This window comes from Malus domestica, chromosome 15 (genome assembly GCF_042453785.1).
Source record: "Malus domestica chromosome 15, GDT2T_hap1".
Classification (NCBI taxonomy): domain Eukaryota; kingdom Viridiplantae; phylum Streptophyta; class Magnoliopsida; order Rosales; family Rosaceae; genus Malus; species Malus domestica.
The window spans coordinates 9,503,798-9,562,021 of record NC_091675.1 but is presented as its reverse complement, the minus strand read 5'-3'; the positions used below and the strand labels follow the sequence as shown (position 1 = coordinate 9,562,021).

Here is a 58,224-nt window from a genome sequence, read left to right as displayed (position 1 = left end):
CTCAAATGGACAGATTTAGAAAGAAATGTCAATACACCTCGCAGTTAAACCAATTGAATGATGACTGTAGTTCGACAACAACAAATGATGATTGTAAATAGCTTGACCGTAGTGTTGCTAGATGCTAGTGCATGGACCACAATAAATATGGTCAAGAATGTCCGAGAAAAGATGGATTTACACATTCACACAGCTATATAACTTTTTTTACAAATGAGAATTTTTAGAGTGATAAAAAATGTATTTAACTATTTACCGTTAACATATCATTCATTTTTACTTTCAGATAATAAGCAGCTAAGTGACAATTTTTAACTAGAAGTTAGAGAGGAATTTTAACTCAGATATTGAGAACTCATTCGTTGTCGTGACCTAAAAACCCAAACATGAACAAAACGGAAAGGATGGGTAATAGGGTTGCACTAAAACATTGTTGAGATTTTCAACCCGATCAAGATCCGAACAACAAGGAACGCTCAACTACTAGTTTAGTTTAGTCGTCGTTTTTTTTTTATTAGTTGCGACGTGAGCATACGTTTACTTATGTTATGAGATTTGTTAAGTAGGCTTGCGTACTGAAATAAACATGAAATCTATATAAAAAAATTATTCACACGTATCAAACTACAGTTTAAGTGTAAGAATTCCCAAGTATTTTGAAAAATAAGAAAACTAAAGAGCAACTAGGCAGGGGGACCGATGCCAAAGCCATGTAAGTAGCCATAAACGCCATACAGCATCCGCGGACCGCGCTCCTCTAACGGGCCCCGCCAAAATTGTTTTAACGTTTCCTACTCTTCTCATCCGGGCCCCACGAGCTTGGGGGACCACAACCCACAAGGGGGACCACACCGCGAATTGATTAAGCCGGCGGCTGTCACAGAAGTCAAAAATTCTCAGTGGTCCCGCTTCTCATATCTATCCACGTGTGCGGCCTAGATCTGCTGATCTTGGCGCGTGCTTGGAGCTGGTCCCCACACCGTGGTCCAAGCGAGCGCAGCGCGACGCGTGTCCAGGCATCGCTTTCCAGCGAGGGTCGGAGAGAGGAGCGACGCCGGCGCTTCCCGTCTTTACGTTTATTTTATCGGCTACGGCCGGTCACCTGAAGAGGCCGGTGCGCCGGTGCTGGTTTGGTAGTTCGTCACGCTGGCTAGGATGACGTGGAATGCACGCTCCAAGAGTTGTGGGCCTGTGGGAAGGTTGCTAGGATGACCTCAAATTACAATTCAAAGTGTATTAAAATCTCACTATTATTTTTTGTTATTAAAATTAATATTTTAGTGTCACTTAGAAAGTAATTTAATTTTTAATTTAACGTACTAATGAAGTACGCATGACCTAAGTAAAAGTGAAAAAATTGAAATGAGATAATTAGTTAGAAAATTTCTAGCAATCATTCAAAAATTTAACCATGTTATAAAACAAATTGCACTATTTGAAGACAGAACGAAATCACGCCTTAAACTTGTCTAATCTTTGTTTATTTCTTGGGTATTATTACTAAAGTAAACATCAAATCATTAATTATTAAGCTAATCCACGTTGGTGATAATAACATGCCAAGATTTTCATTGAGTTATCTTTTGCTTTTTGTTTTTCTTTCCTTCTTGTGATGCTAACTTTTTGTTGTGAGTTTTAAAACTTAAACATAAATAATGTCCCATAAAGTGAATAGAGATCCCAACTACCCCAAGCTAAACCTACTTATGTTAATCGTTAAATTGGAATTATAAAATACACTAATATTTCTTAAATTATAAGTTCGCTAATCAAACCCATACATCTTTTGACAAGTCTTCGCTCATACCATTACTTTTCTTTGATATAAAAAATTCAAATATCAATATAAACCTAAATTTACTATTGGCCCCCAATTTTAGATTTCTTTATAATAATAATAATAGGGCCACCTCTTTAAAAAAGATCAAGGTCTAAATAAAATTAATTGATAATACATGAAAAAGCTCAACTTGTTCTAAAGACATAAAATGTATCTCAATTATCCAATGAGATGTACACTCTTTACACGCCTCGTCAAATATGATGATTTTTAAATAAAATCAATTTATAATAAATGAACTGCTTATAAGCATATGAGTCCATTCAAGTTTTTAAAATCTCAAATGTGAGATTTACAGTCTTAACTTTCCCAAAAAATCCCACTATTTTTTTATGAGTAATGTTAGAGAGATTAAATTTGTAAACTAAATTATGTGAATAGAAATAAGCACGTTTATCAACGTTTAAATAAACAATCAATCATCAACTTCCATATTTTTTATTTTTTAAAATTTAATTTTTCTAACATTATTATTTTTTTAATTGGGAAAGCAGTTTCTCGAGCCCATTTTTGCCCTCCCCGAAAACTACTGTGTCCAAATCTTCTCTCACTCTCTCTCTAAACAGCTTCACCATATATAAGCCATCAACCCTTAAAACTAAACCCTTTCAATCTCACTCTCTCTCTCTCTCTCTCAAAAGGTCTCATCTTTCTCTCTCAACATTTCTGAAAACACACACAGACCATATAGTCTACAGAGAACAGAGAGGGATAGATATATAGATATACAAATCCAGCCATATATCTTTGTCTTGTAGTCTCTCCTCTCCCTCTGCTCACAGAGCTCCGAATTCTTCATCCATGTCCTCTGAATCATCGTCTTCACTTCTCCTTTTTTAATTCATTTTTTAGACAGAAAAGAAAGAAAGAAAAACAAATAACAGAGCGCCTCTGTTTCCTTCTCCGACTGTAAATTGGTGTACCCAGCTGATCATCCGTATTCATGGCGTACCACAACCACCTCTCCCAGGACCTCCCTCTCCACCACTTCACCGACCAAACCCAGCAACAGCACCAGCAATATCAATCGGACCAAACCGACCCGACTTCCAAGCCCCCCGAGCCCCACCATCCATTTCAGCCAGCCCCCAATTGGCTCAACTCCGCCCTCCTCCGCAACTTCACCAACGCCGACACCAACCCGACCAATAGCAACAACGCAAACAACAACGGCGGCGGTGCATCCAATTTCCTGAACCTCCACGTTACCGCCTCCGACTCCGCGGCCTCCCAAGCCTCCAACCAATGGCTCTCCCAGTCCCACCGTCCGATCCTCCACCGCAACCACAGCGACGTCATCGATGACGTCACCGTTGCCGGCGACTCGATGATCGCCGCGATGTCCCATGATTCCGCAGACCTCAAGCCCGACAGCAACCTCAACAAGAGCGAAGGCGGAGTCGTCGAGAGCGGCATCCCCGGCGGAGGCGGAGGAGGAGACGGCGGGGTGATGAACTGGCAGAACGCTAGACACAAAGCCGAAATTCTGGCGCACCCGCTGTACGAGCCGCTGCTGTCGGCACACGTAGCGTGCCTGCGGATCGCGACACCGGTGGACCAGCTGCCTAGGATCGACGCTCAGCTGGCTCAGTCGCAGAATGTGGTGGCGAAGTACTCCGCCTTGGGGAATGGCATGGTCGGCGATGACAAGGAGCTTGATCAGTTCATGGTAATGCTCTTTTGCGTTTTGGTGATGACTTGCCTTTGCTTTTGAATTTTTATAGTAGTGACGAATGAGTCATCAAATTTGGGTAATTGGCTATAATAAATTAAAACACACATCAAATTTGTGAGAAATTTTCTTGTCAATTAAATGGAAACCAAATTTTGTAAAATTAATATTTGCAATTTTTGATCTTTGGAAACAAGAAATTTATTTGAATTTGATACTCATAATTTAACAATGGTTATTATGATATCAGTCCTCATCCAATTTTAAAAAGTTTCGAATTCAAACAGATAATTATTAAATTAATTACACGATACGAGGAATTTATTGGTACGTAGGAAGAACTTGGGATGAGATGAGATGGTTGAAGATTTCGAGGGATATATTATAGGGATCTGAAAAAGCTTTAAGGCTACAAGGGAAGACAGTGCTGACTCTTGACATAATAAATAAAAGCGAAGCCTCCGTTCTGAATCCCCCAATCTTTTTATAACAAAAAACATGCGGGAAGACAAAAAGCTGAGAGATAAGACAACTCTTTCCCTCTGCAATGTCACTTGCAAATTGTAGTGTCCATCATGTGTTTTAACCGATAAATTTTTTTTTTAAATACAAAAATTTTGATTTGCTTTTGTTGTTGATGATACAGAGGCATTATGTTTTGTTGCTTTGTTCGTTTAAAGAACAACTGCAACAACACGTCCGGGTGCATGCAATGGAAGCAGTGATGGCTTGCTGGGAGATTGAGCAATCACTTCAAAGCTTAACAGGTAAACTTTTGCAACGACGGTGGTCATGTCTCTTTGGCAGCAAGTTAAACTTGCTTACACAAACTACATAAACAGGAGTTTCCCCCGGCGAAGGAACAGGTGCTACAATGTCTGATGACGAAGACGACCAAGTAGATAGTGATGCAAACTTGTTTGATGGAAGTATGGAGGGTCATGACAGCATGGGATTTGGCCCTCTTATACCGACAGAGAGTGAAAGGTCCTTGATGGAGCGCGTGAGGCAAGAACTGAAGCATGAACTGAAACAGGTACTAAATCATGAAATTGTTCATGGTACATCTGCTATCCCTTTTACTTATATGAACAAATTTTGCAGGGTTACAAGGAGAAAATCGTTGACATAAGAGAGGAGATTATGCGCAAGAGAAGAGCCGGAAAACTTCCTGGCAACACCACCTCTGTCCTAAAAGCTTGGTGGCAATCACATTCGAAGTGGCCATATCCAACTGTAAGTTTGAGAAGCTCTTTGAGTTTGCATTCTAAACATACGAAAATCTACAGGCTTCTTAAATTCCTAAACCCTAAACACATTTCATAAATCCGCAAATTTTTGTTCTCGCCAATATCTAAACTAGCATGGTGTTTGTATTAATTTGCAGGAGGAGGACAAGGCTAGGTTGGTACAGGAAACTGGTTTGCATTTAAAGCAGATAAACAACTGGTTCATCAATCAGCGGAAGAGGAACTGGCACAGCAATCCTTCAACCTCCACGGTTTTGAAGAGCAAGCGCAAAAGGTATACCAATTGAACCGTTCATTCTTCTTAAGTTCACATTTTTCATGAGCCTTGCGCCAACCTTAATTTGAAAAGAAGTAATGCAGGTGAAAACAGCAGTGGCGACCGGTTCATATAAAATGGGTAAAAGGAAATGGAGAGCCAGTCTGGTTTTGGTGATATTCATTCACTCGTTTCCACGACATTTACAGCTCCAACGTAGAAATTGCGATAGCATAGGACTTCATGGAAGAAGACTACAGGACTCTGGTGAAAGAATCATATTTTGGTTCTACTAAAGGAAAGAAGGCTAACTCTGATTGTGAAGGTGCGATTATAAACCCGTTATGAGCCGTTATAGTACAGGTATGCTCAAAGGATGCAGATGATCAACGCGTATGTAATATGAATATATCAATAGGAATTCATGAGTGTTTAGGAATTGTGTTACTGAAACTGCGAATTGGATAGTCCACCGCGGGCTTACAATTTTTTGTTTGTAATCTTCAGTTTTGTGAATAAGAATAGTGAGAGTTGTGGGGGTGTACAAACCTGAGCTTTTGGTTCCTTACATCACGCTCATGATTTTAGCTTTTTTCTACATTTGTCGTTGAGATGATAAATTTGTTAGTAATGGTATGTAAAAATTTAAGTCGCATCTTTGGCGCTCATTTGTGATTTATAAACGAAGCTGTTCAATCCCTCCCCTCAAGCATTGCTCAAACCGCCCTCCAGCAGGGCTCAATCTCTGATCGACTGCTTAAAATTCTAAAAGTTGAAGAAAATGCACCAGGATTCTTTAGCATGTCCGAAACTTGGCTATTTTCAAACTTTCCTAATGTATTCGGGCTGCAGATGCGTGCATATTCGGTTCATACCAAGTGCATGTACGTACACACTTGTAAATTCACATTTTTGTTCATCTGATCCTCAACTCGAAACCGGAAGGGGAAAAAATCAAAGATTTATGTGCCTTCATGCCTGAAAGAGTCGACTTAACGAAAGTTTCAGCAGTGAATGTAGAGCAGCTCTACGCAACATGGCTTGGAGATTAACCCTCTCAAAAACAAAAACTAGTGGCAAAATTCAGCCGTTAGCATAAATTTTGAAGAAACAAAACAATCAAATCAAATCAAATCAAAGAATGAGTAATGCACAGTTTCTATATCTATAAACAAACAATTTGATCAACGTCTGCAGGAAGATCAATCTAGCAAATCAGAACTTGGCATTCATCCCTTGTGACGCTGCATATGATCCACTATTCGAAAAATGATGGTATGCAGCAGCAGCACCCTCTGCTTCCCTATCAACATTTCCGTCATCGAAATTAAGCGCGTAACTCTGTGGATCGTACTGAAACTGCACCCTTCTTTTCTTGTATATCGTACTAAAAGATCGGATGAAGTTCTTCCACTTTGGTCCTGCCAAAACCTCCGAAATTTCTCGCGCTTTCTTAACCTTCTCCACCAACCAACTCTCTTTCGCTTGTTCTCCTTCTTGTTGTTGTAGCAGATATCTCCGTGCTCCAATCCTTCTTCCACACAGTGCCCATAAACAACCGCATGAAAAAGATGGATCTATTTCTTCATCGTTCACTTCCAATGGCGATGGAAATTCGTGAACCGAGGGCATTTTCTCACGTGGGTTTGCCATGAGGATTCAGGACTTGATATCAAAATATGTGATTTGATGCAAAAGGGTGATCAAAGTATATATAGTATGAATAATGCAATCAATAATTAATAATTATGTAATTAGTGCTAGCTAATTAATAGCTAATAGCTAAAGTGAGTTACGTGTTAGGAAACTGCGTGTGCCGGCCCTTGCCATTTGCAGGTCTGACTTGTAGACTTGTAGTTGTATGGCATCTGTTAATTCACAGTTTAAACAAACCAAACTGATGTTTTGTCTTCTTTTTTTTCTTTTTGGTGATTGGGTGCTTAAGTTCGTTAAATGTTCGGATTAATTAATATTTGAGAGTTATTTCTCGTGTCAAATGAGAAAGATTGAATTTTTATATGTAAGGAGCTAAACAATGTTCTAACTTATAAGTAAATGAAATTTTATGACCAATTTTTGCTAGAAGACCTTATTATTCTAATATTCTAGCCACCTTCTCAGCTATGATTTTAGGGTTTTTAATTTGAATTTAATCCATCTTTTTGTCATATTTTAACTCGTTTTCTTTTCATTGCTCGTTTGGTTTCTTCGTGCTTCCCACTACATTTCTTGTGCAAACTTGAAGCCATGAAATTGAAACTAAAAACAAAAAACAACCAAATAAAAAATAAAACCCATAATTTAAAAAAAAAATTAATGAAAAATGTTTGAACACTTTTGAGTTTTAACGATAAAAACAAAATAAAGGGTAAAATAAATTGTACCATGATCGACTTTTTAGTGTAAAAATATGATTTTTCGTTAAAATAAACAGTAACGAAAACTTTTCGTTAAAGTTTCCTAATTTCAATCACGTCACGAGATTCTCTCCTAAAATTATTTAATTAAATAATAAGGAAAAAACAATACGAGTTGCCGGCCTCATCAGGCCAGATTACAATTTGAAGTAAAATGGGCTTTATGTCGTATTATTTCCTTCATTTGCGTCTCTACTTCTTTCTTTGTCAAAGCTGGTCAACGGATATTTGCTCTAATGGGCCAGCCCAATAAGCAACAGCCACGGTACCCCCGCCCCCGCATTTCTCTCGACTCTGAACCAAAAAATCCCAACCGTCGCTCGTCGTACGGAATCTCGAATTCAACTGAAAAATATTATCGTTCATTTCAGTTGCAGAACCCTAGAATATGACGACGACACACTTGCAATTTATCAAAACGCACTTAGTCTTTAACTAAACGCAGCAATCTCCGGACCCAAGGCCGAACACTTGGCAGGCGGAGGCGTCGTCACCGTCAAGCTCTGCTTCGGCTGCGCCAGCAAACCACCAAACCTCCTGAGGGATATCATCTCATCGCCTCGGTTCACGTCGTCCTCGAAATTCCTGGCGTAGCTCGACGGCTCGTAGCTGAAGTCGACCGAAGACGACGAGTGCCGGCTCCTCCCCCGCCTCCTCGGAGGCACGCCACCGTTCGCCCGGCTCTTCGCATTGTTCTCGTTAGCCGCCGCAGCAGCTGCCAACTCCTCCTCGCTCTCCAAGATGTCGTCGAGCGCATTGCGGTTTATCTTCCTCTCGTGCGGCGTCGTCGGGATTGAGGAAGCCGAGAGCCGAGCCGAGAATCCGTTGAGAAGCTGGTCATCGGCCTTGCAGGCGTCATCCTCGAAGTTGAGGGCGTAGCTGGAGGGGTCGTAGCTAAAGTCGGCGGAGGCGTTGCGGCGGCGCACTCTTCCGGACCTAACTCCGCCGCCGATCTTTGATATGAGTTGCATGCAGCGGCCTTTGATCTCCGGCAGAGGCGACCTCGGCGGCGGCGTCCGGGCCCTCTGGTTGTTGCTGTTGTGGTAGTAGTCTGCGTCGTTGTCGAGAACGTCGAATGGGTGTGTGCTCATGCCGGAGAAGCAGCCCGAGAGGCAGATTGATCGGAGGTGGCGCTTCTGGTGGAGAGGCGACGTCGGCGAATGAGACCGGAATTCCTCGTTCAACATTGATTGGATTGGAGATTGGAGATTGGAGTTCGGAGTTTTACTTTTTCTTTTTATTTTCTCGGGAAACAAACAGGGCTCTAAATTTTTTGTGGTTGATGGAGAGAAGAGGTGGCGGGCGAAAGCATATTTATGGGTTGAGGGGGAGTGAGTGGTGGGGGATGAGGAAGCGACGTTTGCGGCGTAAGCAGTAGCTGGAACACCCGAAGAAGCCGTGGCCGTGGGTCGTGCGTGGTACCGGTTTTTTCTTTTTTTTTCCTCCTAATATCATTTAAACTTAATGAATTAAATTTGAATTATTTTTTGGATATTTTGGTGTGAAAGCCGCGTCGTGTAGAATTCGTGGACTCAGAGAGTTTGATTGTGTTTATTATGCACGTGCCATTTTTACCCCCTTTTTTGTTTTTTAGGTAAACTGCTGTTTTTGCATTTTTTGTGACCCTAATAATTACTCTCTAATCATAGTTTCCTTACCAAAATAAACATTAATTTGATTTACATGTCACATAACACACCCCTCCCCGAAGGAGGGCATGCTGGCCGTCACGTGAGAGTGACGTAACCATTTACACAGTTCGGAAGCTTTGAAAATACAATTACTAAGATGAAACACCCGGGGGTGAGTCCTACTTTTGTGAATTCTGTCAGAACACCTTTGGATTCCTCGTGGCCACCAAAGCTCTGCTATCTAGAACCTGGAGGGGCGCAAAACAAAATTGAGTGGGTCAGTAAAACAAAGTTTTTCGAAAACTTTTCATTTAAAACATTTCTAACCCTCGCTGTAAAACCTGTATACTTTCCCAGAAAATAGCATAATAGCATAATACTTTTCATAAATCTCAAATCATCAATTTTTCTCAAAAACCAGAAAGCATGCCATGTTATAATTTCAAAAACATAATGAATGATGCATCAATGTAACAGGTGAAATGGTGAATTAACCGGAGACCCTGCAGTTGGTCATGTACGGTTAATTCTATAGCTCAACATCCAATCCAACTAGAATCACCTCGGTGACCTGTGCGGCACTACACTGCATATAAGTCGGAACTACCTGAAGTAGTCTGTACGACATGAATGGTGTAATAATACGCTCTAGTGCTTCTCTCATCAATCATATGTGCACATAATCTAAGGTCACCTATCAGTCGGAACCCTCTCATGGTCTGTACGACATGTCGGAACCCTTTCATGGTTTGTACGACATGCACCTACTTGGATCCAAGGTGAGCGTGTGGTGCGAGGTGAATAATATAAGCACTAACACCATGATTGCAGGTTATGAGCTATCAACATAATATACATCATCAATGATTCACATGAATAACATAAAACTCACCTGATACTTACATGTGCGTCCACAGCACCAATTCACATATATATATGCATCAATTATCAATTCATATAACTCATATCATGCATGCATGGCATTTTAGAAACATACTTTCATTAAAACTCAATTTCTGGGAAAATTCATAGTATATAGGTATAAACAGAAAATACTGCCCACTCACCTGGAGTTCGCCCAACAACTCCCTAGCACCACACATCAAGGCGTCATGACGATCGGCGCCTAGAACAATAATTAAATCCAACCTCAGAATTCATATCGATAGAATATGTAACTTATATAAAACACGTCACTATGTAGTTCGATCCGGAAGATCTGCAACTCAGATTTCAAATCCATAACTTCCATAGGTCCACAATATACCTCTAGGACGACATCCTAAAATTTCATTACCATCCAACGGTCGGATCTCCGTCAATTTCCAAAACCAAGTGACGGTTAACATTTTATTTTATGAACTTACAACTCCAATTCCGGAAGATCCGTAAATTGGATTCCCAATCCGTAAGTTCCTATAATCCTAAAATATTACGTATTATAATGTATCAAAGTTTGGTGACGATCCAACGGTCGGATCGTCAATTCACATTTTCACCTAACCACGAATCGTAACGAACTTAGGTTCAATTATTCAATTTACGTCCATTAATTATCAAAACTGAACCTAGAACCTTAAACACATGCTAAGAATGACATTGGCGGGCCATTGGCCACGCGCCTCCGCACGGGCCGCCGCGGGTGGCGGTTGGCCGCCCCGGCTGGCCGGAAAATCCAACTATTTCCAAAAATTCTCAAAAAATACAGAATTGAAGATCTCAATGAGTAGAGAAAAATTTATACCTGTGGCCAAGGCCAATTTGGCCTGGAAGAGCTCCAATTTCACCAAAACCGTGAAGAACCCTAGAATTGGGTGTTTTCAATTCGACCTTCAAATCAATTCCGCCGTCCCAACCAATGCTTGGGATTTGTTCCAGGTCCTAGGGGAATGCTAATGGTGTTAGTAATTGAAAGAAAACATTTCAAGATTTGAACAATTTGAACAAAAAGTTGTGGCACCCACAGATGCAGTTTTCACCAAATCATCATCAAATTTCATGATTTGTGGGTTGAAACATGAAGACCTAGGTGTTGATTGGGAGTGGTACCTTGATCCAATTCGTGAGAAATCCGGTGAAAATCGTCGGAAAAATGGAGGTGGGTGCGCGGGTAAACGGGTTGGGGGAAAACCCGTTTCCTTCCTTCTCTCCTCCGCTTCTCGCCCTCTCTCCTTTCCTCCTTTCTTCTCCCTCTGATTGGTCCTCCACTTTCTCTTCTTTCTGGTTGGCCCAACTCCTCCCTCTCTCTTGTTCCGATTGGGCAGCTTTGCCCAATCCTCCATCTTCTTCTTCTTCCTTTCACGTACACACACACAAAACCTTCTTTCATATTTTTATTTTTATTTTCTTTCTCTTACATCCAAGCCATCCATTTCATTCTTCATTAAATCTGGGCCGTCCATTTTCATAAAAGAAATTCTGGATTTTACTAAAATTATAATTCCTTAAAATCCCAAATTTCAAACGTTAATAACTTTTTCGATATAACTCCAAATCACGAACCGTCAGCACCCACACGTCCGTAGCGACGAGTACTACGAGGATATGTTAAGAAAACAAATCTTAGATGACACGACACAACTATTAACCTCGAATAATGTGCGTGCCTCAAAGGGCATTTTTGTGAAATCCTTTATTAAAACTTTAAAAACTCTTAAAATTATGGACGGGCTGTCACATCACATGTTACATATCATAATTCTAAATCGTGTTTACTTGATCGAGTTGTACCATGGTCAACTATGTACGTGTGCACATGAGATTAACTGTAGTATTTTTTCGTGATTATGGTCATCTTTAAATAAAAATTACTTATTACATTCATGATTATAATACGATATTATCTTTTATACACAAGCAATTTTGACGATAGAGAAGTTGGATATGAGATATATATCGGGTTAAAGTGAAAATACTTTTTAGCTGATTGATGATGGTGATATTTGTTTTAGGGCATTATCCATAGTGTTAATGATATGATTAGCATTGATTATGGTTCGAGTCACCATTTGATTAAGCAATATAGGAAGCAAACAATAAATAATTAAAGAATAAAGACATTCGAGTCACCATCTGATTAAGCAATATAGGAAGCGAACAATAAATAATTAAAGAATAAAGATATTCCAATATTTGGATTGACTGATTAGGAAGTCGGATTAGATCTTGAATCTTATCTTATCTACTAATCCAAAACGAATGTGGCCAAAACAAACAGAATAGAGTTTTTGTCGTATTTGATTTTCCCGCTTTCACGTGCATGCACGAGCGAGCATGAAGCTCACTTGAGATCCATAGAAAATTGCCACGTTTTGGAACTTAATGTGAGGATATTATCTAGACTAGACCTGTAAACGGGTCATCCGTTTCACCTGTTAACCTTTTTTTTTAAAAAAAAATTATATATATATATACACATTTCATCCAAATCAATTTCACCCGTTCTTAACATTCTAGTGCTTGTGCTAGCCACCTCCTTCCTTCATTCGGTTTGTGTGCATGTACAAGATTGGGAATGTCACCAAACATGTTTATGTCTGTCATGTCTACTTGCCGCAATAACTAAATGAAACAACCACAACCATGGCCCATGGTTGCAACGAGCGTTGCTGATCAATAAACCAGGGGGTTGCCGCATATAAACTTCCTCACTCAAAGAACCATGTAGAAACACATTTTGAATATCAAGTTGATTAATAGGCCAATTAAAATGGATAACAACTGATTAAATTAACCTAACACTAGCATGATTGTGTTTTTATATAGTAGAATTCGACTTTCTATCAATTACATGTGTCTCCGAATCTTAACATAGATCGGGAAATTGTTTAAGTAAAACATATTAATTATCTTTCTCAAGTCTCAATCAATGTCTCACTACAGAGTCTACAGTGGCTCTATTTCTTCTTGCATTGCATGATTGCATTCTCTGCTGCTTTTTTGCCAACCTTCTTCTAGCATTGCATCCTCTGCTCCTTTTTTGCCTTTGACATTCACCTTAAGTGAAATTTCCTTGACAAGTGAAATTTCCATTAGTAAGAAGCTTGTCACAATAAAAGTAAGCATTAATATTGCACAATCCATCCTAATCATTAAACATCACAAAAAAATATCTTTAAAAAGAACCAAGTTAAAATACATACCATATGCACTAACCATAAACGAATAAACTGTGTGAATACCAACAGCACAATGATGAAAATTACTTCTTTCAAATCACTTTACTTACACGGTGTAAGTTACACCAATACAATCACTTTACTTTTGTACTCGAGTGTTTTATGCAATCCTTCTTAATGCATGTGTCAATTGACCCTCTCTAATTCTTCGATGTAAATACCCCAAACCCGCACCAAAACATACAAAGTTCTTGAAAAGTCAGTTCTAAATTTCATCGTCCAAAATAAAAACAATAGCAAGCCACAAGTATACCCTCAAGCTTCTCAGAAAATAACATTCAAATATAGGAGATTTTCTTACTTTACTGATCATAAATCTTCCCAATTTCATCACCAAAGGCATCCACTTCATGTACAAGTTTAGACTTTTGCTCAGGACCTCTCCTCTTACTCTCCCCCTACACTACATGCACCTAATCAATGCATGTTCTTTCTCTCATCGACAATCTACAACAGTCTCGACACTAAAGATTTAACCTAAGACCTAATCAATGCAAAAACAAGAGACATAATTTAAAAACAAAAGAGAGAAGGAAACATCATTATGAGTCAAAACCTAAGAGAATGGAGAGTTTATCCATCCATAATGTCTCTGTCCCCGAAAACTTCATGGCTTAAATACCATTACCATTGCCTGTTCTCGATCCACCATCATGAGACAGTGCAAAATATAAAGTATGACTTCAAATTAATTACTAAAGTTCAATGTAATAGAGGAAAACAATAAACATCCAACCCAAACTCCAGAGTCTCAAGTCTGGGTAATTCACTACAGAGTCTCAAGTATCAATCAAATTAATTACTAAGCAGTAGGCACCTATGAATATAAAATATAAGAAGCACCTAAAAGGGAAACATTTCGAAGGCCAGGAGAAAAATAGAAGGAAATATATAAGTATGAGCAGGATGCCTACACAGGGAGGATATAGAAACTTATTGAGCAGTAACTTATGTTGTTCGTATCAATTTCAGTAAAACCAAACAACAACAACAACCCAATTCCAATCCAAAAACCAACCAAAACAAAGCAAACTCAATACTTTTCAATTCATGAGCCTTAACAAATAAACAATAAACATCCAACCCAAACTCCAGAGCCTCGGAATCGCAAAACATGAGCCTTAACAAATTACAAAACATTTCTTTTCAATCCCCCACCTCGGCATAAAGTTTATTCGCAAAACAAAGCAAACTCAATTCTTTTCAATCTCCCACTTAACAAAGTAATGTAATTTACACACCTTGGCATTAATGAATCGCAAAACATTTCTTCGTTCGTCATCCAAATTACACACCTCGGCATTAACAACTCCAAATTACCCAAAAATGGAAATTTTAATAGGAGAAAATACAAATGAACAAATTTTACACAAAACCCATGAACAAAAAGCAAAACCCATTATCCAAAACACAACCAAAAAATAAAAAATAAAAAAAGAAAAGAAAAAGAAAACCAGAGGTGGAAGGGAATGAGCACAACCCATGAACAAATTTTAGTATGTATATTGTTACGCATGAAATAAGAGGTGGAAGGGAATTAGAGCTTACCAGAGAGAGAGTGGTGGATTCGGAAGGGAAGGAGCACAACGATGGCCGATGAGCGATCTCTCAGTCTCAGAGAGCAAAGCCGTGCGACGATGCGACTTGCGAGAGAAAGAGAAGTGAGGAACCTGAGTGCTGAGGGTTTTGTTAGAGGACTGTTGAAATTACACAAAAGTCCTCAATAATGGGTCTTAACGGGTGGTTAACGGGTTTCGCGAGTTTACCCAAAATAAACAGTTATTAAACGGGTGATTAACGGGTTGACCTGTTAACCACCCGACCCTTTTATCACCCATATGAATACTAATTTTAACGGGTCGGGTGAAAAATGCTAGGTCTAATCTATACTACTTATTAAAAAAATGTTATTCTTATCACATATTTATATCATTTCTCTAATAATTTGCCTTTAGCCGTCCAATGACAAGTGCGAACCACGTGTTCATGATTTTAATCATGGTTGGGAGTTGCTATGCATGTGAGATGATTGTTTCATTTACGCGTGGCTCACCTTGCTAATATATGTTCACTGTCATATTAATTAAGGAACTTTAACAAAAAACTCTCCATACTATTCATTTTAACGAAAAATCACATTTTTACACTATTTTACCCTTTACTTTGTCATTTTCGTTAAAACTATTTTCAAGTAATTTTCATTAATTTTCTTATTAATTATGGTTTATATGAGTTTAAATTTAAAATTTGCATTGTATAAAAAGATGTTCATTACCACTGATAGGTCGTGACTCGTGAGCTAAGATGCACTCTTAAAAAATTTAAAAAAAAAAAAAAACTTGATTTCAACCTTAGTTTTCAACAATGGAGGAGAAAGTAAATTAAAAAAAATTATATGAGCACCTATCATTGAATTAAAATCGAACGGTTAGTGAACTTGATTTCTTGGTCCCTCAACCGTAGTGTATATACTTGATTGGAAGAGGTGAACCCTTTCTCTCCAAAATTAGAAAGGTTAAGTCCAAGAGTCCAAAGCTTAAATAAAAAGAAATTTTGACATATTACTAACTGTATATAGTAATCGTATGTACATTTAAATTCAATCTATTGAGTTTGAACACATATTTATATACAATTGGTGATTGTAAAGTGATCGAATCGAACGTCTTGGTGTTTGGAGGGTTTTTTTGGGACTAATGTGTATTTGCTCTCGATGATAATACTTGAAGGTTATGCCGGCCCAAACAGGAAATTTAAGGCCTTTCTTTAGGGCCCAATGAGTCAAAGACGGTCGTTCAGTTCCAATCAAAACACGAGACGGAAACTCAGTCTGCAGAATATCCCGGAACCCTCCCGAAGTTCAAAAAACCCTCCAAAAATCTCTCACTTTTTTATTTTACTTCCTCTTTCGTCCTTCATCAACCTCTCAGCTCTCTGTCTCTCATGGTAAGTAATCCAATCCCCAATCTCTCTCTCTCTCTCTCTCTCAAATTTCTTCATGCCTCTCTCTGTATTCCAGGAATCGCAGCAAGACAGACAGTGTCCGCCGGCGGCGCTCGAAGACTGCTTGAAGCTATTGAAGGGCGAGAGAGACGAGCAGCGCCTCGCTGGCCTTCTCCTCGTCACCAAATTCTGCAAAGGCGACGACCTCCCCTCCCTCCAGTTCATTTACAATGCCGTCGGCGTCGGCTTTCTTGACCGACTCCTCAGGACTGGTAACTTCTACAAACTCTTTCATTTTTTTTCCTTTATTTGTTGAATTTTCACTTTGAGTCAATTTTTTGGAAACTGAAAGTTAATTCGAAGTCAGTTTCGAGCTTTGAGAATGAAGCATGAGTGAAATTTAAGTAAATGATTCCGAATTTTGATATTGTTTTGGTTAGGGATGGGAAAGGGAAGCATTAGCAGTAGCGGAAGTGAAAATCGGGATGCGTATTTGCAACTATCGGTTACTGTCCTTGCTGCATTCTGTCGTGTTCCGGAAATCGCTGCTTCGAACGACATGGTTTCGAAGATTCCGTTGGTACTGGAGGTTTTATCCAACAGGTAGGGTTCTTGTCCAATTGAATTCCTTTCTTGGATGCTAGGATTGTGTTATAAGTAGCACATTGATTGCTGAATAACCTGATCATTTTATTCGGTGAGAATACAGACCAGGATCCGCTGTTCTTGATGAATGCTATGAATTTTTGTATTTGGTGTCAACGGCTTCTGAAGACGGAATCATGACAATGTACTCATCTGGTGGCATGAAAATGCTGGCTTCTCATATGTCCGTTTTGCCAGACGGTAATTGTTCTTATCTTCTAACTGAGCTTTTTAAAGACCCTAAAGGATCTTGTTAATGATCCGTCATTGCATGCTTAAACTTTATTGCTTTCTAGGCAACTGTAAAGTTAGGAATCATTTGTGATCGATATTCACTGTAATGTATCTTTTTGTTCCTTATGATAAGAAAGCACTTTTTTCTTGGTGACTTATGGGCTTAGTTCATCAGGCTCAATTAACAAATGATTGATGAGATGAAATTTATGTACAGGTTCTCATCAAATGGAGCTTGCTATGAAACTCGTGCAATTGATACTAAATAAACTGTCTCTTGACATCATTAGCAATGACTATCTTCAGGAACTCGCAGTGATTGTAAGTTGAATTTCTAGATATCTTTGACTTCATGAATTCTTCAAATATTATACTATCCTTTGTTTCGCTTTAGCTTCAAAAATTTACTTTTGCAGTTATGCTGGAAGTAAATTTTCTGAATTGAAATTGATAATCTTCTTTGAAATTGGTATATGAATTTGAGTTATTTCTGCTTTAATACAGGTGGCTGCAATATCGAGGCAATTTGCTGTCTTGCATAGTGCTGTGAAATTTGATGCGCTTCACCTACTGTCTGCCATCCTCTCATCGCAGTATGCGGTATGAAATCATTGTTTATTTCTCTTTTCTAGGAAAAAAAAAAGGATTATTTGACTTAGCTAATTTAAATGATGAATGGTTTCTTATCAATTTTGATTGTTTGACAAAATAAGGCTCTTTTTAGGTATGATTAAATTACCGGAGGCAAACTCTCTCAGTTCTCTGTTGATATCGGTGACTTTTAAACTAATTATGTATCTTCCGGGTATTTTCAGGCACCACTTTGTGATTCTCTTCGTGTATTACCAGAAAAAGATTTTCCAAATTACATACGCGATGGTATTGCAGCCATTATACAAAACCGTGTTGGTATGTTGAACTAATTATTTAATTCATTTTTGTTTTAGTCTTTTAGATGAAAATGGTGAAGTATGAATACGTTGTCAACTTGTCATGTAGAGAAGTTATCGTAGTCTCTGATATTTTAGCATTTTCATGGTTTTTCTTTTAAGTTTTGTTGCTTTCTGTAAGTTCCTTGTTAATTATATTTTTTAAATGAAAAGTGGAGGCTTATTAATGTTATTTTCTTGTCATTTAATGGCAGCGCCTAGCGAAAAGCTTCAGGCACTTATTTTGGCTGATTCTATGATGATGATATATGGGGAACGATGGTTGATAGGTCAGATCAGCTTAAGTGAGTTGAAAGAGCCTATTCCAGCTGACAGGTCTGCTATGCCTGTATATGATACATGTCTGCATTTCCAAGTGTGTATGTGTGTTGATTTTATATAATGGGCAGGTCTGATAGTCCATGTTTGTGTCTTAATTTTTCAGGTGCCTAGTGCTAGTACTGGAGCAATCAAGGGTTGAAGTTGCAGTTCTTCTTAATGAGCTTGCCCAGTTGAAAGATGAGGCATCCAAGAAATCTACGGCCCCTGCTGAGACATTTTGTTTAAAGAAACGGAATGTGGCTATTGCCTTTTCCTTACTTGAAAAGATAATTAGCTTAATATCAAATGCCAGTGAGAATGAAGGTAAGCCATTTTTGCTAGATTTGCAGGTTTGGGAGTTCCATAATTTTTGTGGAGAAGTATGATGGGGTAGTGTGTGTGAAACATTAATTTAAATTTCCTCCCTATTTTATATTTAGTGTTTATTTTTTCAGTTTCCTGACTTATTTTTTGGTTGACTTGCAACTGAGCTGTTTGGTACAAATATACGCTTATCTCTTGACTTCTGTAAAATGTTAATCATCTCTGTGCAATTGTAGGGGATCCTATTGATGAAAATACTTGCATGACGGTGATTAAGGGCCTTAACGAGACAATTGGCGTAGTTTTAGAGTATTTACAAGATGCAAGGGTAAGCATAGTCATTTTATATAATTAGGGTTAATAATACTTTCATTATTTAATCACGTTATGATCCACAGGAACATGGACAAAGGAAGGGAGATGATCTTCTTGCTTCAGTACGGCTTATTGGGAGGTATTATTGCATTTGTCTGGTTAACATGTTGGTGAAATTCATGGAGACATAGGAGCCACTGTTTTTAATTGTTGATATGCTTGTTTCAGCTATCTTGCAGAAACACCCCTTGCATGCAAAGAGAATGTTAGAGAACTTTTAGAGTATATGCTTTCTGTTGAAGGTGAAGATGAACGAAGGTATATCATCTCAGAATAATTATAGTCTAATACGCAGACAAACTTTAGGGGTTTATAAGCTTTGAAAATGATCTTTTATTTGTAATATGTCCAAATGACAGCCCCTTCTACTCTATATGCTTTTTGCTTCCAATGCTCTGCCAAATGACAATGGAGATTGAAGGATGTAAAGCTTTGGTTTCCTGTGGTGGCCATAACGCTGTAAGTCTGGATTTTTTATCCTCATTTATAAAGTACTTGCTCTCTACATTTTTTCCAATCTTTTTTTTGTTTTTTTGTTTTATGTAATGGCCTCGTGATGTGTTCTCAAGTTGAAGTCTACAAAAGCAATTTAGCAAGCATATTGAATCGATTTGCAGGTTGTTGATTGCCTTGTAAAATTGATTGGGCCACATGGCTATATGGTTGAAGATAATGATCGCATTCTTTTGGCTTGTGACACAATCTTGAATCTTCTTTTAAAGGTAGAGTGATCATCATTATATACCAAGAATATTATTTATTTTATGCAATCTATGATCTTCTGTTTCTTTTTCATATATAGAAAGAGCAATTGCAAATCCCAGTGGATGATTCAGCGCTTGTTAATCTATTAAAAGCGCTGGCATACTGGACAGGTACCCTTTTATCAACTTTCTTTACCATTAATACGTGCATTGAAACTGCTCATTGTTATGAAATCACATTTCCTTTCGTTTTTATAATGCAGCAGTAGTATTATTTAGGAAAACTGATAATATTGGTTTTGATTTTGGCGTTGCATTAGAATCATATCGAAGGGCATCCAGTTCATTTTTCGAAAGCAGTAACATTTTGGAGACTATTCCATTTGGAGAGTACCCTGTTTACTCTTTACTGTTAAAAATGAGATTTTGTTTCGTTATTTTAGGAGCAAAAGACTTGATAACTCTAGAAAAACCGAACCAAAGAACTTTTGGAGACAGATTTGTCTTTGAATTATAAAGCCTCTGATCTCAAGTATCTTTCTTTTATGCCAAAGTGTAATAGTTTTCTCTTTCATGTTATGTCGTTCTGTTTTTGTAGTCTGATTCAATTTTTATCTTTATGTTTCCAATTGTGATATAACTTTACAATTTTAAGGGGTTTTATTTATTTGTTTCAAATAGTGCATAATATGATGTGGGCCCATCACGTTGTTTCAAAATTGATACTACTTGACAGAGCTTAGAGCTGTATTATCGGCATTCATTTTTCGTTCTGTGCATGGTCTAACCTCCTATCTTTTCATCCTTTGTTCATGCAAAAGAGATTGGGCATCTTAATAATTCTTGTACACCTGATTTCAGAGGGTAAGGATGACCCGTCAACTATTATGATGGCTTCAAGCATTTGCTCGCTGCTATTTGATTTGACATCTGAGAAGGCTCTTCTTAAGCATCCTAACTTTGATGACAGCACTCTAGATAGTTTATCTCGTCTCATCGCAAGAAGTATGGCTTCATGGGGACAGGTATACTGCATGATGGGAAATTGATCGATTGTTTTTTTTTTTTTTACTTTTAAAAATTGTAGCTTATAAGGTGCCGGTTATCAAATTCATTGTAGGGTATGTCTGGTGCTGCTAAAGAAGAAGCGGATCTTCTTGAGATTGTCACGTCAGGTTTGTTTCTTCGGAATTTGCCCCAAATTACTCATCTATTCTTGCGGTTGAAAATGTGTATAATTCTCAGAAGCCTTGCATTAGTGTTCATAGGATTTTGAATCGTCAAAATGTTGCAGGATATTCTCAATGGGCGAATCGGTTTTCTCGTGTGAGGAAAGCTGTTGAGAAACAGCCAGCTGGTCCTGCAGCCGAACAATGGACTTTTATTTACTAATATGGTTGGTTACGGCTTACAACAATGAGGCGTTGGATTCTGTCAGATGGATGATGAAATTGTAGGAGGAAATTATCCTTGTGTTCTGTTTCAACTTAAAGCGAATGTGCCCAGCCGAAGGAGAATGCCTCATGCCTATCAGCTTCCTCTCTCCCATCACCAATGGGTTTCATGTATCGAATACTTCTGTATTTTTTTTTGAGTTACAGTTGTTCGGTATATATATTTGGATACAAGTAGTTCAGGATAAAAAGACGTTTTTACACATTGCGAGTACGAGTAGGGTTGGCTCATATATTCAAATCCGTTATTGTTTGTACGAACGGTGCCCAAACAAAGTAAAGCTAGTCCCACATCGACCAAGTCTGCTTATATTAACGGCTTTATATAGAAATGCTTGCCAACAAAGCTTGTCCCTTCGGGGACATCCGATAAAATTGGAACGATACAGAGAAGATTAGCATGGCCCCTGCGCAAGGATGACACGCATAAATCGAGAAATGGTCCAAATTTTTTTGGCTATTTTTGCGTGATATTGTTTTTTTGCTCTTGTTGAGGTTTTCACCCGATAACAATCCAATCACGAAGCTCCTTCATCGGTGACCTCTTTGCATGATTTTCTTGCTTGCGTTAAGGTTTCTTTTCGACAACAACCCAATCACACAACTCTTTTATCAATAACCTTTCTCGTTTGTGTAGCGTCTCGCAATGGAAATTGTCCCCAACACCAATATAGTCTTGTTGTACTCTTGCAACTTTTATGTAGCATTTTTATTGAGTAGAAGAATAACTTATTGGAGTGTGAGTTGATTAAAATCATAATTAACCTTTCCAAGTTTATTTAATTAACCTAACAACTAACTATTTAATCAAGTAACTCCGTCGTTTGTTAAAAATTTAAAATAAAAAAAAATACCAACCAACATAATTAAGGCCCAGGCCCAAAAAAGTTGGGCAAAATCTAAATGAAACGGACCACCTCCAGCCACCATCCTCACCTGTTACTGAGATGAACACACAGACGATGACTTTCTCCAGGCGCCATTTTTAGAGAGAGAAAGCTAGAGAGAGAGAGAGAGAGAGGGGAAAAATGGGTTGTGGGAATTTCTTCTTCACCATACTGGTGACCTTCTCCGTAGCTCTGATCACGTATAACATCATAATCTCAGCTAATTCGCCACTCCAGCAGGACCTTCCAGGTCCGTCGAGATCATCATTGTCGATTGGCGTGGACCCCATCATCCAGATGCCATTTCACAGATCGCGAGGAAAATCGCGAAGCTCCAAGCGACTGTTCCACACGGCGGTGACGGCCTCCGACTCCGTCTACAACACGTGGCAGTGCAGGATCATGTATTACTGGTTCAAGAAGTTTCAGAACGAATCCGGTTCGGAGATGGGCGGGTTCACTAGGATCTTGCATAATGGGAAGCCGGACAAGTACATGGATGAAATCCCAACTTTTATTGCCCAGCCTTTGCCTGCTGGAATGGATCGGGTTGGTGGGCTTTTCTCTTAATTTGTAATTTATTTTAAGAATTTTGATTAATCTGTTTATGTTTATCTGCTTTTTTTGGAAGTTGGTAATTGAATTTAGCATAATTATGTGTTTGGCAGATGGGTTTTTATTATTTTTGTGGGTAGAATTTTGGGTTGCTGAGTAATGTTGCAAATGAAGAAGTTAGATTTTGATTGCTTTTTTGGCGACATTGCTAATATAGTGATGAAGAATTTACTTTGATGATTAAAATATGCAATCTAGACATGTGAATTACGGAACCCTGAAGGAATTTAAACTTCTTTCGGGCTAGCTTGTTTACGAAAGAAGCGGGTGAAGTTTTGTGGTGATGAAGTATTAATCTCTGTAACTGTTATTTTGGTAGAAATTACTTTGTAATAGTTTCTTAGCTTCCATTTCTGCAATCACAGGGTTATATAGTTCTCAACAGACCATGGGCATTTGTGCAATGGCTTCAGCAAGCAGACATCAAAGAAGAGTACGAGCGATGCTTTACTTCCTAGTTTCAGTATCAGTACTTAATAAGTTGATCATCTTTGGTGTTTCTGTTAGGGTTGACTTATCTATATTGTATGGTTACCGTGTATGCAGTTATATACTGATGTCGGAGCCCGATCATGTGATTGTCAAGCCCATACCAAACTTGTCCACTGACGGGCTTGGAGTCGCGTTTCCTTTCTTCTACATTGAACCGAAGAGGTACGAGTCAGTGCTCCGGAAATACTTCCCTGAGAACAAGGGACCAATAACTAACATTGATCCAATTGGAAATTCTCCCGTCATTGTTGGGAAGGTATTTAAACTTGTCATCTGCCAGTTATAGCAACAGTTATCTTTAGGTTTAAGGTGTTTTGACATTTTTCAAATCTATCATTTTCAGGAATCTCTTAAGAAGATTGCTCCGACCTGGATGAATGTTTCTTTAGCAATGAAGAAGGATCCTGAAGCAGACAAAGCTTTTGGATGGGTGCTTGAAATGTGAGCTCTCACTAGTTAACTTAGTTCTTTGATGACGTTACACAAGTTTCCAACTACCTTAGCTATCAAAACACTTGTTGACCTTTTACGTTCATTTTGCATCATGATATAGGTATGCTTATGCTGTCGCATCCGCTCACCATGGTGTTGGTAATATCTTGTACAAGGATTTCATGCTTCAGGTTTAGAACCCGTTTTCTTTCCTTGTAATGTTTAAGTTTTTTCATGATCGCAAGTTAATTTATCCATTCGTTACTGTCTACAAGATCAATTGGTTGGTTTACAAAATTTCAATTTTTTTTTTTATATTCTAACGCTCAACTTACCAGCATTACTATTTTTCTGATGTATATCAGCCTCCATGGGATAAAGAAATTGGCAAGAAGTTCATAATTCATTACACTTATGGATGCGACTATAATATGAAGGTACTATGTTCGATAAGCTCTTGTATACTTTCATGTGCAGTATCTATCGAGAGTGAGGATATTTTTATTTCTGATGGTTTGATTTACCGCCCAATACATGTCTTCAGTTTTCAAGAAATAGGAACTTTCAGCTCTTTAATATCTGGTTTTGATTTTCTGATATCAGGGTGAACTAACGTATGGGAAAATTGGAGAATGGAGATTTGACAAACGATCTTATGGTACTGTTGCACCGCCTAGAAACCTCCCTATGCCTCCACATGGTGTTCCAGAAAGCGTGGTATGTATCATCACCTAGTAGTACAGTAGCACTGTAGTGGTAGTGTTCCTGCATAATTGGTTACACTAGCGAAGAACATGCAGTTGACCCTGCTTATTCTATCTTGTCCCGAAATTTAAACGTGCAGGTGACGCTGGTGAAAATGGTGAATGAAGCGACGGCAAACATTCCAAATTGGGGGGAATAGGTAAAAGAGCCTGGTTGGAGCTGATGTAGACACTGAGCCTGTACAGACAAAGCTGTGCTGCCTTTTGGTACACAGATGCCGCTTGCGGAAAAGTTTGGGAAAATTTTCATGTCTCGCTATTCAACTTGGGTTGCACACTTGGCGTCTCACTCGAATTCAGTTGCTCGTATGTCCTAATTATGAGAATTTTACAACAAACATGAATACATTTTGTGAATGATAAGGTTGATTATATAGGTAGGGATGTGTTATCCACGCACTTATTTTTACTTCTTACACAACTTTTTAATTTTCGAACGTCGGATTCATGATCGAAAATGATAACATTTGTTTTCTCCTTGCTACGCGTTGAAGTTAGCTTTTGATAACAAATGTTAGGATTTTCCCCTTGATTAGAATTGTGGACGCCTTAACCGAGTTTTCGGGCACGTGGAAAGGTACAGTTTGAGAACCATGAGTATTTTACTCGGATTGAGATTCACTCTGGATTTCTTTGACTGGAGCCACGGATTGAGAGATGGAACGGCACGGATCTCTCTCTGTTGAACAGTAGACGACGAAACACAAGTGGACCTGACATGTTCACGTGCAACACTCGCACAGAAAGGTGGACAACGATGGATGTCAAGTCTCCACAAGGATTTGGATTCCTCCCCACATGTGCTCCCATGGTGGCCAGATGATGACGACAATGAAGATGAGGACACGATTAATGTGGTATTTTCATGTTCTGAATCCCAAATTTGCCGAAAAGTATACATCCTTAATAATTGAAAGTCGTCCCACAAAAATTTACAACAAATACATGAAAAAAAGAAGGAATAATTACATGCATGCATCGTCGTCCTCAATTCAAGTAGCGCCTGCAATTCTTTGAATTGCAAAAACATGGAATCTTCTTACCTTCATCCTCATGGTTGAAGTGGTAGTCATACGTAATCTCTTCTCCGGGGAATATGTCCCGCTCTGCGAAAAATACCACCTGTGAATCGGGAAAACTCAGTAACTACTCCCAAAACATTGCCATTTCTGCTTCCAAATGTGAACTCTCTACATTTCAAAATAGGGGAATCGCTTCGAAATTCTACGGCTACAGATTCTTAAAACAATTTATGTGGCCAGACACCAATTTTCATGCACAACTTTTCGTTTGAACAAACAATACTTCGAAGAGAGGAGAAAAAAATTTGTGGTATCACGATAGATTCAAATTACCTTCTTTTCATTCCTCACAGACATCACTTTGGCGACGCAGTTTGGCTGGTCAGGTAAATCAACAGCAAAGTGAGAAAACTGAGTGAAGAAGTACAAATGGTAAAAAAATGAGTTGATTGAAGAACAGAGAATTACCGAGCAGGAATGGTTGACAAAACGAGCAATCCCTCCTTTGCATGTGGCATCAATAATATGCTCTTTATCTATCTTGAAGAAGTAGCAAGCGCTCTTGTACTGAAGCTTTTTACCAGATTGGTATTCATTTTCCCTTTTGTCGGCAACACGCAGCCCCACTATCTCTCCAATATACTCAACAACCTACAAAGCACAAGGATACTACATCATATCTGGTATTATAGGAAAATAGAAGCCCCAATTTTAAAATATGAGAATGCCAAACCATTTCACCGCGGGAAATGAACCGAGACGTGTAAAGGCCAAGGGCATGTATGCCAGACTTGTACACCACTAGATGCTTCCAAAACTTTGCTTGCTTGTAGCGTGCATATTCTTTCTGCAAGTGACAGTAAACAATGTAAGGTTAAGTAGTCTTAAACATGGTAAATTTTACCACAGTTTCCTATTCCAATCACAAAACCCTGTATCTCATTCTGTTGCAAATATTAGCACTAATCATGGTTATCAGTGATAATTAGATATATGATAATTCACAAGGGAGCAAAAGTGAGCCACAACTTTCTATTTCTGACACAACATGAACTGACATCCTGAAGTGAAACGCCATATTTACTTGCACAATCATCCTGAAGTGAGCCACAATTTTCTATTTCTAACATAGTTCGCATTTTCACAATGTGTTAGCCATAAAATTGCATCTCACTTATTAAAAACTGAATAACCAAAATGAATCATGAGGTAAAGCAGCCTCATCCCTCATGAACATACCCGACAATCATGCTCTAAATCCGAGGCTGGCAGCTTTGGAAGCCCCTGAGTGGATGACTTCTGACCATTAATATGAACCCAAGCATTTAACTGCTCCTGAGGAACAAGGCATCCACCATTGCCCTTTGACTGACCATAATTATTATGCCTGAACCCATCACGTTTACGGCCCTTGTAACCCTACTCATAAACAAAAGAACGAAAAAACAAAGAACAACGAAATTAGAAAAGGATAATATAGAGCCTCATTCTGCAGGTAACTGAGTGGCACCCTCGCAAATACAATACCACAAAGTAAGGTCAAATACCTCAGTTCTAGCGCAAGTTAATTCCTGTTTTTCAATGCAACCAGTTTCAGGGACATGGCCTGATTCGCACATTGGGTGTGTAGCATGTAGCACACATTTTCCATAAAAACCAATATTTTCATTGTCAACACCCTCAGCTTCACTTTGCAACAGACCCTGAAGGGGCCACACAGAAAAAATCCAATGACAAGAAACACAATCAGTTTTAATGTGACAAGGAGTTTTTATAAAGTATGGAAAAAATATACAAACCCCAATGAGAAGGCAACAAATTCCAAGAAAACACCACAAAACATACAATATCAAGCACAATATTATACATCAGGTACATTTTTAAGAAAGAGTTGAGACCTTCTGATGAGCACACCAAGGGTGAAACTGAGCAGAACAATTTGCAATCCTGCACTGTATACATGAACCGCCTGCTCGCATACATATACAACAAACCTGAAAAAATGTAGTTTAACGAAAGTAAGAATTAATGTCCAACCAAAGGCCGAGGGGGGGGGGGGGGGGGAGGGTTTGACCAAAAACATATTTACTTGGTGGTAGTTAATAAGGATGTGCTTGTATCTTACTATTTCCGAGAAAATCATGTTATTGTTCTCCCTCCCCATCCAACCAAAGAAAGGTTATTTTAAATATTTTATTGACAGTCAATTGCATTTAACAGATGGACATGGTGCAAAAGACATGTGTCATCTTATAAAATTTAACACATGCCCAGTCCTAATGGTCTCTCTAATTTTAGGCGGACCGAAGAAAAACACACTAATTTGCTAAACTCCGGTTCCATTTGTTATATATCCAAAAACAAGTCTTTCAAAGAAAAGAATCTTGACAATCTCTATCAATATTTATACATCTATTTTTCCCCTCAATTATTGATTTTAATGCTTACCACATCTGCTCTAGGATGTGCACCAGAGACATCAAAAGCACTCATGGTGTCAACATTTGGGCATCGTGTTCCAGGAGTCCAAAGCCCACAAACCATATGAACCCATTGCTTAGTTGCCGAATCAAGTAATCCCGCTGTAACGCTATTATGTACGACATCAACTTGGTAGGATATACCCATATAACAGACAGCTGAGGTCAAGCAATGCCACCCACTTGAATCCTTTTGCAAAGTTTTAACCGACGAAAACTTATTCTTAGGCATGCTTTCTGTTTCAGTGTTCCAAGCTTTCAAAAGGCTTTTCACAACTGAGTGACTTCGCAGCGCTTGAGTCATGGCACCACCACCATAACCACACAGAACACAAACCTAGATGAAGAAACAAACACATTGCAATCCACAAGTTAAAAAAAATATTCCAAGCGAAAGAAAATGAGTAAGAAACAAAACATGTATGAAGTTTTTTCTAAAAGAAAATTATACTAAAATAACACCCTTCCTCTTACAATATTTTTTGAACTGGTCCGGCATGGCCTGCAATACCAATGGCCTTTAGGTTGTTTTGAGACACCATAACAAGCCTGATGCACCTGTTCATTATGAAACTTCTCCATATCACCAAGCTATTACAAAAGAACTAGGATTATATTCAAGTTGAGCATGCTCTGGATTGCTACATACCTTGATTGAACATTGACTACACTCCAGTAAATAATTGATTTCATCATTGTTTGAGCTACCACAAACACAGCAGAATGCATCTGAATCCAAATCAGAATGGCACCGTTGCTCTAGAGTGGAACTGCAAGAAAATATAGGAAAACCAATCATCAGTATTTATAATGCATGTCCTTATTTTCCATTTGTATAACATGCCACGAATGGGAAACATTGTTTACAAGAAATATCAGGAAGACTTTTAAAGCAAAATAATTAGGGGATCTCTTGCTCACGTTTTAGCACTAAGTTTGCAGAGTCCAAGCTTATTTTCACCACTCTTTAGGAGTTGTCCTTCTCTCTTTGCTGGCAGACAATTTGAAATCTTCGAAACAGAAGCACTTTCAAAGCTGGGGTCCTTCCCTGATGAACAAATATCATTTAAGGGAAAGTATATAGTTTCAACAGTAGATTAAATAACAAAAGAAATGCAATACATTTGTATGTTTACCTTTCTCGGTTAATTCATAAATGCTACGCTTGCGAATTTCCTTAGACTTCAGCTTCAATTGAGCATGGGCAATAACGCCTAGCTTACTATGATCTTTCTCACGTCGATTTTCTCCCAATTTCTCCAATGAGGACAACTCATTGCAACATTTCTTTTCTCCAACGGAGCACTCTTTCTTCGTTTTTTCCATGGAAGTACCATTTAGTTTACCACAAACAACAGCCCCACCAGGGATTGTTTTCTTAAGTGATTTAGGATTACAATTTTTCGGGACCTTGCATCTTCTAGAAGAATTAAGAACCTTGCTGAGGGGAACAATTTTTGCTGGTTTTGGCGTGTCTCCAGGCAAACTTCCATTAGCTAGTTCACCATATTTTCCGCATACTATTGGTCTTGCCTTCCTATAACAAGTATTCACCAGCTTAATAGAACATGATTTCAAACAACCTACAGATGTTTGCTTTCTTTTTCTAGCGCCTTCTTCACCTGATTCTTGTACTTGGACATGCCTCGAACCATTAGAATTGAAATCCCTCTTACATTTCTTTCCCCCAGAAACTTCGGCAGTTTCACAGTTGGCACCACCACTTGGTTCTGTCTGGTAAAGATCAGTTTCCTCTCTGTCATTGTCATCATAGAGTTTGCGCAGATCTCTTTTACGTGAAAGCTTCTTTTCTGAAGACGATATACGAAGTCTGGGTTTGGAACTGGACTGAGTTGCACAGGCCCCAAAAGTATAAGTTTTGGATTGCCCCAATGGAATGAGCATCTTCACACTTTTTGACGGATGAGAGGGAAACTGAACAGGGTCATTACATTTGGGGGTTTCTTCTTGTACAGGATAAGGACCTGAAGTGGGACATGTCTTGGAACCCATCTCTCTCTTTTTCTTCCCAGTTTCCAAGTCTCTCTCAGAGTTCTGGGGATATTTGTCAAGCCCAGCTGGGATTTTATGTTGACCTTTTCTCCATGTTAAAGAGTTTAGGAGCTTAAGCTCATCCAGAAGGCTACCGGATGATTGATGATTTAAATTCTTAAAAGACCCAAGTTTTCTCAAGCTTGTTGAGGCAAGGAACTCCACACTTTTTACACTTTCAAGTGCATCATCTGATGACCCACATTTATCAATGCCTGACCCTTCGTCAAAAACAAGATTACTTACACATCCATTATCCCCACCATCAACTGTTGAAGAATCTATCTTGTTAACCTCAATTGATGCCTGGGTAACAGCCGGCGCAGAACATCCAGAAGAAATATTAGAAATTTCATGCTCTTTCGAAGATTCCACCATCTGCAAAGTACCATTGGAGTGTTTAACACTAGTATCTGCAAGCTGCTCATTATCTCGTCTTCTCACATCAAACAAATTAGATAAACGGTCCACGCGCATCACATCAGAAACTCCTTTGACCTTACTCGGAACATCTTTCCACTGTGAAGCATTACAGATGTTCTTGGGTAATTTCCCATTCAACTTTCCCCTATGATCTAAGGAAACAGTTTTATCCTTTGGAACAATATGGTTGTTAGCACATTTATGAGTAAATGTCGTGGGGGATTCATCATTGACTGTTCCAATTTGTTCGTTAAAGGCATTAGGAAAACCCCCAACTCTTTCAAAATTCATTCCTAAACAGTTTATGTTGGCTGCACAATTGCAGCTGCCATGAAAATGACCATAGGGAACTTTGTGGTAACATCTTTCATGCCCTCTAGGCTCATTGGTGTTCTTCCCACTTCTGCTATGCACAAACAATAAAGGAAGAGAGCTGTTAGAGGGAGCAGATATCACACTGAATTTTTTAAGGGAAAAATATTGTACATCAAAGGTTCAACACAGTAAATTGAAAGCAAGTGAGTAAACCAAAAAGCTTAAGAGAGCATAACTGATTAGCAAAATAAAAGACACTTGGGAGTGTCGATGAGCTTATAACAGCTAATATGCCACATATAAATACAAATTCACTTGCAGTTATAAATATAAATTCATCAACAGATGAACATGTGCCCAGACATACAAACATACATCACAATCCAAGAGTTCAAAGGCAAATGCCCCATATATATATAACATAAAAAAAGGCAGATAAAAATTGGGTATGCATGTTTGTGTGTAAGGAAATTGGCATGAATGTCTAAACACTAAGATAAGATCTAAAACAATTCAATTTCCCTTTTTATATGAGACCTCAAACCCTTCAAACAAAATTCACAAAACTGATCTCAGATGAAACCTTGATCCTGATTTTCAGTGTAAAATATTGAGAATAGGCAGGATGGATCACCCTTTTGACACTAAATACCTTCAAATTTTAATATCAACTTCCAATAAAATGTGGTACAGTACAAAATTAAAAACTCCAACTGAGAGCCATTCTATAGATATTAAACTAACCTCAATGAGTGTTGCTCATTAAACAGAGGAACAAAGGAAATTTGATGATTCATATCAACTTCTTTAGAATGTAATGCAGTTCCTTGTTTCAATGTTGACAAATGACAGCAGGTGTTAACACCTGAATGAAAACAAAGCCATTGTAAGATTCACACTACAAGAGTGAAAAAATCAATTCCTGTGTAACCAAACTTATACATAGGCATTCAAAAAACAGTGTTCTTACCAGTCATGGAAGTAAAACCTTCATCAGTTCCAATTCTACAGCTAGCACCTGGTTGGTGTGATTTAATGGTGACATCATGGTTACTGGTATGACTAAGTTGTTGGACTTGCTTCTCGGATGCTGAAGTGTCAACAAGAGAATTCTGCATACAAGAAGAGCAACCAAATCTTCCTTCCCCTCGGTTCATGGGAAGGGAAGGCCATGCCTGGTGTTGCTTCGATAACTCCAGTATTTGCCTTAGTGCAAGCAGTCGTGAATTATCATTGGGCAAGTGAGTGGTTACCCCAGTTAACTGTTTTCTGGATAAAGCAGGTGGATGATATCTCTGATCTGATACAGATGTTGAAGCACTAACAGGAATGCATTTTGAGACTCCCTCTGATGAAAATACTAAGCCAGATCCTACCGATGAAGTCAAGGGTGGGAGATCAACATGACCAACTTGCCCACTATTACTAAAAGAACAAACCTTCTCAGGAAAATTAGAACATCTTCTAGAATCAGGTCCATTGGGTGCTACACCAGACAACTGGTGTGAGTAGCAGCTGTCTTTATGTACTGTTAAGAAACGAGGATCACTGCTTCCACTCAATCCATTGGAAGAGTTTGAGATTTCAATTTCCTTGTGAATTCTAAACCCTGAATCCTTTGAAAGGTGAGACTCATTAGCGACAAAACTTGCCCCTTTAGCCTTGTCAATTAGTCTATAGGAACCCAACTGAGACATGTTCAATTGCCTTTGCACATTATTACCTCCATTCCTGGGGCCACTAGTGAGGTCAGACTTGGCAGAATGAGTTTCATAATGTTGTGTACTTCGCATAGCATGCTCACCTCCATTATATATATAATTACTGGCTTTTGGTCGTGAATTTTCCTCAGGTGGAGCATTGAGATTGGTAACAAATGAAATCACAGAATCCTGGACCAGGTTGTAATTGGTTTTCTCTACTCTCGCAGCATCTATCGCATTACTGATTACGAATGCATTATTTCCACGGTTTAACTGCTTTCCATCTCTTTTTGTGCTGGGATTATATGGAACAGCAGAAAACTGAAGAGATTGGCCAAATTTCACCCCTTCACTGCAGTTGGCTGCTGCAAAAAAATAAATATCCACAAGTTAAAAGCTATATGGTTGATTAGCCATGCTGGGAAAATGAGAACATATTAACAAAGTTTACACCATAGGTACTATGCTTTATGGGAAGAAAAAGAAGAAGAGCTTTGACGCACTGTTAGGAATCATCTGTTCAGGAAAGAGAGACTTCAGTGGATTTGCATGTGTGTCCAATAGCTGTGGGCACACAGCTGATAAATTTGAGTTTCCTGACGTTTGAGTTTGACCCAACTGGTATGGTTGACCAAGCCTCAGCTCAATATTTGAAATTGCAACATCCCTGAAGGCACCATCCTTCCCATTTACAGTTCTGCAAACGTTTGATTCTGTACCAATGATTCTTCGGTTCTGTAAAGATGGGTGTGTAATGGATGAATTTCCATTCTTCACGGTGGGGTAGGCAATGGATGAATTTCCATTCTTCATGGACTCAACGTAAGCAGATGCAGACTGACAGCTATCTTGCAGTCCACAACCAACCAAATTTGAGATTGACTCAGTGCACTCCAATATCAGGTTATCAGCCATACCATGTAAATTGTTCTGTGAAGTGCCAGTCAAACCCTTGAGAAAAATGTTGTTGCTATCCTGAATGTTCCTTTGTTGTTTATTTTGTACAGAACCAACAGCAGAATTCTGGTTTGTAAGGAGGCTCTTTAAGAGCGCAGCACCATCTAAAGACTGCTGAGAATTTGTTGAACCTCCAGATGAGCGAACCATATGAGACAAGTCATTGGATATGTTGGGCATAGTCACACTAGATTTCGCCAAAGAGGCAGTTGCTGATAATCCTTCAGGCCAGTCCCATTCACTCCGATCTCCCGGAACCCTAATCTAAAGCATCATAAAAATATCACGATCCAGTGTTGTCGTTCTTCAAAAACATGCAAATAAGAAATCCAATCTCAATTCAAAAGACAATAATAAATTAGTCAAAAGGGGGAGAAAACATGGTAACTGACGACGCGGAAGTAAGAGTCTAAACTCAATAACTATGGTTCTTTTCAAATAAAACAAGAAATAAGGATTGGGGTTCCTAGAGTAAACACTTGAGGTTTTATCTGCTGGAGTAACTCTTTGCAACACACAAGCACACGCCTATATGTTGTGACACTGACACACATACACGCAGGGGAGACAAACATGCCCATGCATCTACAGATATGAACATAAGCATGCATGCACTTGCCCTAAGACATGCACACAAAGCCACCGGCACAAAACAATAGGGCATAAAGCAAAAGGGAAGTATTTGACATGAAGATCTTACCCCAGAATTCAGGAAGTAGAGCTTGCACCACTGGGCAATGGTCTCTCCACTGTCCATACAAACGATGTCCCCCGGGTTGACATCATATAACCCTGAATGCTGCAAAATAAGTTATAGTGATTTTTAAGCAAAATTGCAAGTCAATTTCTTTGCAAATATATATCACAATTCACAATTAGCAAATCTTTAGTATCATTGAATCACTAACCTACCTCGCAAAATTTCAGGACAGACATGTGGAGACAATGGCATGAACAAACAATTCCAACAAGTCCTGTATTGCTGAGAAGTAGATAACCACCTTTTCAAATAATAAAAATATCAACTCAAAGTTCAGAAAGTAAATTATACCTTTTCAAATAATAAAAATATCAACTCAAAGTTCAGAAAGTAAATTATCATCCAAATATCAAAGTCAATAATAAGACCAATGTCCTTAAGGCACTCACTAGTGGTTGAACAAAAAACACGAGGGCAACCATTCATAAAACCCAATGCTTTGTTAGATATAGAGGTGCTTGCTTCCATTGACTTTGTTTTTGAAGATTGAATATTTGCTCCACAAGCCTTCGCTGCCTTCCTAGTATCTGCAGCGCTAACACCATGCCATTCCCCGCTCAAGGAAAAAGAGCCCTTTACTTTCTCACTACCAGAGACCATGTCACGTGTGACTACCTTGGCCAGGTCCGAACTCTGCAGATCATACAAAACAGATTTGCTTCCAAAACTGGAGCTTGGGACTGACTTCGATGAAACCTTATGAAAAGAGCCTGCTCCGCCTTGCAGGTGTTGCCCACTCATATTTTCTGGCAGTAGCCCACTGGATGTGACTGGAATGGCACTTCCAGTACCATTCACAATGAAATTATTACTATCTGGCAGACGCTTACAAGAGGTACCCATAGGCTTTGGATTTGATAATCCTTGAAAATCACACTGGAATACCGATTGTGACCCAGATAAGAGAGCTAGAAATGAATTTCCCAACGAAGCATGTTCTGATCTTTGGGAATCTGAATACGGAATGCTCGAAAGTACAGGATCTTGTAATCTACCAAGCAATGTGGGTCTTAAATCTTGTGAGCCATGTGGATAAGAATAATAACCTGCATTGCTCTCCATCTATATTGCAAATAAAAATCCATGTTCGTAAAGTGAGAAAAAACATACCAAGATCACAAAATTAGAAAATTTAAACGCATTGAGGAATAAGCGTTTTTAGAATGGTGCAAAGTACAATTAATAAATATTCAAAGAATACGTGTGTTTCACATACATTAGGAAACAGGGCTATAAGAAAGATATAAAATATTTGACCCTGAACACAGTATCTCAAACGAACGCCCGCTTGTAGCGACAAACACCAGTTCATAAAGAATGTTGTTCCCCTAGGTTACTGTCACGGTCAACAATCACATTGTCTATGTACATTATTTCTCCTAGCAAACATGCACACATATGCATTTTTGTATTTAAGGGAATAATAACAGCGGAAAATCATAATCAAAGTAAACGGGCAACGAATCTACTAGAAGCACAATGTATCCTAGTTAACAAATACCTAAGTTTGTAACACACTCATTGAAAAGTAGAAATGCTTTGGAAATCAATAGACAAAGTACAAAAAAATTCGTAATCGAAAAGAAAAAAAGCTCACTAAAAGACTTAAACTTAATCATTCAACGCCTACAAGGCTAAAACCGTTCTCCAAGACCCCATGGTCCAAGGAAATTGTGGTCGCCCACCGTTCGATCTTATTCCAACGCTGAAGGAGAAAGTACCACAATTTTCTTGAACCATCGGGGTTTGGAGAACGGGACTCCCTACATTATATACACATGCAACTTTTTTTTTTCTTTCTAAACTGGCTGAAATGTGCTTCCTCTGACAATTTTTCTACACAGCTATCTCAATGTACAACACACTTAAGCACAAGCAATCAATTAACAGCGACTACAAAATATACTAAACAAACAATTAAAAGAGCAAAAAAAAAAAAAAAAATTGAAAAAATCACCAAAAGGACACAGTACCTGATTCCGAAGCTCCTGAGAGGACGAGGAAACCATTGACGGGAATGTCGAACTATATTTAGGCTTCCACGAGCTCTCCATCTTCCGGAGCTCCCAGAAACCCTAGCCGCCGTTAAACACCACCATCAAATGCCGGCGATCATCTCCCGGAAACGAAAATCGGCGGTCAAAGGCCGATATGTTTTCCAACGGCTACTAAGACATGGTCGCGGCGGTCAAACAAAATGGGAAAATCAAAAGCAGCAGAGAAACCCTAGGTTTCAGCGGGAGAGTCGAGAGAGAGGGAGTAGAGTGTCAGCAGTGGAGCTTGCACAGGACAGAAGCAAAAGTTTGAGAGAGAGAGAGAGAGCATCTCTCAGTGGTTCGAGGCTGGGCTCACACGCTGACGCGTGTGGCGGGTTAAACGAATGTTAGCCGTTAGATTATTAGTTGGTAATTGGTGGGTAAGCAGGGGCGATGTGGACCGTCGATTGTGAAGACAGCTTGGATTCGGTCGTTTGTATTGGTTGGGAAAAAGAAGACCAGTCTTGTTATGGTCGGGCACTGTAGCGTCACAAGTACCACCCCAAACGAGAGGGAAATGTTGAGCACGCTTTTTCTTTTTCTTTTTCTTTTTCATTCTTCTCAATCGTTTGAATAAACGAGTTGACAATTGAACTACCGAAATGAAAAATGAAAGTGTGTCAAATAGCAATAAAATTGTGCGGAATTCACTTTTAGAGGAAGTTCGAATCACGTGATTTATATTATTGAGCGATCGTTAAATTTAAAAATAAAAAAAATTTAAAGACCAAACAGCTATCAAGTTTTTTAACATATGAATACATAAGTTCACAACATAATTAGTTGATCATATCATTAAACAGTGTGCCGCCGTAGTGTAATCAATAATGCATTATGTGTTAGGTAGGAGGAAGTTGGGACCACCAAAAGATTGTGTTTGTGTTTGGACGAGGGGGAGCAATGCAACAAGTATAATAAGTAGATTTCATAACTCTCCATCTCCAAATTTGGGATGGAATCCAACTCCATAAATTGGATAAGGATATCGTTGCATAGGATGTCTTAGATTTTAGGACACACCATGATGCCTACAAAGATTGACTGAAAATGGTATTTTGTAGCCAAGCTAGCCCTAGCTATGTTTCTACTGCTAAAAACAAGAAATTGCAACATTTGGAAGGCTAATACTTTTCTTCATTCCCAATAAGAAGGAAAGTCCACATACTATTTAACGTGTCATTATTTTATTGTACAAATATTATAATTATAATTATTCATTTTCTTTTTCATCGGTTAGATATCGTATTTAAAAATATATATATTTGATATGAAAACTGTTTGGTCATCCATATTAACTTTAGCATGTTAGAGAAAATAGTTGAAGCAGAGCAGGCATATATTTTGCAACCGAATAATTAAGCAAATACCAAAAAGGTTCCACACATGTAGCGGGGACCAACTAGTTGTGCAAATAGTATTACTGTCAACAAAAAAAATAGCAAATAACTAATAAAAGAACAGCAAATAAACACGAAACTATTTATATCATCTCAACCGATCACACGTAGCATCTTGGCTAGATGGTAGTACTTTTGGTGGAACACAATTCAGAGTTCAGTTGCTATCGAGAGTCGAGTTGGTGGAAGGACAATTGGACAAAGTGCCCATCCAAGCTGGTGGCTTCATGCCAGTTTGTTCATGAACTGTATTGAACAATGGTGGCAATGCCTTGTAAACACCAGCAATCTCCTTCATAGCGCCGTTGGCACCACCGTCACCGCCTTCCCCACCGTTATTAGTCCAAATGCTAATCTTTGGCTGAAGACCACGCACGGCTTCAGCATTGATCTTAGCAATTTCTTGAAACATGCCACTGTTGATCATCATATAGTCCCTCATGGCTGCATAGTTGCCTCCAAGCGCGTCCCAAAGGGAGCGTAGATATGCGCCTTGGGCTTGTCCGAGGGCCATGAGTCCCTCAGCCTCTTTTTGCTTTGCATAACATTCTGCATCAGCAGCTTGTTGACGAGCATAGAGCTCCGCCTCTGTCGCCTTCTTCTTCGCATAAAAGTCTCCATCGGCAGCTTGTTGACGAGCAAAGAGTTGTGCCTCTGCAGTTGCTTTTTGTGCCTCAGCCTCTTTCTCTCTTTGGTAAAGAATTGCATCCGCAGCTTTTTGTTCTTTGTAGAACTCCGAATTTGCCGATTGCACCTTTGTTTCACATATGAATTATGGTGCTAAATCAGGCTCTGATCTTATGTGCATGCATGTAATAGTAATAGAAGAAAAGCGAAGCCATTATATATGCTCTATAGTTGGTGCATAAAAAGTGCATGAACTTAATTTCTCATGTGTGCAAATAATACTCCATAAGTCCACATGTATAAGTTACGCAATGCACTTTAACCCTAGTTGGCATGTTTGGGGTCCCTGCTATCAAATTCTTCTGCAAACAAGTCATAAGATTGAAACTTGAAAGTGCTTCTTGAAGTACCTTCCCAAAGCAAGAAAAGTGCGCTTCTAGTTATCTGACATAACTCCTTAGTAACTTTAATATTTATGTGAAAACGCTTTTAGTCAATTCAAAACATTTTTAAACATGTCGGTGTTATAATTAATACAAGGAGACCAATACATGCACTTCAAAATCAGCTCATACTAATACATGCATTTTTGATAAAAAGTGCAAGAACCTATGCCACAAATGGTGCAAATAAAACTCCAAAAGTAAGACATATATAACACGTACACACATATATAAGTCCTGCAATTTAGACACCCTGGTTTTGTGCATTTGTGCTTACTAAAACTCTCTACATTGTCAAAGGTGCAATGAAAGGATAAACCTTAAAGCAAAGTAATGAGTTAATTAAAAAGCTACCTTATATGTTAAGGTTTCACCAAATTTCAGAGCTCAGATTGCTATAAAAATAAAAATAAAATAAAATAAAACAAGCATATTGGAAGACTATATGAAATTTCTTTTTGCAAGTGGGAGAATGAGATCATTCAAAAAAAAAAAAGTATTATCCTTAGTAAATTATGATCAAATAACACTATTTAACATAACTTTTTTTCATCCCAATCCGATAATATGACACCAATTAATTTGCATCTATATATATATATATATATATATATTCAATTTTATTTGTTTAGAAGGAAAAAGAAACAAGCAGAAGACGTACCTTGGTTTCATACTCAACACTGGCCTCAGTCAATAACTCAGCCTTAAGCTTCTCCGTCCTGGTCAAGGCATTCATCCTCTCCACCTCCTTTTGCAACTCCGCCTCTCTCAACGCCACCGCTTTCGAAGCCTCCACCTCCGCCACATGCGCCTCCTTTGCCCACCCAGCCTTCTTCTTTGCCAGCTCGGCATTGGCCTTCGCCACCTCAGCCTCCCTAATATTCTCAAACACCTTCACCTCCGTCCTCGTCTTAATCTCCTCCATTTTCCCCTCTCCCTCCCTCTGCGTCCTAAAAATCTTCGTCTCTGCATCAATCTTGGCCGCGTTCTGCAGCGTCAACCCCTCCCTCTCTTTTGACCCTATCTCGCCTTTCTTCTTCGCCTCCGCCACATCAACCCTAGCCTTATTCGCCGCCTCCATCTGTATCTTCTGCCCCAAGTAGCTAAAATACTCATGCCCACGGACGTCCACCAACTGTTTGACATTTGCATTGTAAATCAAAAGCCCGAATTGATTCAATTCTAACTGAACCTTGTCAAACACCTCTTTCTTAAATTCTTTGGTCCCCTTGAACACGTCCTCCATCGTCATCGAGGCGGCCAGAACGCGGGTCTCACCCTCGATGATGCCCTGGACGAGGTCTTTGACGTGGCTGGAGAGCTGATCGTGGCGGCAGAGGAGCTTAGCGTACTTGTGGAGGCTGGGCACGTCGTCGACGCGGGGACCGATAGTGAAGACGGCGGGGAGGATGAAGGGGAGCTTTTCGGAGCTCATGGCTTGTACTTCGAAGGTGTAGTTGACAGGGGACATGTCGAATACGCTGCAGGATTGGCCGGGCATAATCCATGCCTTCTTTGCAAGCTTGACGTCATCGATTCCGACTCCGGTGATCACTAAATACTCTGAAGCGTTCGCGACTCTGTACCACAACATGGTTACGCACGTACGTTCTTCTTTGTTCTTTGTTTGTGGGCAGCAGTGCTTAGGGCTAGGATTTGAGATCTTGGCCGAAAATTTTAACTGTAATAGGACTAGCCAGGGTTTTTTTTATAGGTAATGCTAGGACGTTGAAACTTAATTAATAATTTAATCATCTATATCATTGCAAATTTGATTTAAAAAATTTGGTCCCCTAACATTATCCCATAAAAAAAGAGTTGGGGTTTGGATGGACTTGTGACTCCGAATATATAGTTTCTCATTGTAATTAGACCGCTAATGTAGGAAGGAGACCAGAGAAATATATCACAAAACAAGGAAGGATATAGCAAGGAGGAGCATTCCTAAAAAGATTGCACTTTCTTATTCTTTTCTTTATATATATATAATGTATCACCCGTGTTCCGGTCACATGCATTGAAAAATCTCTCGTCATCATGACTACTATTGGGAAACAACACCACCAAATTAAAATTGAGGATGTAATTCAATTTGGAGTCTTTTTTCTTATTCGAAGCAAAAAATAAAATAAAATCTATTAATGTAGCAGACAATGGGAGAAAAAAGTAGAGTGTGGAAAGGGAGTTTTGGGGGTGAGGGAGGCGGCCAGCGCAAGTTGGGGTTTTTATGGTTTTTTTAATTTTATTATTTTGTTTTTATCATTAAATAAAGTTAGTGAATGCTTTTTTATTAAAATATACAAAGATTTGAAGCCTTTTTTTATTAATTTTCTTTTCATTAATATGTAGCTGAGATATATATTATTATGATTAGAAAAAGAGTTAGGGTTTGGATGGACTTGTGACACCGAATATATAGTTTCTCATTGTAATTAGACCACAAATATAGGAAGGAGACCAGTGAAATATAACAAACCAAGGATTTCACTATTTAATTAGGAGTTGGAATCGGATAAACTGCTAATTGACCTATTAATTTGCAGTTGGCAGTGATAACACTAGGTCAAAGTAGAGGATAAAAGCTGCTCCGTATTATGTGGCCAACTATAATATCTCTTAGCATTTTCATTTGAACTGTTCAAAACCTGTTCTTTTTCCTTTTTTTTTTTAAATAAATAAAATTACTTGATTTTTTCATAAAATTACAAATGTAATTAGAATATTATCTCCTATAACTTAAGGGTGTACTGTAATCTCTTAATTAATGCTAATTATTTGCTATAAATTATAGTGCCCTCAGTTTTATATAACAGCATGGTTGTGTGTTTCACGTAAATGAGTGATCTTGTTTGATAGAATTGTTGGAGTATATTGAGCTGACATGGATCAGCGGTGGCTGAGATATATTCTTTGTCCACTCGTCGTGTGGATGACTGACTCAAGCATTGTTTCGAGAAATTTAAGATTGGAAAGGTTGGAGATCGGGAGGGTGGGATGGCCCCAGAGAAGTTATTGTGGTAGAGATCCAAGTGTGCTTAAGGCTAATATTCCCAATATAAAATATATACAACCGCGCGAGATTCAGAAATACCAACAAATACTTCTTATCGGTCACTAAAACAAAATTCTCACTGATCACTAAATACAAGAAAATCTGCAATATCATTAGCTCTAAATTAATGCATGATAGTCCATGATCCGACAGTGATGTCGTACTTTCGATTGAACACAATTCAGAGTTCAGTTGCTATCGAGAGTCGAGTTGGTAGACAAAGTGCCCATCCAAGCCGGTGGCTTCATATGCCAGTTTGTTCATGAACTGTATGGAACAGTGGTGGCAACGCCTTGTAAACACCAGCAATCTCCTTCATAGCCCCATTGGCACCACCATCACCACCCTCCCCGCAGCCATTAGTCCAAATGCTAATCTTTGGCTTTAGACCTCGCACGGCTTCAGCATTGATCTTAGCAACTTCTTGAAGCATGCCACGCTTGATCATCATAAAGTCCCTGATAGCTGCATAGTTGCCTCCGACTGGGTCCAGAAGAGAGAGCAGATATGCGCCTTGGGCGTGTCCGAGGGCCATGAGTCCCTCAGCCTCTTTTTTTCTTGCATAACATTTTGCATCAGCAGCTTGTTGACGAGCATAGAGCTCTGCCTCCGTCGCTTTTTTCCTGGCATAAAAGTCTCCATCAGCAGCTTGTTGACGGGCATAGAGTTGTGCCTCTGCAGTTGCTTTTTGTGCCTCAGCCTCTTTCTCTCGTTGGTAAAGAACTGCATCCGTAGCTTTTTGTTCTTTGTAGAACTCCGAATTTGCCGATTGCACCTTTGTTTCACATATGAATATGGTGTTAAATCAAGCTATGATCTTATGCTTTATGCTAATAAATTGATAAGCTTTTGTGCATACATGTAATTGTAATACAAGAAAAGTAAAGCCATACGAGGCATTAGTACATAAAAGTGCATGAAACTTATTTCTCAAATTGCAAATAAGATAACATGATACCCTCTGCTCATAGAAATCACAACAAAACTTTTATTAAAATTTCAAATGCATACTTTCAGAAAATACTTAAAAATGCTTTTTAAATATATAAGCATAAAAAAGTCACAAAAACACGATCAGAACTGTTTTTAGTTAGCGTAATGCTAAGGAAACTAAATTTATAGATAAAATTTATAAACTAAATTATTTCAAAAACATTCTCCCAACGAATTATAATTAATATGGGGAAGCAATACACGGAATTCAAAACTAGCTGTACATAAAAGTGAAAAGAATCTGCTACAAGTCAATTAATCCTCCAAAAGTCAACATATATGAGTTCTTCAAGTTTTGTGCTCACTCTCTAGATTATCATATCTCAATGGAATGGAATAAAATCTACGCAAAATTAAACTAGAAGCAACTAATAAAGCTACCACTTACCAGTATCAGAAAAGAAAAGAAAAACTAATCAAGCTACCTTAAGGTACAAACAGGCATTCATCTGTTACTCCATATTTGTGTTGGATCCCAATCATGCATAAGCTTTGAAATTTGGTTAAACAGTGACAGCTTCCTTGGAAAAAGTAAAAGCACTATAAAGCTTATTACTGTTTCACCTATTTTCAAAGCTCATGATTAGGATGCAACACAAAACATATGAAAATGATAAATGAACGCACTAATGCTACAGTATTAAACCAAATTTAACAATCGTCGATCTATCGTTGTATTGTTCATTGTGATTTTGGTCGCATATTTTTTCATAGCTGCGTAAATATGATTATTGTTCTCTTGGTCACCGATGTTCAAAGATTAATGGTCACTTCTGATTCACATTTAAATTTAATATTAAGGGTTGAGAGAAAACATTAAAAACACATTCATTTAATCTCAAGATTAATATTGAATTTAAAGGTGAATGACACAGGACGTACCTTGGTTTCATACTCAACATTGGCCTCAGTCAATAACTCAGCCGTAAGCTTCTCCTTCCTAGTCAAGGCATTCATCCTCTCTACCTCCTTTTGCAACTCCGCCTCCCTTAAGGCCACCGCCTTTGAAGCCTCCACCTCCGCCACGTGCGCCTCCTTGGTCCACCCGGCCTTCTTCTTCATCAGATCAGCATTGGCCTCCGCCACCTCAGCCTCCCTCATATTCTCAAACACCTTCACCTGCGTCCTCGTCCTAATCCCCTCCATCTTCTCCTCTCCCTCCCTCTTCGTCCTAAAAATCTTCGTCTCCGCATTAATCTTAGCCGCGTTCTGCAGCGTCAGCCCCTGCCTCTCTTTTGACCCAATCTCCCCGTTCTTCTTCGCCTCCGCCACGTCAACCCTAGCCTTATTCGCCGCCTCCATCTGTATCTTCTGCCCCAAGTAACTAAAATACTCTTGCCCCGGAGCGTCCACCAACTGTTTGACATTTGCATTGTATATCCACAGCCCGAATTGATTCAATTCCAACTGAACCTTATCAAACACCTGTTCCTTAAACTCTTTTGTCATCTTAAACACGTCCTCCATTGTCATTGAGGCAGCGAGAACCCGCGTCTCACCCTCGATGATGCCCAGGACAAGGTCTCTCACATTGTTGGAGAGCTGATCCTGGCGGCAGAGGAGCTTGGCGTACTTGTGGAGGCTGGGCATGTCGTCGGTGCGGGGTCCGATGGTGAAGACGGCGGGGAGGGTGAAGGGGAGCATTTCCGAGCTCATGGCTTGGACTTGGAAGGTGTAGTTGACGGGGGTCATGTCGAAGACGGTGCAGGTTTGGCCGGGCATAATCCATGCCTTCTTTGCAAGCTTGATGTCGTCGATTCCGACGCCGGTGATCACTAGATACTCTGAAGCGTTCGCAACTTTGTACCACATGGTCGCGTACGTGCGTTGTTCTTTTGATTGTAGGCAGCAGAGATGAGGGTTATGATTTGAGAACTAAGACGAAAGAAGCAGTAATAGGACTAGCTAGCTAGGGTTTTTATTAGGATTTGGGTGTTCTACAAAAACAGCGATAGGGGTGATGATTTGAGATCTTGGGCGTAAGTTGTGTAACTGACCTATTAATTTGGAGCTGGTACTTCCAGTGATGAGTAACACTATTTCGATCCAAGTAGCGATAATAGCTCCTCCGAATTAGAATCTTCATTTGAATTCTTAATACATATTCTTTTACGTTTTATTTTTTATTTAATATAAGCCACGTATTTATGGTATGAAAAATGTGGTAAGTGTACATAATATATCACTTAATACAAATTTGAAATCCCACATATATTTCTCACAATTATTAAACACATGAGACACAGAAGAATCTGAGTTTAGTTGCTAGGATGAGAATTGTCCAAAGTGCCCATCCAAGCAGGAGGCGACATGCCGGTTTGTTCATGAACCGTCTTGAACAACGGTGGCAACATCTTGTAAACTCCGGAAATTTCCTTCATAGCCCCATTTGCACCACCATCACCACCCTCTCCCCCGCCATTAGTCCAAATGCTGATTTTCGGCTGAAGCCCGCGCACGGCCTCGGCGTTGATCTTAGCAATTTCTTGAAACATGCCACTATTGATCATCATAAAGTCTCTCATGGCTGCATAGTTGCCTCCAACTGCATCCAAAAGGTGGCGTAGATATGCACCTTGAGTTTGTCCAAGAGCCATGAGTCCCTCAGCCTCTTTTTTCTTGGCATAAAATTCTCCATCGGCAGCTTGTTGACGTGCACAGAATTCTGCCTCCGCCAATGCCTTTTTGGCATCTGCCTCCTTCTCCCTTTGGTAAAGAATTGCCTCTGAGGCTTTTTGTTTGTTGTATAACTCCCAATTCGCCTCTTGTACCTTTAATTTGTTTATAAACACTGTTGTTAGATAAAGCTTTGACACAATCTATATATGGATTTGGAATTAATGGATATAAGTAAAGCGAAGGAATATGTCTATCAACCAAAAAAAAAAAAAAAGAAACTCCAATATGCATGTATTTAGTTTGTTAATTAGATGACGTAGGTTGAGATAGTGGAGGAGTCAGAAATATGCATGTTTTTTGTTTGTTAATTAGATGACGTAAGTTGAGACAGTGGCGGACTCAAGATTTCATATTAGAGTGCGTCTAACAAATTCTAAACCAAAACATCATATGGATGAGTTATATGTTCCAAAACCAAGTATCACCAACTCATGTTGAGAAGCTTCAAGAACATACCAAGGATTAATAAAAAATTAAAAGAAAGTTTAGAGGAATTTAATGGAAAAAAAGAATTGTTTATTATGAGGATTTGTCATTTTGCATTTTGTAAATTTTTCGTTATAAAAGAATGCATGATGACTTCTTTAGAGTATAAATAGTAGATCGTCACATAAAATTAGATACCTTCGTTTCATACTCAACGCTGGCCTTACTCAAAAACTCAGCTTTAAGCTTCTCCGTCATAGTCAAGGCATTCATCCTCTCCACCTCCGTTTGCAACTCCGCATCCCTCAATGCCACTGCCTTTGCAGCCTCCACCTCCGCCACCTGCGCCTCTTTCGCCCACCCGGCCTTCTTCTTCGCCAGCTCAGCATTTGCCTCGGCCACCTCAGCCTCCCTTACATTCTCATACACCTTCACCTCCGCCTTCACCTTAATCTCCGCCATCCTCCCCTCCCCCTCTCTCTTCGTCCCATATATCTTAGTCTCCGCGTCAATCTTAGCCGCGTTCTGCAACGTCTCCCCCTCCCTCAGCTTCGACCCTATCTCCCCCTTCTTCTTTGCCTCCGCCACATCAACCCTTGCTTGATTCGCCGCCTCCATCTGTGTCTTCTGCCCCAAGTAACTAAAATACTCATGCCCTGGGACATCCACCAACTGTTTGACATTTGCATTATATATCAAAAGCCCAAACTGGTTAAGTTCCAACTGAACCTTCCCAAACACCTCTTGCTTAAACTCTTTGGTCCCCTTAAACACCTCCTCCATGGTCATCGAGGCAGCGAGAACACGCGTCTCGCCTTCTATGATTCCCTGCACAAGCTCTTTGACGTGGCTGGAGAGCTTGTCGTGGCGAGAAATGAGCTTGGCGTACTTGTGGAGGCTTTCCATGTCGTCAATGCGTGGGCCGATGGTGAAGACGGCGGGGAGCATGAAGGGAAGCTTTTCCGAGCTCATGGCTTGGACTTCGAAGGTATAGTTAACCGGGGACATGTCGAAGATTATGAAGGACTGGCCGGGGAGGATCCATGCCTTCTTTGCTAGCTTTATGTCATCGATTCCGACCCCCGTGATCACCAGATACTCTGAAGGGCTTGCAACTCTATACATTTTAGTTCTTGTTTACTTAAGCAATGGCAAGAGATATGGTATGAGTGAAGGGAAAGGAGTAGAGGTATTTATATATAGAGAAATGCACAAGAGAAATAATTTATGTAATCTGATATCAATTTTTTCAACAGTTACTTCGAAAGCTGATATCGACTTGGAATTTTGGATAAACCTTGCTTTGATAATATGTCAATGGAGAAAGATGGGTTGTCACTTCAGAGGAAACTGCATGCTACTTGCTTCTTCTTTCCTTTGTTCTTAGCTTTTAAATTATTTTTTTTTATTTTTTTAAATACAAGACGTCAACGGATCGATTTCAGATCGGATCATATTACCCGTTCATTTTAACGGGTTTGACACGACACAATCCGTTAAGATATCGAATATGTCACAAAAAACGACACAAACATGAGAAAAACGACATGATTGCCAAGACTAACCAGACAAACATGATTTAATTGACAAATTTGGCAAATTCTTTAGTTTATCTTGTTTTTGGTTTTGTGTCCGCTACAAATTTGTTCTTGTTGAGGTCGTTTTCGTTACCATATTGGCAAATGCAGCTGGCAACGCAACCGTTAGAAGAGGTGCCGTACGGTACGGACAAACTATGATCCCTCAATTCATTTAAGCAAAAAATTTGTAGTTATTTAAGCGACTTCTGTGCGCTAAATTTTTGTCAATTTTGGAACTTGTCATGGTTGTCCTAGGGGCATCGATCATTTTAATGTCTTATATATGCATTTTTGTTTTGTTTTTTTGTTTTTTTCGATGAAAGAATATGGCAAACGCACGACCCGAAGACTCCCCTTGTAGTGTTGCGTCTTAAACAATTGGATTTGCCGTTACGGTAGGGCCTTGGAAAACTGGCATATATACTATATCATTCCAAGAGGTTACTTATGGTGACTTCTTTGGGGTCATCCTCTTCTCTTCTCTCCCCTCTTACATTCTCATTTTTGTCCTATTGTCTCTATATAAAAATCAATATAAGATGTTAACATAGCTTAGTCCTAACCGTTCAAATAGAAAGAGAGAAAAGAGAGATGGTGAGCTTAGAACTTTTTCGCGTGCGGACAATTCATCCACCTGGTCTGGAGGTTAAATCTTTAAATTATACGACATAAAAGTTAATAATCTTTAGTGAATATGTTTATTTCTTGTTGATGACACATCATTTAGATTGAAATTTAGTCAACAAATTTGATCTACGTAGCGTTACTCTATATTTATATAGAACAATTGGATTTGGAGAACACAAGACACAAGGCATAACACCTTGGGAAAGGACTTGGATGTGCAGCATTCCCTACCAACACCAACTACTGGAATCGTTACGCCGACAGAATTGTAAACAAAATTCATAACTGAAAATCAAAATCAAGGCATATTGAAGAAAATGAGACGGAAAACTTATCCAACTTGAAGGTCGATGCATGCAAAACAAAAAAGATTAGAGTTTCATTCGTGTCTAACTCCTTCAAACTCCCTCAAAACAAAAAAATCATTCATGTTTACATACGTACCATAAATGATACGAGTGTTCATCAAATTCAAATTCAATCCTCGACACCAAACGATTTAAAAAACATACCCATTACGACAGTTGGACATATCGGTATAAAAGCGATGGCAGTAGCATGGCACTAGACTAGCTACTAAATAATTGACTGCACTAAATTGGCAATCAATTTGGAAGAGACCCGTCACCCACACAATCGCAACAATATGAATACAAAATGATAAAAGGGGTAGCAAAATTCATGATAATGGTTCAACAAAAACCTTAATTCACCGTACACGGATCAAATATTTTAAAAGCAAATAAAATGCCAAAAAACAGTTCATCTGTCAAGAGTAGCTCAATCTAAATGCACTTCTTGCACAAAAGTAAAACTAACATACTTCTCAGAACAGTAATATCATATTCCAGTGAATGCCTTCTTCCCAGTTCCAGATGAACCGGCTGGAGTCACCTTCAACACATTAAACCTCACTGTCTTTGACAATGGCCTACAAAATTCAGAGAGAATCACCGATTAAACAAAAGATAAATTGACGACTAATGGGTAAAACAAACTCAAGCTGAAACCAATCGTAATAGTTTAACAAGCAACATGCATAAAATCTAACCTGCACTGGCCAATAATGACATAATCTCCCTCTTTCACACGGAAGCAAGGTGAAACGTGAGCCGGAATGTTTGAGTGCCTTTTCTCGTATCTAGAAATAAGTGAAAAATTAATTATCCTGTTGTTAAAAAACAGAGCAGAACTTCACTTTCTCATAGTAATTTAGCCTCACCTCTGGTATTTTTTAATATAATGAAGGTAGTTGCGGCGAACAATAATGGTCCTCGACATCTTGGCACTGTGGCAAGTACCAGAGAGAATACGACCCCTGATGGAGACGTTGCCAGTGAAAGGGCACTTCTTGTCAATGTATGTTCCTGCAGTAACATGCAAGCAGTTCTTTCATGTAAAATATGACCACCAATCTTCAAATAACACAGTCATTCAACCATTTACAAATACAAAACCACTTCAAGCATTATTCACCTCCCGACATCACTCAACTCGCTGAATCATCAAATGTACATGTCAAATGGCAACAAGCAACAATAAATTTCAAAGCATTCCACAGCATCTCTAATTTATAGTGCAAGCAAATGAACTGAGACGATACTACAATCCCACCAAAGAGCGCGAAGTATCACAGTTGTAAGATATTACTCATCATCTAGATATCCGAACTTTAATCTCAGCTTAAAAAAATGATAAATTTGTACACATTACACGAGTTCAATCAATCAGGGGTCCATGGATAATAATTAAACAACATAGCCCAAATGCTTGACAATGCAAATAATCTAATAAAAAGTAGGAAAATAGAATGAAAAACAACAATCGTAAAAGTAATCAGAGAAAAAACAAGAGATTAAAATATACCTTCTATAGCATCTCGGGGGGTCTTGAATCCCAACCCAACACTCTTCCAGAAGCGATTGCCTCCCTTTCCAGGCCTCTTTCCCTTCCCTGTCTTCTTTGAGCTGCAAAAATTCATAATATCCTCATATATTATATACCCGTTAATCTTAATATTCATGTTATTATATAAAATAAATAAAAAGAACCATTTGATTTCAGCAGAAGCAGAGGAACGAAACCACGAACCAAATCGGATCTAAAAAGCTCGAAAAATATGATATTTTGAAATAAATTGGTTACCTGAGGAAAACCTTGGGCTGCTTCAAGAAAGCCTTCTCGGTCTGCAACAAAAACAAGCACGAACAGATAGATTCAGAAAACGGCAAAGTTAGAGAGAGAGAGAGAGAGAGAGAGAGAGAGAGAGAGAGGGATCTACCTGTTCCGCCATTTTGGAGCTGGTGCGAGGAGAGTGGTGGAAGCCGACGCCGTAAGCAGAGAGACCGAATGAGCAACAAAACCCTAATCTGTGCGGAGTAAGAGTGGGGCGAATATATGCGGAAACCCTAGTTAATGTAATGACTAAAATGTCCTTGGGTCTGTTTAAGTGAGCTCGACCAACATGTTTAATAAAATTCCTGGGCTTTCTTCTGTCAAAGAATATAATGGGCCTCTTTTCTTCTTCAACACTTGGGCCTTTTGGGCTCCCTATTTTTCTGTCTTTGGGTTAGAGAAAGAGAGGAGAGACAAAATAACGTGCGACACATGATGCCACGTAATTAAAGTGAGATATTTGGGGTTAAGTTTAAGCATACTTTATAAATTACTTACAAAATCAAAGTTTAATCTCAAACATCAGATACAAAATAAACGCTTTTAACCACTTAAATTGCAAAACACATGAATACCCAATTTGATGCATACCCAAAATGTGTCGATTAACCGTTGACGTACGTGTGGCTCACATTTCACAATACATCAACTGAAAACATTCACACACACGCATAAACAATTGACCGTGGACCAATAACTCATAGCCCAACTAACAAATGAAAATTTATAAGGCCCAAACATTTTCGGCGGGAAGAAGAGAAAGCCGAGAAACGTGGCTGAGATTGTGGTCCTACGTGGACTATAGTCCCCATTGGAGGACAATAAGAGAAGGAAAAAATGGTAATTCCTCGAGGAACGAGCCGTTAAAGGCTGACACGGTTTTTGGGACCCAACACTGGCCTTTTTGAATTTCTACACCTCGCAGCAGAACTTTTCATGATTTTAATCTATTTACAGATTGACCAGTCTACCCTTCTTATTAAGTGTATTTTTGTGGGTGTTATTGTTAACAACAATACGACGATTAGAGTTTGAATTTGAAATACAGTAGGTTGAAGATGAACGTTATATTTACTAACATAAATATACCAACTTATTTTTTAGTGTTTTTTTAATAATTACCTATAATAATTATATTATTTAATATAATAATAATTTAACGGTTATATATAATTTATGTGATTACATATATTTTATACAACCTGACTATTGATTATATTAAAATTTTCCACCATACTAAAAAGCCACAAAATACATATTGAGCACTCTTCAAATAGATTTAAAATACCAACCTTAATGACTCTTTCTTTCCCATATAATCACCAACAAGAAAACCTTAAAGAGGGTATTTCTGTCAAAATACTTGTTCGGCGCAGAGCCAACTGACTAATTGGGGGATGAAAGTATCCCAACATTTCCCTCCCTCCTCCTACCCTTCTCCACTGCCTCTCTCTCTCTCACACTCTGTGACTTCTCACCATGTTAAATTACGGTTCTCTTCCCTCCTCTCTGCTTCTCCTTCTGCTCATTTTTCTCTTCCTATCTTCTCCAACTTTCGTTTTCTTCTCTCATGGGGACTCTAACTTTCCACCCCTCCAATCACCGCCAAACTCAGGTACTTACTTCACTTCACTTCTCCATGCATTTCCTCATTTGGGTTCTTCATTTCTTTGATATCATGCACATTTCTGTGATTTGTGTTCATAGTTCATTCACCAGAAAAAAAAACATTGAAACTTTTGAAATCTTTACTTCTTGCCTTCTAGGGTGTTAGTACGTTGTCCACGGTTATCTGTGAGGATTTGTAGTGCAGTCCAACGTCGGAAAGTTTAAAATCTCTTTACTCCCTCGTTGTTAATTAGTTTGGGGTAGAATCTCAACGTTTTATGTGTTATCACAACAGATTGATTGACGTGTGAAATCCAACAGCTACACGTTTCATCTTAATATGTTGTACTGTATTTGGCATAATTTTGAGGAGTTTGTGGAGTATGTGGAGTCATTGCCCACATCAAAATTCTTAATTTTACTTAAGCTTGTAATGAGTTGAGCTACTTTTTCACCGTTGATTTGTGTATAACCTTAACTTCCTTTTATTAAAAATTTAATTGAATTTTTCCAAATTTTTAAAGCAACAAATCAAAAGGCAAATATCTTTTCCCTTCCATTTTCCTTTATTTTTACTGATTTCTTTTACTTTTGTGCAGGGTGGGATTTTGATGGGAAATATGAAGTGGGGTATCAATGGGGGACTGGGAGGTTCCTTATGGAGGGAGTCGAGGGACCCTTTGGCGCACCGGTTGAACGCTCATCGATTGTGTTAGCTGCACAGAGAACACAGAGGAAAGACCCTCTCAATGGGTTCAAGAGGTACACAGGAGGCTGGAATATCAGTGATCATCATTACTGGGCTGTAAGTTCATCTCACCTTTTGCAACAACTTTTCCTTTTTACGTTTTTCTTTTCTTCTTTTAAATATGTAAAACTCTTTCGGAATTACATTTTAAAAACATGAAAGCGCTTCCAAAAACACTTTTGAAGTGTTTTATTGAAGAAGCATTAGTTATAACTTATATGCTTCTTATAGAAAAAACTTCAAATGCTGTTACAAGATTATTTACATTTTACTAAGAATTGATTCAAAAAATATTTTCATAAAAAACGCTTCTATGACCTAAATGTCTTTTATTATGATGAAGGTGCTCTTAAAATCAGGGAGAAAGTTACCTCATTGTTGTTTTGTAGTTAAAACAAGAGAGAGAGATTTGGCACTATTTGTCAGCACTTGGTCGCTTCATGTTGGCTTGCCAGACTGACACATACAACCTAATGTCATTTTCTTCGTATTTAAAATTTCAGACACCTAACTTTAATAATTTCAACACCGTGAACTGATTTTATGATATCGTGTAATACTTCGGTGTAATTGGTACAAAAATATGGTATTACTCACTAGGTGGGATATGAATGCGTTTTTAATGTTTTAATCTTAATACTTGATATCAAAATTCAACGACGAGATGACATACAATGTCAGTAATTGACGATTACAAAATTTCAAACATCTTTTAGTTCACCTCTGAGGTCTTGGTCTCATTCTTACCGTAGATATGCTTATTAATAGTTTCGTGGATGATGGTCAATCGTTCTGTTTGGTTTGTGACAAGGTAAGTTTTTCAGCGATCTTTTAAGTGACTCATGTTGAGAATGTGTCCTACATTGATGGGAAGATGGACTTTGCATGAGTTTATAAGTAAGTTGGGTTACTCCTCATATAGCCAATTGGTTTTATGGTGAAACCTCAACTTTCTTCATGGTATCAGAGCATATTGTTCCAAGTGTGAAGCCAAACAACAACACGCACTCCACGTCACCCCATTGTGTCGTTCACGTGTTAGGCTTGAAAATTCGCCACACGTGAGGGGGCGTGTTGAAAATGAGTCTCACGTTGATGGGAAGAGGGACCTTGCATAAGCTTATAAGGAAGTTGGGCTACTCTCATATAACCAATTGGTTTTACAGTGGAACCTCCACTTTTTTCAACTCATTCGGTTTTGTTTGTAAAACTTTGTTTGCAAAATTTTTATTTCTTCAAGTGTTTCTGTGAATGTATGTTATCGATCATCACTTAATAACACTTTCATTTGTGTTTAGTCTGAAATGTCTTTGTAAGTTGGTATACACATTCTTTATCTAATATTTTGCTCGAATGCAGTCGGTGGGTTTTACTGCAGTTCCCCTTTTTGCCATTGCTGCAATCTGGTTCCTGGGTTTTGGCTTGTGCTTGCTGATCATCTCCGTCTGCTACTTTTGCTGTCAAAGGCAGACTTATGGCTATTCTCGGACAGCCTATGTTCTTTCTCTTATATTCCTTGTGCTCTTCACCATTGCAACAATGTACCTCCCTCTCTCTCTCTCTACAAATATATACATATGTATAAATCATATGTGTGTGTGTTTGTGTGTATTTTTGACTTCATGTTCAGCTGCACTTGTTTAAAAACTGATGTGCTATTTTGTGATTACAGCATCGGATGTGTTGTGTTATACACTGGTCAACAGAGGTTTCACAGTAGCACAACAAGTACTTTGGAGTATGTTGTACATCAGGCAGATCTTACAGTCGAACAATTGAGGAATGCATCGGATTATCTTGCTTCGGCCAAGCAGCTTGGAGTTGATCAAGTTTATTTACCTGCTAACGTTCAAACTGATATCGATCAAATCGGAGGAAAGATTAATTATTCTGCTAATACCCTTGCTGAGAAAACCGTGGAGAATTCAAAGGACATACGAGATCTCTTAGATTCAATGTAAGTAAAAACCTTTCCCTTTCTTTTTACTAGTTTACGTGTTCCATATCTTTTGAGACCTTATCGTATCTTAATGTACATGCAGGAGGTTGGCGCTTATCATAAGTGCTGCCATTCTGCTTGTCTTAACATTTCTGGGATTGTGTAAGTTGCTTGATATCCTTATGACGCTATACTCTGGTTTCCTAAACATCTTGCTTTGTGGTACTTATTCTTTTCTCTTTCGCAACATGTCCTTCCAGTATTTTCACTTTTCGGGATGCAGTTGCTTGTGTACATGTGAGTTAGTTCCAAGTTCCAACAATACCTCGTTTCTCTCTTTCTGTCATTTCTTTCTTTTTAGCTGCGTAAGTTTGCACTAAACGTTTGCTTTTTTCTTTACTCACCGAAGAATTATATCTTAACTGTTGCAGCCTGGTAATCGCAGCATGGATACTTGTGACGGGAACATTTATTTTGTGTGGCACGTTCCTTCTTCTACATAAGTAAGTCTTGTGATTACTTCCAGTTAAAAGTTCTTTCTTCTTCGACTTTGTCTTTAAAAAATGTGACTAGTTTTTAGATTGAATGGTTTCGGTTTTGTTTCCTAAAAGAAATGCTTGGTTCCTTGTTTCGCTAAATATTCGCCCACGACTGATCTTTTTCATCTGGTATTAAGTGATAGGTATCGTCAATCTGTACCCAAAACTAACTATTTCTTCCCTTTGACATACTAGTGTGGCTGCAGATACTTGTGTCGCAATGGATGAATGGGTCCAAAACCCCACCGCTCATACAGCTTTAGATGACATACTGCCCTGTGTAGACAGTGCAACCGCCCAAGAAACCTTGCTGCGAAACAAAGAAGTCACCGCGCAACTGGTAGACTTGATCAACGAGGTCATCACCAACGTCTCTAACTTAAATTTAGCCCCTGCCTTTGTGCCAATGTACTTCAATCAATCTGGTCCCTTGGTGCCAACCCTCTGCAACCCATTTTTTCCTGACTTGACCGATCGAGTTTGCACTGCAGGCGAAGTAAACTTGAACAATGCAACAGAGGTAAAAATAAACCGAACTCTGCTACATAAGTGCATAAAATACTTGTTGGATAAAGTTTTCGAGGACATTAGTTTTACGGCCACATTATTTGTAGGTATGGGGAAAATATGTCTGCCAGGTTTCACCAAACGGGATTTGCACCACAGCGGGGCGTTTGACCCCAACTTTCTACAGCCAGATGAGTACCGGAGTAAGTCTGTGTAACGGCTTGTATAATTATGCCCCTATACTGGTTCAACTGCAAGACTGCACGTTTGCTAGGGAAACTTTTAGTGACGTTTACCGGGATCATTGTCCCGGCCTAAGCCGGTACAGTAGATGGATCTACATTGGGTTGGTGATTGTTTCTACCTCAGTCATGCTCTCACTCCTCTTCTGGGTCATATATGGGAGGGAGCGGCGCCACCGCATTTATACGAAAGAGGTAATGGCTGAATCCGCTCAAGGTACTGAAGGAGAAAAGGATCTTGGTGAAATTCCGGAGCATTGATTCCACTGCTTAATTGTGTAACATTGCAATTGGATTCTTTTTGGTTTGAAACTTTCTGCATATTGAATGTTAGATTTGTGTTTATGCTTGTTAGGCTGGTTTGGGGTTGCTTAATTTTTTTTTTTTAAAAGTAGCTACTTGAAAAAGTTGGGGTCTTTTAGTTATGTTTGGTAGAGGAATTTTTTCAAAATCATGGGTCCAAAACAGCAAAAAGCAGAACCAGCTCTACACATACTTCTCAAAAAAACATTTTTTTTTTCTTTGAAGGCAAGTGAACACTGCCAGTTAATGAAACTTTTATATTGGCAATCTTACACCATCTATTTTTTGTTGCTAAAAATATTTTCTATCACTATAATTTGCCAAACACTTACTTGCTTTTTCACCATTTATTTTCACAGACTAGTAGAAACATTTTTTAGAAAAAAACAAAGCAATCTCAAATATTCTTTATGCAATTTGCATTTCTTTCATTTTTTTGATAAAATAGTCCAACTCCTTTAAGCCCAACTAGTATTTGGGCTCAACTTCCCGCCTGAGTTTATGAAGAAAATGTTCCGGTCCTCATGAATTATGAACCTGGAGTTCTACAAGCCCCCAATAATTTGGTGGTCATTACACCCAACAACACCCAAAAGAAAAGGTGAAAAAAAAATCTCAAATTTTATTTTTACAAGCATGTTTTCTTACTTGAAATGGTAAAAATCACGAATGAAAATTATTCGGAAATGAAACCTAGTTCGGGTATGAGATATACCTCGTCGTTCGACTATGGCATACCTAATTTTAACGTGCGAACCACTTACTTTTTCATTCCTTGTATTCTACTTAAAACAAAATGTTGTGTTCCTCAAGGAGAAAATCTAGTGAAAAAATACATGTGGTTGTTCAGAAAACTAAGGCATTTTCCAGCTGTAAGCTTCAAATGGTCACCCACACAGCAGCCATCCATGTGCTCTGTTGAAGGTTTCTCAATAAATTTCCACATTATTTGCAGCTCCAACATGTGGAGGGGATAGAGTTTTATTTATTTTATTTTTTTTTAAAGTAGTGTCTTGGAGAAAAGACAGCAGCCTAATCAAGATTAGTGGAATTAAATTTGGTTTTTAGAAGCAGCTTAAACCACTTTCAGATACAAAACCTGCTCTCTAATCTCAATGTTGATTTGACCTAATCATCAAGTGGAGATTAAGGCAGTTTTTTTGGGGACCAATTATTGATACAGCAAGGTTATTGTTTTATTTCTTTTTATTTTCCACAATTTATATTAAGTATCTTATGCTTAAAGGTGAAATAATGGTAACGAGTTTTCTATCAACAAGAGTAATGTTTTTTATTTTAATCAATGAAATATTGTTGTGTTGTTTTCACTGCATTAATAAATAATTTTAAAGTTTTGAAAATTCTTGGTTTGGTTGCGAAGTGGTTGGGTTTCTTTATCTTGGGATGTTACTGGCTTAGGGTTGCCTTCAGTCATTTCCTTGTCCTTCAATTTTGAAACATGGAGGAGGGTGGCCTTCATACATTATATTATGAGTCACTGTCACATATGTCACATATAAAATTGAAAATATTAACACCAATTTATCGTGGACTAGGATTTTCTACCCTCCTCTTTTCATCCCTTCATTTCACGTTCTCTATTTTATCTTTCTCTTTCTATAAAAAATTAATATAAGATGTTAACGTGGCTTAACTGTGACTATTCAAATAGGAGAGGGGAAGGGGAGGGAAAAAAAAAAGGAAGAGAATCCTACTCCACTCATCCTTGCTGGTTTTGAATTGAGTAGTCACAACAATACAATGTTCACTTTTTAGTTAAAATGGTCTTCGAAATTGGCATAACTCCTCGATTTAGTCTTTAAGATTTAAAATCGATAGAAGTGGTCTCCCTGAGTTTATCCACCGTCAATTTTGTCACATCATTTTTGGGCCATTGTTTATTAAATTGAAAGTAATTTTGTCATTTTGATATTTATTTAACAGAAAATTTTCACATAAGGTTCAAATGATTAACAGTGGACAAACTCAATGACCACTTTTATCGATTCCAAATCTCAAAAATCAAAATGAAGAGTTATATTAATTTCAAAGACCATTTTGACTAAAATTCGTACAATATTTGTTGCCACGACGATATTTTTCTTCTTAATATTTTAAAATGTTCAAAGTTCAATTCTCTCGTTAATACGTGTTGGTTGTAAAATAGAAAAGGGTAACGTATTGTTTGTTTGTTTCACTTCCACATTTTACACAATTTGGCTAGTGTG

The 58,224-nt window shown here is 38.7% G+C and overlaps 10 protein-coding genes, 1 long non-coding RNA gene and 1 other non-coding gene across 17 annotated transcripts; 5 read left to right on the top strand and 7 right to left on the bottom strand.

Annotated features, from left to right (window-relative positions):
* Positions 1–2,415: 2,415 nt before the first annotated feature.
* LOC103456237 (homeobox protein knotted-1-like 3) lies at positions 2,416–5,566 on the top strand. 3 transcript variants are annotated; one of them, XM_008395915.4, is made up of 6 exons: positions 2,416–3,509; positions 4,159–4,279; positions 4,355–4,548; positions 4,617–4,748; positions 4,900–5,036; positions 5,115–5,566. In XM_008395915.4, exons 1-6 carry the CDS (start codon positions 2,784–2,786, stop codon positions 5,152–5,154), a joined length of 1,350 nt encoding a protein of 449 aa, XP_008394137.1. In that variant the 5' UTR covers positions 2,416–2,783; the 3' UTR covers positions 5,155–5,566.
* A 667-nt stretch (positions 5,567–6,233) lies between these two features.
* Positions 6,234–6,671, bottom strand: LOC103456238 (uncharacterized). Its single transcript, XM_008395918.3, has one exon. The coding sequence runs from the start codon at positions 6,669–6,671 to the stop codon at positions 6,234–6,236; it is 438 nt and encodes a 145-aa protein (XP_008394140.1).
* An 830-nt stretch (positions 6,672–7,501) lies between these two features.
* Positions 7,502–9,004, bottom strand: LOC103456239 (uncharacterized). Its single transcript, XM_008395919.4, has one exon. It carries the CDS (start codon positions 8,620–8,622, stop codon positions 7,867–7,869), a length of 756 nt encoding a protein of 251 aa, XP_008394141.1. The 5' UTR covers positions 8,623–9,004; the 3' UTR covers positions 7,502–7,866.
* A 122-nt stretch (positions 9,005–9,126) lies between these two features.
* LOC139192168 (uncharacterized) lies at positions 9,127–11,362 on the bottom strand. The gene is made up of 4 exons (XR_011576098.1): positions 11,116–11,362; positions 10,811–10,947; positions 10,134–10,192; positions 9,127–9,314 (listed from the first exon to the last, which is right to left on the bottom strand). It is a non-coding gene; the product is annotated as an uncharacterized lncRNA (long non-coding RNA).
* A 4,694-nt stretch (positions 11,363–16,056) lies between these two features.
* On the top strand, positions 16,057–21,376 carry LOC103456240 (uncharacterized). Its single transcript, XM_008395920.4, has 18 exons — positions 16,057–16,190; positions 16,264–16,459; positions 16,628–16,790; positions 16,897–17,033; positions 17,284–17,387; positions 17,571–17,666; positions 17,882–17,975; positions 18,211–18,331; positions 18,441–18,640; positions 18,877–18,968; positions 19,039–19,094; positions 19,184–19,273; positions 19,375–19,474; positions 19,633–19,737; positions 19,818–19,890; positions 20,581–20,744; positions 20,840–20,894; positions 21,014–21,376. The coding sequence occupies exons 1-18, from the start codon at positions 16,188–16,190 to the stop codon at positions 21,109–21,111; spliced, it is 1,947 nt and encodes a 648-aa protein (XP_008394142.1). The 5' UTR covers positions 16,057–16,187; the 3' UTR covers positions 21,112–21,376.
* A 147-nt stretch (positions 21,377–21,523) lies between these two features.
* On the top strand, positions 21,524–21,626 carry LOC114821856 (U6 spliceosomal RNA). The gene has a single exon (XR_003769695.1). It is a non-coding gene; the product is annotated as a U6 spliceosomal RNA (small nuclear RNA).
* A 437-nt stretch (positions 21,627–22,063) lies between these two features.
* On the top strand, positions 22,064–24,840 carry LOC103456241 (hydroxyproline O-arabinosyltransferase 1). The gene is made up of 8 exons (XM_008395921.4): positions 22,064–22,609; positions 23,041–23,108; positions 23,222–23,423; positions 23,511–23,608; positions 23,721–23,790; positions 23,965–24,036; positions 24,203–24,316; positions 24,444–24,840. The coding sequence occupies exons 1-8, from the start codon at positions 22,202–22,204 to the stop codon at positions 24,501–24,503; spliced, it is 1,092 nt and encodes a 363-aa protein (XP_008394143.1). The 5' UTR covers positions 22,064–22,201; the 3' UTR covers positions 24,504–24,840.
* A 405-nt stretch (positions 24,841–25,245) lies between these two features.
* LOC103456242 (uncharacterized) lies at positions 25,246–36,444 on the bottom strand. Of its 4 annotated transcripts, none has more exons than XM_070813674.1 (19): positions 36,049–36,444; positions 34,465–35,137; positions 34,228–34,316; positions 34,016–34,114; positions 32,862–33,619; positions 31,626–32,720; positions 31,400–31,520; positions 29,002–30,743; positions 28,787–28,913; positions 28,515–28,635; positions 28,340–28,423; positions 27,834–28,202; positions 27,284–27,379; positions 26,933–27,088; positions 26,625–26,804; positions 26,119–26,232; positions 25,854–26,036; positions 25,719–25,763; positions 25,246–25,485 (listed from the first exon to the last, which is right to left on the bottom strand). In XM_070813674.1, exons 5-19 carry the CDS (start codon positions 33,493–33,495, stop codon positions 25,351–25,353), a joined length of 5,202 nt encoding a protein of 1,733 aa, XP_070669775.1. In that variant the 5' UTR covers positions 33,496–33,619; positions 34,016–34,114; positions 34,228–34,316; positions 34,465–35,137; positions 36,049–36,444; the 3' UTR covers positions 25,246–25,350. The 4 variants fall into 4 exon arrangements, with proteins under 4 accessions (XP_070669775.1, XP_008394144.3, XP_008394145.3 ...); XM_008395922.4 differs by having other exon boundaries at positions 31,626–32,723; positions 32,862–33,579; positions 36,049–36,419; XM_008395923.4 differs by having other exon boundaries at positions 32,862–33,579; positions 36,049–36,419.
* A 1,070-nt stretch (positions 36,445–37,514) lies between these two features.
* LOC103400265 (uncharacterized) lies at positions 37,515–46,875 on the bottom strand. Its single transcript, XM_008338919.4, has 4 exons — positions 45,927–46,875; positions 44,890–45,394; positions 39,240–40,192; positions 37,515–38,262 (listed from the first exon to the last, which is right to left on the bottom strand). The coding sequence occupies exons 1-4, from the start codon at positions 46,851–46,853 to the stop codon at positions 37,666–37,668; spliced, it is 2,982 nt and encodes a 993-aa protein (XP_008337141.2). The 5' UTR covers positions 46,854–46,875; the 3' UTR covers positions 37,515–37,665.
* LOC103456244 (flotillin-like protein 4) lies at positions 41,621–44,692 on the bottom strand. The gene is made up of 2 exons (XM_029095226.2): positions 43,506–44,692; positions 41,621–42,405 (listed from the first exon to the last, which is right to left on the bottom strand). The coding sequence occupies exons 1-2, from the start codon at positions 44,433–44,435 to the stop codon at positions 41,875–41,877; spliced, it is 1,461 nt and encodes a 486-aa protein (XP_028951059.1). The 5' UTR covers positions 44,436–44,692; the 3' UTR covers positions 41,621–41,874.
* A 1,718-nt stretch (positions 46,876–48,593) lies between the features above and the next one.
* Positions 48,594–50,367, bottom strand: LOC103456245 (small ribosomal subunit protein uS17). Its single transcript, XM_008395927.4, has 6 exons — positions 50,217–50,367; positions 50,081–50,121; positions 49,802–49,902; positions 49,158–49,302; positions 48,987–49,076; positions 48,594–48,866 (listed from the first exon to the last, which is right to left on the bottom strand). The coding sequence occupies exons 1-6, from the start codon at positions 50,226–50,228 to the stop codon at positions 48,776–48,778; spliced, it is 480 nt and encodes a 159-aa protein (XP_008394149.1). The 5' UTR covers positions 50,229–50,367; the 3' UTR covers positions 48,594–48,775.
* Positions 50,368–51,493: 1,126 nt separating this feature from the next.
* Positions 51,494–56,047, top strand: LOC103456246 (uncharacterized). The gene is made up of 9 exons (XM_008395928.4): positions 51,494–51,725; positions 52,318–52,523; positions 53,826–54,007; positions 54,139–54,423; positions 54,509–54,567; positions 54,666–54,702; positions 54,837–54,908; positions 55,140–55,464; positions 55,559–56,047. The coding sequence occupies exons 1-9, from the start codon at positions 51,590–51,592 to the stop codon at positions 55,952–55,954; spliced, it is 1,698 nt and encodes a 565-aa protein (XP_008394150.1). The 5' UTR covers positions 51,494–51,589; the 3' UTR covers positions 55,955–56,047.
* The last annotated feature ends 2,177 nt before the right edge of the window (positions 56,048–58,224 follow it).

What these genes read in the sequence shown, in the direction of transcription:
- LOC103456246 (XM_008395928.4), top strand. Translation starts at nt 51,590, where the DNA reads ATGTTAAATTACGGTTCTCTTCCCTCCTCTCTGCTTCTCCTTCTGCTC. An exon ending in CGAGATCTCTTAGATTCAAT is followed by an intron (nt 54,424 to 54,508) that starts GTAAGTAAAAAC and finishes ATGTACATGCAG; the next exon opens with GAGGTTGGCGCTTATCATAA. An exon ending in CTTAACATTTCTGGGATTGT is followed by an intron (nt 54,568 to 54,665) that starts GTAAGTTGCTTG and finishes ATGTCCTTCCAG; the next exon opens with TATTTTCACTTTTCGGGATG.
- LOC103456242 (XM_008395922.4), bottom strand. Translation starts at nt 36,129, where the DNA reads ATGGAGAGCTCGTGGAAGCCTAAATATAGTTCGACATTCCCGTCAATG. An exon ending in AGGTTTTACTTCCATGACTG is followed by an intron (nt 31,521 to 31,625) that starts GTAAGAACACTG and finishes GTTTTCATTCAG; the next exon opens with GTGTTAACACCTGCTGTCAT. An exon ending in TGCAAACTTAGTGCTAAAAC is followed by an intron (nt 28,636 to 28,786) that starts GTGAGCAAGAGA and finishes ATTTTCTTGCAG; the next exon opens with TTCCACTCTAGAGCAACGGT.
- LOC103456240 (XM_008395920.4), top strand. An exon ending in AGTATTTACAAGATGCAAGG is followed by an intron (nt 18,969 to 19,038) that starts GTAAGCATAGTC and finishes TATGATCCACAG; the next exon opens with GAACATGGACAAAGGAAGGG. An exon ending in GAAGGTGAAGATGAACGAAG is followed by an intron (nt 19,274 to 19,374) that starts GTATATCATCTC and finishes TCCAAATGACAG; the next exon opens with CCCCTTCTACTCTATATGCT.
- LOC103400265 (XM_008338919.4), bottom strand. Translation starts at nt 46,853, where the DNA reads ATGTATAGAGTTGCAAGCCCTTCAGAGTATCTGGTGATCACGGGGGTC. An exon ending in GCGTTGAGTATGAAACGAAG is followed by an intron (nt 45,395 to 45,926) that starts GTATCTAATTTT and finishes AACAAATTAAAG; the next exon opens with GTACAAGAGGCGAATTGGGA. An exon ending in TTTGGACAATTCTCATCCTA is followed by an intron (nt 40,193 to 44,889) that starts GCAACTAAACTC and finishes CAAAGAACAAAG; the next exon opens with AAGAACGTACGTGCGTAACC.
- LOC103456237 (XM_008395914.4), top strand. Translation starts at nt 2,784, where the DNA reads ATGGCGTACCACAACCACCTCTCCCAGGACCTCCCTCTCCACCACTTC. An exon ending in AGGAGCTTGATCAGTTCATG is followed by an intron (nt 3,510 to 4,158) that starts GTAATGCTCTTT and finishes TTGATGATACAG; the next exon opens with AGGCATTATGTTTTGTTGCT. An exon ending in TTGAAGAGCAAGCGCAAAAG is followed by an intron (nt 5,037 to 5,111) that starts GTATACCAATTG and finishes TAATTTGAAAAG; the next exon opens with AAGTAATGCAGGTGAAAACA.
- LOC103456245 (XM_008395927.4), bottom strand. An exon ending in CAGCCCAAGGTTTTCCTCAG is followed by an intron (nt 49,903 to 50,080) that starts GTAACCAATTTA and finishes GAATTTTTGCAG; the next exon opens with CTCAAAGAAGACAGGGAAGG. An exon ending in TATATTAAAAAATACCAGAG is followed by an intron (nt 49,077 to 49,157) that starts GTGAGGCTAAAT and finishes ACTTATTTCTAG; the next exon opens with ATACGAGAAAAGGCACTCAA.
- LOC103456239 (XM_008395919.4), bottom strand. Translation starts at nt 8,622, where the DNA reads ATGTTGAACGAGGAATTCCGGTCTCATTCGCCGACGTCGCCTCTCCAC.
- LOC103456241 (XM_008395921.4), top strand. Translation starts at nt 22,202, where the DNA reads ATGGGTTGTGGGAATTTCTTCTTCACCATACTGGTGACCTTCTCCGTA. An exon ending in ACAAGGATTTCATGCTTCAG is followed by an intron (nt 23,791 to 23,964) that starts GTTTAGAACCCG and finishes GATGTATATCAG; the next exon opens with CCTCCATGGGATAAAGAAAT. An exon ending in ATGGTGTTCCAGAAAGCGTG is followed by an intron (nt 24,317 to 24,443) that starts GTATGTATCATC and finishes TTAAACGTGCAG; the next exon opens with GTGACGCTGGTGAAAATGGT.
- LOC103456238 (XM_008395918.3), bottom strand. Translation starts at nt 6,671, where the DNA reads ATGGCAAACCCACGTGAGAAAATGCCCTCGGTTCACGAATTTCCATCG.
- LOC103456244 (XM_029095226.2), bottom strand. Translation starts at nt 44,435, where the DNA reads ATGTGGTACAAAGTTGCGAACGCTTCAGAGTATCTAGTGATCACCGGC. An exon ending in ATGTTGAGTATGAAACCAAG is followed by an intron (nt 42,406 to 43,505) that starts GTACGTCCTGTG and finishes TGTGAAACAAAG; the next exon opens with GTGCAATCGGCAAATTCGGA.